The sequence below is a fragment of the Miscanthus floridulus genome, chromosome 6 (assembly GCF_019320115.1).
Source record: "Miscanthus floridulus cultivar M001 chromosome 6, ASM1932011v1, whole genome shotgun sequence".
In the NCBI taxonomy this organism is placed as follows: Eukaryota; Viridiplantae; Streptophyta; class Magnoliopsida; order Poales; family Poaceae; genus Miscanthus; species Miscanthus floridulus.
The window spans coordinates 60042626-60114714 of record NC_089585.1 but is presented as its reverse complement, the minus strand read 5'-3'; the positions used below and the strand labels follow the sequence as shown (position 1 = coordinate 60114714).

Below are 72089 nucleotides of genomic sequence, written 5' to 3'. Positions count from 1 at the left end.
TATAATCTTTATACTAATACGCTATGTATTTAAGCATTGTCTTTTGATATTACCCTTATTTGTAGCTATATGAGATATTTGACTTCCTGGGCTCACATATGGTGTGTATCTGGTTTTATTCTTAAAACCGGATTGCGACAAAGTGGTATCAGAGCAATGTTGACTATAGGACGCAAGCCTAATAGAAACTAGTCGTCTTAAGGTTTTGAAATTGCTATAAAAACCCTTGCTCTATGAACCTTGATATTTTCTTCTCTACTATATCTCTATCCTTGCTATTCATCTCTACCTTGGTGCTTATTTTAAAGTCTTTGTTCTCATCTTCACTCCTTGATTTGATATGCTTTTAGAACTATTCCTCATCACCTTCTTGCAAAATTTGAGGATGAGTCTTAGGATTGTTATCCCTAGTATAATGAGAACGATAGTATCGCAAGTTGAGTCAATGATTGAGTGTGCACCCTTATTGCTTTATTAAACTGTCATTATGCTTATGCTTGTTTTGGATTTTTGTAATGATGGCAATGATCTTGTTGGGTGTTTCCCATAGTTTTATGTAGCTTATAGGCCTAAGGTATAATGATTAGTGAAATAAATAGTTGGGTTATGGTTTTCCTCTGTTCTCTCTATACTATCTTTTCGGAGCAGCCTGCACTCTTTGTCTCATATCTCTGATTTTGGATGATAAAAAATGATGGAAAAATTCTGGACAACAGTAGACTTCAATGTCTTTCTCTGAGAAAAGAATCACCATGATAGCTATTTTAATTATGGAGATACGAAAATCACAAGCCGATGCATCTGTGCAGTTTGGAACCTAGAGCAGTTTCTGTTGTGTACCATTTCCGACCAAGAAAACTGAGGAATTTGGAAAAGTGTTCTATAAGTAAGTTGTGGATAATTTTATAAACTTTCCAACGGTATAAGCTATAGCTTCATTGGATTAACAGAATGAGAGTTACAGCTGTTTTACTGTGCTGCTATTTTTTATATCTTAAGGAATTTCAGATTTCTTGTTCTTGCCCATACACAAGAGTATCGTTGGGATGTCAGGACATCGTGATACTAGTTAGATCATCAGGGAAGAATATGCAAGCTATACTTTGGTGTTCCCTAGTTTATATTTTCTTAAGGGGGTAGCCAAGTTGAAAAATATGCAAGATATAGTGTCCTATGTTCTAGTTTGCGCAGCGGAAGCGTGGTGGTACCCAAAGATGTGAAAGAAGTTCAGAGTCTCAATGAGGTTTGATTAAAGGTTCAAGGGAGGTTTAGCCAAGATCATCAAGATATTGATAATGCTATTGGAGAAGTTTTCAAGTTAGATCAGATCAAGAGACCTCAGCTAAGTGTTGAAGGAGTCCAAGAAAAGGTTGAAGTAAAACCTATGTATTAGCTTTGCCAGATCCAAACGAGAGCTTCATATCTACAATGATGCACCTTGTCAAGGTGTGGAATGTGTCCTTATACAAGAAGAAAAGAAGTGGCTGGTTCATTAAGTCGACTCAGGAACCGTGAGTTAAACTACCCAACATGCATCTGGAGTTATCCACTATGGAGCATGGAAGTACTGTCTTTTTAGAAGTAAAAGTGATAATCTTGTTGGAATGAAATTGCTTATGACTTGGAAAAGTGCTATCACCTAGAGAAGCAAAAGTCGTGACCGTTGCCCTTAACAATAGAGAATTGTGCTAAGACGGTTTGGGTGACACCAAGGGCTAAGAATTGAATTCCAAGTTTGAGCAACTTGACCGGAATCATTAATGTTTTGAAGGTTGGTAGTAGAAATTTCTTTTGACCAAGAGGTTCGTTAGGATTAATCAGAAAGTGGGTATTCTAAGAAAGAGAGTTAGTATTATAGGAAGCTGGCCTAGTGATTGGAATTACTGGAGCATTGTTTGGAGTATCTATCAGAATCTTAGAATCAGTTTGGTAGGTTAATTGGAGTAAGATTAACAGGTATGCAAAGTAAAGAAGAATCCAAAGATGAAGTATCCCTATCTCTCAGTCGATGCCTTCCGAATCTCGGGGATGAGAATCATCTTAAGGGGGGTAGAATTGTAACACCCCAAAATTTGCCACTTTTGAAAATAGAGTGGCAATGAGTTATTTATGAATTTTTGTGCACATGAAAACATAGGAAAATAAAAATTTTCATTAATTTAAAATTTATCATAAGGTAGAAACATGTTTGTTGCATTCATACCGGTCGCACCTCATGTTTCTATGTGCAAAATGTGTGTTTTTTATACATTTAGTAGACAAATATCTATCTCTAGGAATTTTCTACCTTCTTTCTGGAATTTAATTCCTACCTCCTTCACCTTAATCTTTATGTTCCAAGTTCCCAACAATATTTTTATGAGCTCCAAATACTTTATTTGGGTTCATCATGTTCTAAAGTGTCTCTGAGAATGTTCTCCAAATTTTTGGAGGTCCTGGAGTATTTTTCTTGGCTTAAATATCAATTTTGGATTTTTCTAGAATTATTTTGTCCATGAAATTAATCAATTCCAAAAATAATAAAATGTCATGTTTTCCCACCAATGCTCAAAGCCCATGTGCAATAATCCTAATAAATCATAAAGGCCCATGCATTTATTTACTAATGGGCTTTAATGATTATTTAGGCCCATTAGTAAATGTGGAGGGTGCAACATCAAATAGTACCATATCGCTAGTTGACGTGGATGTGGGGAGTTTTTCTTCCTATATATATCAACCAACCCCTTGGGCAAAGCACACCAAAACTACTGTAAGGGGAGCCCCAAGTTTGGAAAATCCCTCGTGTAGTAAATTATATTTTTCTCCTCTTTCTCTCGTCGTTGCCGTCATCGTCGTCGTCGCCGCCGCGCTATCCATGCCGCCGCCGAGCCGTCCACTGTGCCAAGCTCTGCGCCGCCGCAATCCTTTGCAGTAAGTTCGCCATCTCCTCCTCTATCCTCCCATGTCTTCTCCATCGAAAACCATGCACCATAGGGTCATTTTTTAGTTTTGCCGCCGAGCTTCGTCGCCAGCCATGGTGCGCCACCGTGATTTTTCCTGTTTTGGCCGGCCACTGTCGCCTCTTCCACCGTTGATCCAATCTCAGCCACCCGCGTCTGATCCGACGGCCGATATTCATCCATACCCCTTCGTCTGGGAATTTTACAAAAGAGCCCCGATGTTTTCTAAAATCAACCCGCAGACCATAGCGCAATCACAGATTACGTTTTCTTCTTTGAAAAGCGTAGTTTCTTTGATTTAGATCCAAAATACGCATTCACTTATTTACATATTTGCCACTGATTTTGTTTTAGCCATAACTTCTCCGTTTTAACTCCGATTTGATCCGTTCAACTTACGTTAGGTTCGTAATTTCATAATCTGCATGTTAATACTTCTGTTAACTAGGTTTTCAACTTTTAAAATTTGTGGCTAGATTTAATCTATTATTTTATTAAAGGAAATCTTTTTTATTTCATATCTTCTGCGTTTTAATTCTGTTTGAGTCCACTCAAATTGCGTTAGATTTAAAGCAATGAGATCTACATGTTAGTAACAATAGTTACCATGCCACTATTTCTAGAATTTCATGGTTTAAACTCTAATTTGAATAATAATTATGCAATTGGGTTTTATAAATAAAATATGGTTTGTTTTACTTTAGTATTACAATTCAAACTTAAATTTGACTTAAATTATATTATCTATAAAATGTCTTATATATGTTTTTATATAATTAAAGAACATGAAGCTAATAGTTTTATGAGTGGATCTTTCGGTAGTTGTATCTTTTCCACCGTAGCTCCGATTAGAGTGCTTTTTCGCGTCTGTGTGTTCGTAGCGAGACGTAGATTCATTTTACAAACTTTTCATCTTGATTTTATGTTTGGTGTACTATTCTAATTTAGATCTATTGTTTGCTTCATGTATGATTGTATGGATGCTTGTGTGGTGCTTTATGATTAAGTCCAAGTCGAAGAGATATACGTGGTGATCAAGAAGAAAAAAAAGAACATTGAAGATTAAAGCTTACCGAAAGATCGATGTTTAAGGCAAGTATAGCATGGGATCTTTCTTGTTGTCCTATACACCATTAATTATTTAATTCATACTACATGTGTCTACCTTGACTGCCACTAAGGATTTCTTAGTACTTTGTTACCCTATACCTTGATACCTTTGGGGTATTGCATTGGGTAGTATGATGCTAGTGCTCAACTAAAGCCATGATCTTGTAACTTGATGAATGGAATATGCAATAAACACTAAAATATGCTTTTTAGCAACATGGAACAAGGGGGCTAGACCATTGGGTTGTTTTTATGGTGCTCTAGATTCCTCTCTGTGAGGACTTATCTATAAGTGATCATCTGAGACTTATAGTATAGCTATGAGGACTACATGGCTCTGGCTTTAGCTCAGTATGAGGACCTTTTCTAGCTTGTTAGAGGTTACCTTTATAGCATAAGAGGGGTGTGTTCTAGGTTGGATATAGTGTGGCCTCTGTCCGTTAGTGTATAGGCTGCGCATCATTGTGCCTGTCAGAAGGGGAGCCCTACATTCATAGGCCACAGAAACCTAGTGGCCCTAACTTGTTAGACAAACCTTTGAAATGCTTCATAGTGAACCTGGCCGACCTTCCTTGGTAGTGGGTCAAGAGGCTGATCACCTTGGGTGAAAGGTTAAATCATGACTCACAGTGAAAGTATACAACCTCTGTATAGTGTAAAACTGGTATATCAGCCATGCTCACGGTCACGAGCGGCCTTGGAACCCTTACGGAATAGATGATGAACACTAAAGGATACTGATGATAAAGATGCTCTCCAATGATTACTGTTTATGCTATTCATTATTCATGTTTACCTTGATCATGTGTTTATGGGCTTGAGATAAACTTGTTGCTACTCCTACACTAAAATCATGACTCATTAAAAGCTAATCGCAGTTAAACCAGTGTCAGCCTTTTGAGCCTCATGAGCCCCATGTTATATTTGTTGAGTACGACATGTACTTACGCTTGCTTTATTTTAAATTATTTGGATAAAAATCCTGGATGGGTACCAGATTGCTAGACTCTGGAGGAATTAGGCTTGTGATCAACTAGTTAGTTGTCCCTATGGAACTAGAGTCTTCGCCTCAAGATCAGAGTTGTCTTTCTGCTGTCTATACTCTGAGGTTATAATCTTTATACTAATACGCTATGTATTTAAGCATTGTCTTTTGATATTACCCTTATTTGTAGCTATATGAGAGATTTGACTTCCTGGGCTCACATATGGTGTGTATCTAGTTTTATTCTTAAATCTAGGTGCGACAAAGTGGTATCAGAGCAATGCTGACTGTAGGATGCAAGCCTAATAGAAACTTATCATCTTAAGGTTTTGAAATTGCTATAAAAAAACCCCATGCTCTATGAACCTTGATATTTTTTTCTCTACTATATCTCTATCCTTGCTATTCATCTCTACCTTGGTGCTTATTTTAAAGTCTTTGTTCTTATCTTCACTCCTTGATTTGATATGCTTTTAGAACTGTTCCTCATCACCTTCTTGCGAAATCTGAGGATGAGTCTTAGGATTGTTATCCCTAGTATAATGAGGACGATAGTATCGCAAGTTGAGTCAATGATTGAGTGTGCACCCTTATTGCTTTGTTGAACTGTCATTATGCTTATGCTTGTTTTGGATTTTTGTAATGATTGCAATGATCTTGTTGGGTGTCCCCACTGTTTTATTTAGCTTATAGGCCTAAGGTATAATGATTAGTGAAATAAATAGTTGGGTTATGGTTTTCCTCTGTTCTCTCTATACTATCTTTTCGGAGCAGCCTACACTCTTTGTCTTATATCTCTGATTTTGGATGATAAAAAAATCATGGAAAAATTCTAGACAATAGTAGACTTCAATATCTTTCTCTGAGAGAAAGAATCACCCTAATAGCTATTTTAATTCTAGAGATACGAAAATCACAAGCCGATGCATCTGTGCAGTTTGGAACCCAGAGCAGTTTCTGTTGTGTACCATTTCCGACCAAGAAAACTGAGGAATTTGGAAAAGTGTCCTATAAGTAAGTTGTGGATAATTTTATAAGCTTTCCAACGGTATAAGCTATATCTTCATTGGATTAATAGAATGAGAGTAACAGCTGTTTTACTGTGCTGCTATTTTTTTATCTCTTAAGGAATTTCATATTTCTTGTTCTTGCCCATACACAAGAGTATCGTTGGGATGTTAGGACATCGAGATACTAGTTAGATCATCGGGAAGAATATGCAAGCTATACTTTGGTGTCTCCTAGTTTATATTTTCTTAAGGGGGGTAGCCAAGTTGAAAAATATGCAAGATATAGTGTCCTACGTTCTAGTTTGCTCAGCGGAAGCGTGGTGGTACCCAAAGATGTGAAAGAAGTTCAAAGTCTCAATGAGGTTTGATTAAAGGTTCAAGGGAGGTTTAGCCAAGATCATCAAGATATTGATAATGCTATTGGAGAAGTTTTCAAGTTAGATCGGATCAAGAGACCTTAGCTAAGTGTTGAAGGAGTCCAAGAAAAGGTTGAAGTAAAACCTATGTATTAGCTTTGCCAGATCCGAACGAGAGCTTCATATCTATAATGATGCACCTTGTCAGGGTGTGGAATGTGTCCTTATACAAGAATAAAAGAAGTGGCTAGTTGATTAAGTCAACTAAGGAAGCATGAGTTAAACTACCTGACATGCATCCGGAGTTATCCACTATGGAGCGTGGAAGTACTGTCTTTTTAGAAGTAAAAGTGATAATCACGTTGGAATGAAATTGCTTATGACTTGGAAAATTGCTATCACCTGGAGAAGCAAAAGTAACGACCGATGCCCTTAGCAATGGAGAATTGTGCTAAGACAATTCGGGTGACACCAAGGGCTAAGAATTGAATTCCAAGTTTGAGCAACTTGACCGGAATCATTAATGTTTTGAAGGTTGGTAGTAGAAATTCCTTTTGACCAAGAGGTTTGTCAGGATTCATCAGAAGGTGGTCATTCTAAGAAAAAGAGTTAGTATTATAGGAAGGTGGCCTAGTGATTGGAATTACCTGAGCATTGTTTGGAGTATCTGTTAGAATCTTGGAATCAGTTTGGTAGGTTAATTAGAGTAAGATTAACAGGTATGCAAAGTAAAAAAGAATCCAAAGACAAAGTATCCCTATCTCTCAGTCGACGTCTTTTGACTCTCGGGGACGAGATTCATCTTAAGGGGGGTAGAATTGTAACACCCCAAAATTTGCCACTTTTGAAAATAGAGTTGCAATGACTTATTTATGAATTTTTGTGCATATGAAAACATAGGAAAATAAAAATTTTCATTAATTTAAAATTTATCATAAGGTAGAAACATGTTTGTTGCATTCATACCGGTCGCACCTCGTGTTTCTATGTGCAAAATGTGTGTGTTTTATACATTTAGTAGACGAATATCTATCTCTAGGATTTTCTAGCTTCTTTCTGGAATTTAATTCCTACCTCCTTCACCTTAATCTTTATGTTCCAAGTTTGCAACAATATTTTTATGAGCTCCAAATACTTTATTTAGGTCCATCATGTTCTAAAGTGTCTTTGAGAATTTTCTCCAAATTTTTGGAGGTCTCAGAGTATTTTTCGTGGCTTAAATATCAATTTTGGATTTTTGTAGAATTATTTTGTCCATGAAATTAATGAATTCCGAAAATAATAAAATGTCATGTTTTCCCACCAATGCTCAAAGCCCATGTGAAATAATCCTAATAAATCATAAAGGCACATGCATTTATTTACTAATGGGCTTTAATGATTATTTAGGCCCATTAGTAAATGTGGAGGGTGCAACATCAATTAGTACCATACCGCTAGTTGACGTGGATATGGGGAGTTTTTCTTCCTATATATATCAACCAACCCCTTGGGCAAAGCACACCAAAACTATCATAAGGGAAGCCCCTAGTTTGGGAAATCTCTCGTGTAGTAAATTATATTTTTCTTGTCTTTCTCTCACCGTTGTCGTCGCTGTCGTCGTCGCCACCACGCTGTCCATGCTGTCCACTATGCCAAGTTCCACACCGCCTTCGCTTGCTCTGCACCGCTGCAATCCTTCACAGTAAGTTCGCCATCTCCTCCTCTATCCTCCTGTGTCTTCTCCATCGAAAATCATGCACCGTAGGGTCATTTTTGAGTTTTGCCACCGAGCTCCATCGCCGCCCATGGCGCGTCGTCGTGATTTTCCCTGTTTCGGTCGGCCACTGTTGCCTCTTCCACTGCTGATCCAATCTCAGCCACCCGCGTCTGATCCGACGGCCGATATTCATCCATACCCCTTCGTCTGGGAATTTTGCAAAAGTGCCCTAATGTTTTCTGAAATCAACCCACAGACCACAGCGCAATCACAGATTACGTTTTCTTCTTTGAAAAGCATAGTTTCTTCGATTTAGATCCAAAATACGCTTTCACTTATTTACAGATTTGCCACTGATTTTGTTTTAGCCATAACTTCTCCGTTTTAACTCCGATTTGATTCGTTCAACTTGCGTTAGGTTTGTAATTTCATAATCTACATGTTAATACTACTATTAAGTAGCTTTTCAACTTTTAAAATTTGTAGCTAGATTTAATCTATTATTTTATTAAAGGAAATCTTGTTTATTTCATATCTTCTGTGTTTTAATTCTGTTTTAGTCCGTTCAAGTTATGTTAGATTCAAAGCGATGAGATCTACGCGTTAGTAACAGTAGTTACCATGCCACTATTTCTAAAATTTAATGGTTTAAACTCTAATTTGAATAATAATTATGCAATTGGGTTTTATAAATAAAATATGATTTGTTTTACTTTAGTATTACAATTCAAACTTAAATTTGACTTAAATTATATTATCTATAAAATATCTTATATATGTTTTTATATAATTAAAGCACATGAAGCTAATAGTTTTATGAGTGGATCTTTCGGTAGTTGTATCTTTTCCACCATAGCTTTGATTAGAGTGCTTTTTTGCGTCTGTGTATTCATAGCGAGATATAGATTCGTTTTACAAACTTTTCATCTTGATTTTATGTTTGGTATACTGTTCTAATTTAGATCTATTGTTTGCTTCATGTATGATTGTATGGATGCTTGTGTGGTGCTTTATGATTAAGTCTTGTCGGTGAGATATACATGGTGATCAAGAAGAAAAAGAAGAAGAACATTGAAGATTAAAGCTTACTAAAAGATTGGTGTTTAAGGCAAGTATAGCATGGGATCTTTCTTGTTGTCATATACACCATTAATCATTTAATTTATACTGCATGTGTCTACCTTGACTGCCACTAAGGATTTCTTAGTACTTTGTTAACCTGTACCTTGATACCTTTGGGGTATTGCATTGGGTAGTATGATGCTAGTGCTCAACTAAGGCCAACATCTTGTAACTTGACTAATGGAATATGCAATAAACACTAAAATATGCTTTTTAGCAACATGGAACAAGGGGGCTAGAGCATTGGGCTATTTTTATGATGCTCTAGATTCTTCTCTCTAAGGACTTATCTATAAGTGATCATCCGAGACTTACAGTACAGCTGTGAGAGCTACATGGCTCTAGCTTTAGCTTAGTATGAGGACCTTTTCTAGCTTATTAGAGGTTTCCTTTATGGCACAAGAGGGGTGTGTTTCGGGTTGGATATAGTGCAGCCTCTGTCCATTAGTGTATAGGCTACGCATCATTGTGCCTATCCGAAGGGGAACCCTACATTCGTAGGCCACAGAAACCTAGCGGTCCTAACTTGTTAGACAAACCTTTGAAAAGCTTCATAGTGAACCCTGCCAACCTTCCTTGGTAGTGGGTCAAGAGGCTGATCACATCAGGCGAAAGGGTAAATCATGACTCATAGTGAAATTGTACAACCTCTGTAGAGTGTAAAACTGGTATATCAGTCGTGCTCACGGTCACATGCGGCCTTGGAACCCTTACAGAATAGATGATGAACAGAAAAGGATACTAATGATAAAGATGCTCACTAATGATTACTATTTATGCTATTCATTATTCATGTTTACCTGATCATGTGTTTATGGGCTTGAGATAAACTTGTTGCTACTCCTATGCTAAAATCATGACTCATTAAGAGCTAATCGCAGTTAAACCAGTGTCAGCCTTTTGAGTCTCATGAACCCCATGTTATATTTGTTGAGTATGATATGTACTTATGCTTGCTTTATTTTAAATTATTTGGATAAAAATCTCGGATGGGTACCAGATTGCTAGAGTATGGAGGAATTAGGCTTGTGATCAACCAGTTAGTTGCCCCTATGGAACTGGAGTCTTTGCCTGAAGATCAGAGTTGTCTTTCCACTGTCTATACTGTGAGGTTATAATCTTTATACTAATACACTATGTATTTAAGCATTGTCTTTTGATATTACCCTTATTTGTAGCTATATGTGAGATTTGACTTCCTAGGCTCACATATGGTGTGTATCTGGTTTTATTCTTAAAACCGGGTGCGACAACTAGCCTATGCTTATATCCACAACATCAAGCTCTATCAAATGGATATCAAGAGTGTGTTTCTCAATGGCTATATCGATGACAAAGTATATGTTGATCAACCTCCTAGTTTTGAAGATGACAAGAAGCCTGGCCATGTATACAACTTGAAAAAGGCATTGTATGGCTTGAAGCAAGCACCTAGAGCATGGTATGATAGGTTGAGGGATTTTGTACTCTCTAAAGGGTTCATGATGGGCAAGGTTGACACCACTCTTTTCACCAAGAAGATTGGAAAGGACTTGTTTATGTTGTAAATCTATGTTAATGACATCATATTTGGATCAACCAATCAAGACTTTTGTGAAGAGTTTGGAAAGATGATGGCTAATGAGTTTGAGATGTCCATGATTAGAGAGTTGAGTTACTTCCTTGGCCTTCAAATCAAGCAATTGAAGAATGGTACATTTGTGAGTCAAGGCAAGTACATCAAAGACATGCTCAAGAAGTTTGGCATGAATGAAGCAAAGCCAATTAGTACACGCATGGGAAAAATGGAAATTTGGATAGTGATGCAAGTGGCAACATGGTGGATCAAAAGTTGTATCGGTCTATGATTGGAATCCTACTCTATGTGACTGCGTCAAGGCTAGATGTCATGTTTAGTGTGTGCATGTGTGCAAGATTTCAAGCATCACCAAGAGAAAGTCATTTGAATGTAACAAAGAGAATATTGAGGTATGTGAAGCATACACAAAATGTTGGTTTGTGGTATCTCAAAGGAACAAAGTTTGAGCTTGTTGAATATTCAAACTCCAACTATGCAGGATGCAAGGTTGAAAGGAAGAGCACTTCGGACACTTATCAATTGTTGGAAAGATCACTTGTTTTATGATCATCAAAGAAGCAAAATAGTGTTGCATTATCAACCGTCGAAGCTAAATACATATCCATTAGTAGTTGTTGTGCACAAATTCTTTGGATGAAGGCCACCTTGAATGACTTTGGAATCAAGTTCAAGAAAGTGCCATTGCTATGTGACAGTGAGAGTGCAATCAAGTTGACAAACAATCTGGTTCAACAAGCAAGAACAAAGCACATTGATGTCTACCACCATTTCATAAGAGATCATCAACAAAAAGGGGACATTTGCATTGAGAGTGTGGGCACCGAAGATCAACTTGCTGATATATTCACCAAGCCACTTGATGAGAAGAGGTTTTGCAAGCTAAGGAATGAGTTGAACATATTGGATTTCGCAAATATGTGTTGATGTAGCCCCCACTTATATGACATGCCTCTCCTTCAAGCATCCAAGATAAAAGTTGATTGGCATGGCATACATCCTTTGCTAAGGACATGTTTAGTGCATCTAGTCATTCCTCACATTTAATAGGCTCATTCATGAAAAACAAATAAATTTGATGCTTGTATGGTACCACTATTGCTTCTATGCTTGACTTGATCTAGTGGTAGCATATGACATGTTTGTGGGCTTGTGAACCTAGTGTTTGATCTACAAAATGAACTATATGTGTTTAACTCAACATGGTACAAGATAACCCTTGAAATGAGGTGTGAAGAAGCTTGTCCTTGGATCAAACTGAGTTAAATATATTTAGCAAGTGTTCTAGATTAGACCAAATTTTGGAAAATGATCCTCACCCCATTGATTGACATTGATAATCTTAACCTATCTAAAATTAAACCTTTGTGGTCATTGATGACAAAGGGGAAGAAGTAATGCACAAAGATAGTGTAAATATGACATAGGGGGGAAATATGAAAGTAAGGGGATCAATTAAAATTAGAGCATACAAGTAGGGGGAGCAAGCTCATAAACTTGATTGATGCATTTGAATGTGCATTCACATATGCTTGCTTGCATTGAAAAGTTTAAATTCAATATATGTGCTTGTGTGGTGTATGCTAGTTGTAGGGTTGATTGATGAAATAAAAAACTAACATGCATAGGTGGTAGTTTTCACAAGTGGTACTAGAACCTTGCATATAATGTTGATCACATGAGGCATCTAGTTCTTGTCTTTGCTAGTGGTATCTAACTAACAATGATGCTAAGGATGGTATATTTGGTGCACTCTGATTGGTATCATGCTTCAAAGGTCCATCTCTTGTACCTTAGAATCATTTGGTAGACATTACTCTCCCACAACTCAAATCTATACATATGTGCAAGCTTTCAATCCAAACTCTTAGCACATATGTACGGGGAGGAAATGCTACCAATGGGGGTTCATGAAACTTGTCCAAATCCTTTACACAAGGTAAAAATGCTTGGGCAAGCAACATGATTTCAAATTTGAATTTATTTCATATCTTTGTAGAGGTTGTCATTAATTTCCAAAAAGGGGGAGATTGAAAGCCCTAGTTTGGTTTTGGTGAGTTGATGAAACTAATTTGCACTAACCCTATGCTCTAAGTGTGGATTTGAGATAGGTTAGTCCAACCCAAGTGAAAGAGCTTGGTGGCACTCATGAATGGAGATGGCCACATGAAATGAAGTCCATGGTGTTGGAAAACATGCATATGCATTTTAGGCCTAGTGCACAATCAGTGAGAAAGTGATTAACCATTGAAAAATGATTGTGAAAATGCTAACACACTTGCACGTGATGGTGAAACACTTGTGGTGTTAGCACATTTGCAAAGGAATCAAAGGAGGCGAAAAAGGGGATGAGGTGCTGCCTCTGGTGGCACCGCCACCACCTGTCCGGTGCACCACCACCCCTATGGTGGTGACCACTTTGCCATGGCCGAGCAGCCAATGTTGGTGCTGGCACCGCCATGTGCATGACAGTGCACCGCCTGGGTGTGTCCAGTGCCACCATCACATTTAACCCAAGGCCGGTGAAGTTGGAATTAGAGGGGAAGGGGCACCGCCCTGGCCACCATCACCCCTATGATGGTTCACTACCCTTTTCCTCTAGAGGCTAGGGGAACCAATAGTGGGCACCACCATAGGCACCACCACTGCTGGGACGGTGCACCACCCCATTTTTCTAGAGGATATGGAAAATGGGAGGTTGGCCTAGAATGGCACTATCGTGCCATGTCCTATGCCACCGCTGTGTGTTTGGTGCCCCAATGGCTAGTGAAACTAGTCATTGGATGACCATTGGAGAGGCACCGCTACCCCATGTTCGGTGACCACACCGCCATGTCTAGTGCCCCCACAGAAGCTGACTCAAAGGGGTAATGACTCTATTTGTTTGTGGGCTTATAAATAGAGGTGGTGGCTGGCCTTGGACACTCTCTTGGCACTTCTAATAGCTACATACACCCTTTGAGAGCTGAGCACACCACTCCACTCACTTGCATGCTTGATTTCATCATCTTGTGTGAGATTGGAGAGCCTCTAGTGCATTGCTTAGTGTTCTAGCATCTTGTGGCACTAGTTGGGCAATTTGGGCTGGTGGAGATCTTGTTACTCTTGGTGTTTGCTGACACCTAGATGGCCTGATTATTGGTGGATCATCGAGTGGAGGAAGGTGATTATCTCTAGCTCAGATCATTGTGATTATGAGGGGTTCTTGTGCCTTCCCTTGCGGAGTGCTAAAGGCAACACTAGTGGATTATGTGTGGCTTGTGGATCTTCATCTTGTGTTGGTTGTGCAGCACCCGGTTATGGGTTAGGCGTGTGATACCTATTAGTATGTCCAAGTGAGTGAATCACCACAACGGGGACTAGCTTGCCGGCAAGCAAGTGAACCTCAGAGAAAAAATTGATTGTGTCATCATTGTCTCCTTCATATTCTTGGTATTCATTGTGATTGATCACTTGCCATGGCGGTATATCACCTCTACCACTCTCTCGCTTTACTTTGTGTATTTACTTGTGTAGAGCTTGTGGTAGTTGTAGCTAGTAGTGTAGCTAGTGTAGCTCTTTAGTTGTAGTTCTCTTGCTATCTTGTTCACCTAGGTGTAAATTAGTGACCTAGCCCTTATGTGATATACTAGAGATCATAGAGATTAGAATTGGTTAGGTGGCTTGCAACACAAGTGTAGTGCTAGCGCAAAATTCACTTCACCATCTTATTTACTAATCACTTGTCTTAGTGTTGTTGTAGAAATTTTTAATAGGCTATTCACCCCCCTCTAGCCATTAGGACCCTTCACAAGGCCATGCCCGAAGCGTGGCATCTGGGAGCCCCCGAGCCCTAATGGCTTAGGGCTTGTCTTCTAGTGTCTGGGCCTTGGCTAACATCGCAAGCCAGGCAGGAGCCAAGGCCCAAGCTTGAGCATGTCGTCAATTTGGAGCCTGAGGCTTGGGCAAGCCCCCGAGCCCTGAGCGGGTGATATGCCATGCCCAAGCGTTAGGTTTCTTCATCGAAGGGTGTGTGTGAGCATACTCAATGGAAGAATGGTACATTTGTAAGTCAAGGCAAGTACATCAAGGACATGATCAAGAAGTTTGGCATGGATGATAGCAAAGCCATTAATACACCAATGGGAACCAATGGCAACTTGGATAGTGATGCAAGTGGAAATATGGTGGATCAAAAATTGTATCGGTCTATGATTGGAAGCCTACTCTATGTGACCGCATTAAGGCCAGATGTCATGTTTAGTGTATGCATGTGTGCAAGATTTCAAGCCTCACTAAGAGAAATTCATTTGAAGGCTACAAAGAGAATATTGAGGTACTTGAAGCATACACTAAATGATGGTTTGTGGTATCCCAAAGGAGCAAAGTTTGAGCTAGTTGGTTACTCCGACTCAGATTATGCGGGATGCAAGGTTGAAAGGAAGAGCACCTCGGGCACATGTCAATTGTTAGTGAAAGCATCTAGGCCCCTAGTTGGGTTTCGGTGATTAATGACAATACGTGATTACTATGACTAACGTGTGTTTTGCATAAACAATTGAGTTAGGTCACGGTAATGGAGATCGATTGGGCAATCATGGTTGTCATGCCCCTACGATGGAAATCATTTCAGGTTTTCAAAGGATGGACGAAAAGGTTAAGGATGGACTATTTCTAAGTGTCAATTGGAGTTGGAGAGACACTTAGAGTAGTTTAGGACTTTGTTTTTCCTTTGGTCATACTATTAAGGGGGTATGAACAGGTAGCTTGACCTAGGTGAGTCTAGTGAGTTAGGTGTGGTGCACACTTGTTAAAACTAGCACTAGGTAGCTCCACAACAGCCCTTTGATCCAATGGAGCAAACTTCATTCACATATGATTGAGAGTTGGAAGTGAATGGAGGGTCAAATACTGACCGAACGCTGGCTCCGATGTGACCGAATGCTGGCTCTAGGTCTGGTCAGTTCATTTGACCAAGCTAATTGCATCTGGTTTGACTGGACGCTGTGAGGTCATGGTACCAGACGCTGAGGGCCAGCGTCCGGTCAACTCTAGTAAGGTTCCAGAGAGGGAAAATCATGACTGGATACGTCCGGTCAGTGCTGACCGGATGCTGGCCAGCGTTTGGTCACACTATTAACACTGGAGATCAGGGTATACTGACTGGAGCGTCCGGTCAACATGACCAGAGCGTCCAGTCACCCCATAGAGGCACATAATGGTTCGTTTTTTAGCCAGTGTTATAAATATAACCTCTGCTCATGTGTGGGCATACTTTTTGCTCATTCCAATAGCTGAGAAACACCTTAGAGAGTGCTAAGAAGAGCAAGGTCCTAGTGAGGTGATTGGGATTTGAGAATCCCAAAGAAAGCCCTCATTAGTGAAGATCAAGAGTAGCAAAGTGTGCATCCACCTTCTCATTAGGCTTGTCATGGTCAAGTGAGAGTTCATGCTTGTTACTCTTGGTGATTGCCATCACCTAGATGGCTTGGTGGTGATTGGGAGCTTGGTGATCATCCGAAGAGCTTGTGGATGACCCAAGCCAAGTTGTGAGCGGTTGTGGGTGATTCACCATGACAGGAGTGTCGAAGAATCAACCCATAGAGAGCACTTGATCCTTGCGTGGATCAAGGGGGAGCTACACCCTTACATGAGTGCTCCAACAAGGACTAGTGGGGAGTGGTGACTCTCCGATACCTCGGCAAAACATCGTCGTGTTCCTCCCTCTCTATTTACTTTGAGCATTTACTTTGTGCAATTCAATTCTTGTCTTTACATTCATAGAATTGCCATGCTAGAGTAGGATTGGAACTTAGGTTGCAAGTCTTTTGTGCGGTAGAACAATTAGAAACACTATCTAGGCATAAGGGGTTAATTGGGCTAACCATAGGATTTAATTATTGCAAAGAAATTTAGAATTAGCCCAATTCACCCCCCCCCTTGGGCATCTTGATCCTTTCAATTGGTATTAGAGCCTCGTGCTCACGTATTTAAGCTTAACCACCTAGAGCAAGATGTCTCACAGGGATGGACCTCCTCCTATCTTGAGGGAGACGACTTTCCTTATTGGAAAATTCGCATGGAGGCGTATCTAGAGGCTCTAGATGTTGGTATACTTAGATCCACCTCACAAGGCTTCCCAAAACCTCAGGATGCTACTAACCTACAAGGCGAATGAGGTAAATTACGAGAAGTGGAATGCAAAGGCTCGAAACACCATCTTTAGAGGCCTTTGCAAAGATGTGTTCAATCGGGTGAGGAACCACAAAGACGCCCATGCACTATGGTCAGGATGTTTGTGCGCTCCATGAGGGAACCAAGAGTGAGAATGAGGAACGCTATCATCTTGTCATGAAAAAGCTCAACTCTTTTGAAATGCTTCCTAAAGAATGTGCTAATGAAATATATTCACGTTTGAATGTTCTTATAGAGGAAGTCAATGGGCTAGGACTCACTCAAATACAACCATCCGATGTTGTAAGAAAGATCTTGAGTGTCCTCCCTATTGACAAATATGGGCATATTATGACCGTGCTACATCAAGGTGATCTTTCCACCGCTACACTGACACAAATCTTAGGGAAGATCAATGCTCATGAGATATACATGCACATCACTCCATAAGATAGGCTCATCCTCTACCAAGAAGAAAGATAAGGACTTAGCATTCAAAGCTAGCCAAGAGAAGGGCAAGGAAAGACTTGAGTATGAGAGCTCAAGTGATGATGAAGTTGATGATGAAAGTCTTGCTCTCATGGTGAAGAAGACCTGCCAAGATGCTAAAGAAGCTCAACAAGAGTGGCATCAAGTTTGATGGCAAGAAGAAGAAGTTCTTCACAAGCTCTAGAAGGAAGCCAATCTCTGAGATGGATTGCTACAATTGTGGAGAACTTGGTCATCTAGCTCACCAATGCACAAAGCCCAAGAAAGACAAGTTCAAGAATAAGAACAAGGGCAAGAAAGATGACTCAAGCAATGAAGATGAAGATGAGAAGAAAAAGAACAAGCCATACAAGAAGAGAGATGGCAAGAAGAAGGACTTCCACAAGAAGAAGAAGAGTGGAAAGGCTTACATCGTCGGTGATTGGCTCACGGACATTGATTCATCTAGTGGATCGTCCAATGATGATAGTGACAACGAGAAGGTGGCCACCATTGCTATTGACTCATCATCTTCACCGCCACCACCGCAATCATCCTCTACACACCTATGTCTTATGGCCAAAGGTGAACAAAAGGTATCACATGATGATGATAGTAGTGGTGATGATCATGCTCATAATGATGATAGTGATAGTGATAGCGATGATGATGAATATGAGTCACCTACTTATGATGATCTTGCTAAATTGCTAAAGAAATACACTAAGATCATTATAAAGACTAGAGCTAAAAATGAAAAGCTTGAGATTAAGAATGATTCTCTTTTAGCTAAATGTGAGATAGCTAAAAAGGCTAGTGTTGATCTTAGAGAAGCAAATGATGCTATGTCATCCAAACTCAAGGAGCTCAAATCTTCTAAGAAAGAGCTTAAAGATAAACATGATAAACTTGAGTGGGTGCACAAAGATCTTATCACTTGCCATAACAAGCTAAAAGATGAATATACTACTCTCAAGATTAATCATGACAACCTTGTTATTGCTCAAGAATTTTTACCCAATGAGCCACATGATGCTACTAACGATGTTGTTAAGATTGATATAGCTACATCATGTGATGATTTAATTGATGAGAGCATTGAGCAAGGATCTAGTGGCAAAGGCAAGCAAGTGGTTGAGTGCAATGACTATGATGAGTATGTCAAGCTCAAGTATGACAATGAAAAGCTAAAGAAAGAGTTTGAAGAGTTCAAAATCCGCAACACCATTGTGCTAGAAAATCTTGATCATGATGGTGACTTGATTCTTGAGAATGAGAAGCTAAAAGAAGAAAACAAGAAACTCAAGGAAGAAAGAAACAAGGTTGCACTCAAGGAAGATAAAAGTAGTGATGCACTCAAGGAAGAGAACAAGAAGCTCAAGTTGGAAAAAGAGCATCTCAAGATTGGATTGAGCAAGTTCACTAGAGGCAAATATCTTCAAAGTGAGCTTCTAATGAACACCATCATGAAGATGAATAGAAGTGGCATTGGCTACATGGCAAACAAAGAGAAGAAGGCTCAAGCTCAACAACAATAATCAAAGCCAAAGCCAAAGCCAAAGAGATGCTTTGAGTGTGGACAAGAAGGCCACTTTCCTCATGAGTGCCAAACTCCACCACCACAACCCTTGCCCAAGCATACTAGACCCTTTGCCTTCAATGCTCACTACATGCTTAGAAAGGATTCTAGTGGAAAGATGAAAGTGATGTTCTTAGGTCCTCCCAACAAGAATAGGCCTAAGAAAATTTGGGTTACAAAGTCACTTGTTGAGAAGGTGAAGGGCCCTCAACAAGTTTGGGTTCCTAAAGCTTGATCTCTTGTGTGTAGGTGAACTACAAGACCGGTGGAAATCATTGGGTTATTGATAGTGGTTGCACACAACATATGACCGATGATCCTCGTATGTTCACCTCACTAGATGAAGAAATAGATGGGCAAGAAAGAATCACATTTGGAGATAACTCAAAGGGCAAGGTCAAAGGATTGGGCAAAGTGGCAATATCAAATGATCATTCCATCTCCAATGTGCTATATGTTGCATCTTTGAGCTTCAACTTGCTATCCATTAGACAATTGTGTGATCTTGGCTTCCAATGCTTGTTTACCGAGAAGGAGGTTGTTGTATCCAAGAAGGATGATGATCATGTGATATTCAAAGGATTTAGATACAACAACCTATATCTAGTGGACTTCACCTCCGAAGATGCAAACTTGAAGACATGCCTATTCACCAAAACAACACTTGGGTGGCAATGGCATAGAAGACTTGCTCATGTTGGGATGAGCTCACTCAAGAAGCTTATGAAGAATGATTTGGTGAGAGGGTTGAAGGATGTGAAGTTTGAGAAGGACAAGCTTTGTAGTGCATGTCAAGCAGGCAAGCAAGTTGCAAATACCCATCCAACAAAAGCTTTCATGTCAACCGCAAGAGTGCTAGAACTCCTTCACATGGATTTATTTGGACCAACAACATACAAGAGTTTGGGAGGAAATCTTTATTGTCTTGTGATTGTTAATGATTATTCAAGGTATACATGGGTATTCTTCCTTCATGACAAATCCAAAGTTGCATATTGCTTCAAGAAGTTTGCCAAGAGAGCACAAAATGAATTTGAAGTGAAGCTCAAGAAGATAAGAAGTGACAATGGGAAAGAATTTGACAACACAAACATAGAAGCTTATTGTGATGAAGTTGGAATCAAACATGAAGTCTCCGCAACATATACTCCACAACAAAATGGTGTAGTTGAGAGGAAGAACCAAACATTGATCACTCTTGCAAGAACAATGCTTGATGAGTACAACACCCCAAAGCTCTATGGGCGGAAGCAATCAACACCGCATGCTATGCATCCAACTGCCTATTCCTTCAAAAGTTCCTTGGCAAGACACCTTATGAGTTGCTCAATGGGAAGAAGCCGGACGTCTCCCTTCTTTAGGGTGTTTGGTTGCAAATGCTATATCTACAAGAAGCGGCAACACCTAGGGAAGTTTCAAAGACATTGTGATATTGGTTTTCTTGTTGGTTACTCATCAAAGTCCAAAGCATATAGAGTATTTAATCATGCCACTGGTTTGGTTGAAGAAACATATGATGTGGAATTTGATGAATCTAATAGCTCCCAAGGAGCACATGAGAATCTTGATGATGTAGGTGATGAACCATTGAGGGAGGCTATGAAGAACATTCCGGTTGGAGACATCAAGCCTAAAGATGATGAAGATGATGTACAAGTGATTGATCCACCCTCTTCATCAAGTGTACCACAAGATGGTGAAAAAGGTGGGAGAGTAGAAAATGAAGACACTCATGTCTCCCATGAGCAAATGGTTGTACAAGCACAAGGTGTTGATGCTCCACAACCTCCTCCTCAAGTGGTCAATAGAAGAAATACACCTCTACTACAAGATCATCCATAAGATCTCATCATAGGGAGTCCATCAAAGGGTGTAATGACTCGTTCACAAAACTTGCTTCATTTATTGCTCATCACTCTTTTGTCTCTTGCTTTGAGCCTACTAAGGTTGAAGAAGCTCTTCAAGATTCGGATTGGATAAATGCCATGCATGAAGAGTTGAACAACTTCACTCGCAATGAAGTGTGGACTCTTGAAGAGTGGCCAAAAGGTGCAAGAGTCATTAGAACAAAGTGGGTGTTCCGAAACAAGCAAGATGATCAAGGTGTTGTTGCGAGGAACAAGGCAAGACTAGTTGCAAAGAGGTTCTCTCAAGTTGAAGGTTTGGATTTTGGAGAGACCTTTGTACCGGTTGCAAGATTAGAAGCCATCCGTATCCTCCTTGTATATGCATCACGTCATGAAATAAAACTTTATCAAATGGATGTGAAAAGTGCATTTTTAAATGGCTTTATTAATGAACTAGTCTATGTTGATCAACCTCCCAGGTTTGAAGACCCTAGATATCCAAATCATGTTTATAGGTTGTCTAAGGCACTATATGGACTTAAGCAAGCCCCAAGAGCTTGGTATGAGCGCCTTCAGGGACTTTCTTATTGAGAAGGACTTCACCATTGGGAAGGTCGACACCACACTATTCACCAAGAAGCTTGATGGGCATATCTTCATTTGTCAAGTGTATGTTGATGATATCATCTTTGGATCATCAAATGAAGATTCATGCAAAGAATTTGGTGAATTGATATCGAAGGAGTTTGAGATGTCAATGATTAGAGAGCTTACATTCTTTCTTGGTTTTCAAGTCAAGCAAATGAGAGAAGGGATTTTCATCTCTCAAGAGAAATATACTAATGATCTTCTCAAGAGATTCAAGATGGATGAATGTAAGCCAATCAAGACTCCAATGCCAACCAATGGACATCTCAACCTAGATGAGGGAGGTAACCCGGTTGATCAAACTCTCTACCGCTCTATGATTGGTAGCTTGTTGTATTTGACCGCATCTAGGCCCGACATCATGTTTAGTGTGTGTATGTGTGCTAGGTTTCAAGCTAATCCTAAGGAAACTCATTTAATTGTCGTAAAAAGAATCCTTAGGTATCTTAAGCACACACCAAGCATTGGCCTTTGGTATCCCAAAGGAGCTATATTTGAATTAGTTGGCTATTCCTGATTCGGATTATGCCGGTTGCAAAGTTGATAGAAAGAGCACATCCGAAGGGTGCCATTTGCTTGGTAGATCACTTGTGTCTTGGTCCTCCAAGAAACAAAATAGTGTGGCTTTGTCCACCGCCGAAGCAGGAATACATTACCGTGGGTGCTTGTTGTGCACAAATACTTTACATGAAACAAACTTTGCTAGACTATGGTGTAGTTCTAGATAAAGTATCTCTTTTGTGCGACAATGAAAGTGCGGTAAAACTTGCAAATAATCCGGTTCAACACTCTCGCACCAAGCACATAGATATCCGCCATCACTTTCTTAGAGATCATGTTGCCAAAAATGATATATCACTAGAAGGTGTAAGAACCGAGGATCAATTGGCGGATATCTTCACTAAACCGCTAGATGAGGCAACATTTTGTAGATTGCGGAATGAGCTCAATGTGCTTGATTTTAGTAACTTCACTAAAAATTGAGCTTGTGTTGTCCCTTGCATTGCATTGTAATATACAACATGTTTAATGCTTTATATTGCATATAGGACTTGTCTAACATGGTTAAGATAACCGCCGAAAAATGTGTGAAGAAGCTTAACCTTGGATCAAACTTGACAAGCAACTAGATTTACTTACAAGTATTGCATTGCATATGCATGAGTGTTATTTTGTCGTTTGTCTTAAATTGCCCTCTTATTGCCTATTTTCTTAAAAAGAATTATAGCCTAAGGCAAAATATTTTGAAAAACTTGAGGGTTTGAGAGAGGTCACTCACATCAGTCCCAATTGGTGTTTATTTGGAACTTATCCGAGTTGGGACTTGATTGGGAACAGGCAGCGCGAAGGACTTTGAAGATTTGCTGAAGAAGGAGTGATCGGACGCTGCATCGGTCTCTGATATCCAGTGTCCAATTAGTTCATAGGAGGTGAATAGCTGCTGAGCAGGAGTGGCCAGATGCTAAAACAGTGTTTTCCAGTGTCTGGTCAGAAGGAGCTTCAGTGTCCGGTCGATCATGAAGACGTCAAGGCTAGGTGACCGAACTCTGGCTGCATCCGGTCGGTGTCCACCGGACGTGTCCGGTCGCAATTCCAGAGGAATTGGACCTCTCTAGAATCGACCGGACGCTGGGTGGCAGCATTTGGTCACTGCCACTAGAGCATCCGGTCAGTAGATTTCGTGTGGTTTTAGGACTCTTCTGCATTTCCTTTTCTGACTCGGGGGCCACCTTATTTAACTAAGCGCCGGTGGTTTGACCTATTCCAATCTGCCGCCATCACCATTCCAATCGTCGTGCCCTTGCCTCTAGCGCCATTGCATCACCCCACCCAAGCTTCGCGCCGCTGTAGCTCCTCACGCCGCCGCTTGCCTACGCGCCGCCGCCGCCTCCCTATTGCCCGCATGCCATCGCCGCCTCCTTGTTGCCCGTACGCTGCCGCCACCTCCCTATTGCCTGTGCACCGCCGCCGCCTCCTTATTACCCGTGCACCATAGCAGCTCACCCGCACACTGCCTGTCCTACACTGGAGCAGCCCAAGCCACCATAGTGCCGCCGTACCTTGTCTCACCGCTGTGCCTCCACAAACGTGGTGCCGCCCACAACCAGCGCCAATAAACCCTAACTACCCTAGTTTTAGTACAGCGGACCCTCGACTGTCGATTCATTGCATTGCCGATCCTCGCTGACCAGCAACCCTAGCCGATTTGGTGTCCCTCGATCCGTTCCTCCTCTCGCCGTTTTGCTGTTTCAACAGGTAGTAAGCCCCGCGTTTCAATTTCGTATCTAAATTGCTTGCTTCCTAGGGTTTCGCATCTATTAGATACATTGTATTTATTTGTATATCCTATCTATTCCATTGTGCAGCGAGTCAGTTCTGTTGAGGTGTGAGGGGAAGTTGTCAGTCAACTCGAGGCCAAGCTCGCGAGTACGGATCGAGGCCAAGCCTCAAAAGTGTCAGTGGCAGTTGATCTTTGTCAGAAGCAATAGCTTTTGTTAGATGGCTCGTGTGAAGAATGTCGGTGGTGGTCCCAGTGACGAGGATCCAAGGCCCCAGCCTCGCCAGCCTAGAGAACCTAAAGGCAAGGCGACCAAGAAGCTGGCAGTTAGGAAGCGCAAGTATCTAGATGTAGATACAGCGAGAGCCACCATAGTTGTAGAGGCCGCAGAGCGTGCCGAGAGAGGAGGCGCTTGTAGTGGAGTCCGGATTGCTGATCCACTGTCACCAGAGGCGATGGCTACACTTCAGCGTGTTGAGCATCTTCATGGTGGTCTAGCTAGGACCCTCATGATTGGAGGATGGTGTGTTGCCATTGACGAGGTTCAGCCTCAGGGGGAGCCACAGCAGTAGCCTCAGCCTACATAGTAGACCTAGGAGCCTCAGCCAGCTCAGCAGACACAGGAGGCACAACCGTCATAGCAGTCTTAGAAGGGTGAGTAGGTTCAGTAGGCCAAGGAGACAGAGGCGGCACCACAGCCACAGTTACACCACTCTGGTCATACTCGTGTCCTAGTTTCACCGAGGCCAGTCACTCAGCGAAGGGGTTCTCGTTCACCGCCTCGACCATAGGGTCTGCCTCTAGTGACCCATCTTGACCTAAGGACCGCCATGGCCAAGCAGGTGCAGCAACTAAGGTTCGTTGACTTTGATGTATGGTTTCCACCTAGGAGGGATGAGAGAGCATCAGAGGGATTCTATGCACCCCTGTAGGAGGACTTTTACAATGCCTATTTGAACAGTGGAGCAGTCTTTAGACCATAGAGAGTGTGCAACATCGAGTCTATTATTGCAGCAGCTGGAGAGCACATTCGCCCCTACCTTGCATATCTACCGGGGCTGATAGATCTGATTGGACAAACCGAATTATATGTTCCATCTTGGGTTCATTAGTTCTATGCATATCTCTGGATTGACCCCCACCACAGGTTTATTCACTTTGCATTTGGCAGCAGAGACTATCGGTTGATGAGCACCAGGGTCAGGGAGATTCTTAGGCTTCAGGAGTAGCTAGTCAGGCTCCATGAGGTGTGCTATGGATAGACTACACCCCCAGACATCCTCATGGTGGCATGGTACCCCCTACAGACTTGGTGTGTCACTGCTTCACTGAGCCTTTTGGTGAGGGTTCAAGGAGGAACCCCAGTGATCTCATGCCCACTGCTCACGTGCTTGAGGCTGTTATGAGGAGGACTTTACTCCCAAGGATGGGATACAGAGAGGGATTGACTTGGATTCAGCTATGGCTTCTCAACTCTCTGATGCAGCAGATAGTCTTCAACATCTAGGATCTCCTTCTATCAAAGATGGAGGACACTATAGCTGAGGGCTTTAGAGGTCACAGGCAGCTACCCTATGCTCACTAGGTCACTTTTCTTATCCACAGAGCTATTTCTGTTAAGTCGCCTGAGATGATTACTGAGTACAGTGGTGCTAGGATAGAGTTCCCTGCTTATAACCTGTCTCAGATGATCCACCATAGTACACCATAGACATCGAGTCAGCCATGCCATCGTCTAGAGGTGCTAGAGACTATAGCCTGGTAGGATGATATTATTAGGGGTATTGTAGCTATAGAGAAGGAGGAGCTTGCACAACAGGAGGGGTTGGTCACTAGCAAGCCCAATGATAGTTCTGATGATGATTACCAGCCCATTCCACAAATGCCTCCACGACAACATGATGCTAAGGCCGATAGCTCCAGTTCAGCGCCACCTGCCTCGTAGACTGACCCTGCTCTTCTAGCTATACTTGAGCGGATGAGGTAGGACCAGGCTAGATAGGCTCAGGAGACAGCTACTACACTTGCTCAGTTCCAGACTTGGCAGGATAAGTCCCAGCGCTAGCAGCTTGTTATTCAGTAGCAGACCCAGGCACTATAGTAGTAGCAGCAGGTTATGCATCAGCAGTAGATACTCATGCAGCAGCAGCTTCTTGGGTTCATGCAGCATGTAGTGACAGCGATTGGGGCCCCACCGTCACAGCCTACGCCCTAGCTTGGTCAACCTGCTACCACTTCGATGACTCCAGCATTACAGCCTAGTGGGCTTTAGAGTCAGGGACAGCCACTAGCACAGTATGCTTCACCGACAGAGTAGGTGTCCTAGTGGTTCTCTTCACTAGTGGTAGCCCCGCAGTTCACACCACTTTAGATGGGCTTCACACTGGCACAGACGTCATTGCTTCTTGAGCTAGACACTTCAGTCTTCAAGAGTCTTGGAGCCTCCTTTAGTGAGTTGATAGGCCAGCCCACTCCTCCATACCTACATGCTCTAGGTCCTTCTACTACTGCGCCTATCATAGTGACGACAGAGATGCTCCCCTCCTCAGTAGCATCATCAGAGCTAGTTGCTTCAGTTATACCAGCTCAGCCTATAGTAGCACCAGTTCCTGATCTGACTTAGATTGCTTCAGCATCACTTCCAGCTTTAGAGGGTCAGACAGCCCAAAGCTTAGGGTCATACGATGATGGCACCTAGTTCCACCTGCTCCTCATACCTTAGCGCCCGGCTCGTCCGCTGTAGCCCCACCGACTGACCCGTAGGTTTTGGTGTTTGACGCTAAAGGGGGAGAGGGTTCGAGTATGTTAGGCTTAGGGGGAGCTACTTATCTAGGGGGAGCTTAGTTATTATATTAGATTATCTATCTATTTACATTTGGAGTTTTTATGTGTGAGATACATTATGCATTCATGTTTACTATATTTATGTGACAGTGATATCTATGTGATCATGATATATGACATGTGTGCTCTTTACTTTGAATTCTTTGTATGTCATATCACTTGTGTTTTGCTCATTTGCCTTTGCTTCCGCGCTTTACTCTGATGCAAATGAGCTTTATTACTTGTACTCATGCTTATTTCATATCTTTTGAGTACATCATGATGGCTTGGGTCATATAAGCTTGTCTAACACTTTTGTTCTTATTGCCTAAAGCTTATATGAACTAAGCATGTTAAAAACCTTATCTCTTTCACATACTCGAGGTAGTATTGTCATCAATCACCAAAAAGGGGGAGATTGAAAGCATCTAGGCCCTTAGTTGGGTTTCAGTGATTAATGACAATACGTGATTACTGTGACTAACGTGTGTTTTACAGAAACAATTGAGTTAGGTCATGGTAATGGAGATCGATTGGGCAATCATGGTTGTCATTCCCCTATGATGGAAATCATTTTGGTTTTCAAAGGATGGACGACAAGGTTAAGAATGGACTGTTTCTAAGTGTCGATTAGAGTTGGAGAGACACTTAGAGTAGTTTAGGACTTTGTTTTTCCTTTGGCCGTACTATTAAGGGGGGTATGAATAGGTAGCTTGACCTAGGTGAGTCTAGTGAGTTAGGTGTGATGCACACTTGTTAAAACTAGCACTAGGTAGCTCCACAACAGCCCTTTGATCTAATGGAGCAAACTTCATTCACATATGATCGAGAGTTGGAAGTGAATGGAGGGTCAAATACTAATCGGACGCTGGCTCTGGTGTGACCGGATGCTAGGCTCATGGGTCGGTCAGTTCATTTGACCAAGGTGATTGCATCTGGTTTGACCGGACGCGGCGAGGTCATGGTACCGGACGCTGAGGGCCTAGCGTCCGGTCGACTCCAGTAAGGTTCTAGAGAGGGAAAATCATGACCGACTGTCCAGTCAGTGCTGCGACGCTGGCCAGCGTCGGTCACACTATAAACACTAGAGATTCGGGGTATACTGACCGGAGCATCCGGTCAACATGACCGAAGCGTCCGGTCACCCCGTAGAGGCACATAACGGTTCGTTTTTTAGCCAGGTGTTATAAATACAACCTCTGCTCATGTGTGGGGGTACTTTTGCTCATTCCAACAGCTAAGAAACACCTTAGAGAGTGCCAAGAAGAGCAAGGTCCTAGTGAGGTGATTGAGATTTGAGAATCCCAAAGAGAGCCCTCATTAGTGAAGATCAAGAGTAGCAAAGTGTGCATCCACCTTCTCATTAGGCTTGTCGTGGTCAAGTGAGAGTTCGTGCTTGTTACTCTTAGGTGATCGCCATCACCTAGATGGCTTGATAGTGATTGAGAGCTTGGTGATCATCCAGAGAGCTTGTGGATGACCCAAGCCAAGTTGTGAGCGGTTGTGGGTGATTCACCACGATGGAGTGTCGAAGAATCAATCCGTAGAGAGCACTTGATCCTTGCGCGGATCAAGGGGGAGCTACACCCTTGCGCGGGTGCTCCAACGAGGACTAGTGGGGAGTGGCGACTCTCCGATACCTCGGCAAAACATCGCCGCATTCCTCCCTCTCTATTTACTTTGAGCATTTACTTTGTGCAAGTCAATTCTTGTCTTTACATTCATAGAATTGCCATGCTAGAGTAGGATTGGAACTTGGGTTGTAAGTCTTTTGTGCGGTAGAACAATTAGAAACACTATCTAGGTACAAGGGGTTAATTGGGCTAACCATAGGATTTAATTATTGAAAAGAAATTTAGAATTAGCCCAATTCACCCCCCCCCCCTCTTGGGCATCTTGATCCTTTTAGTTAGAAAGATCACTTGTTTCATGGTCATCAAAGAAGTAAAATAGTGTTGCATTATCAACCGCTGAAGCCGAATACATATTTGCCGGTAGTTGTTGTGAACAAATACTTTGGATGAAGGCCACTTTGAGTGACTTTGGAATCAAGTTCAAGAGAGTGCCATTGCTATGTGACAATGAGAGTGCAATCAAGTTGACTAACAATCCAGTTCAACATGAAAGAACAAAGCATATAGATGTCCGCCACCATTTCATAAGAGATCACCAACAAAAAGGGGACATTTGCATTGAGAGTGTGGGCACTGAAGATCAACTTGCCGATATATTCACCAAGCCATTGGATGAGAAAAGGTTTTGCAAGCTAAGGAATGAGTTGAACATATTGGATTTCTCAAATATGAGTTGATGCACCCCCCACTTATATGACATGCCTCTCTTTCGAGCTATTCAAGGTAAAAGTTGATTGGCATGACATACATCCTTGCTAAGGACATGTTTAGTGCATCTAGTCATATTTTCAATTTTATTAGGACCTTCCAAGTGGTTCAATTTTATTAGGCTCATTCATGAAAATCAAATGAATTTGATGATTGTGTGGTACCACTATTGCTTCTATGCTTGACTTGATCTAGTGGTAGCATATGACATGTTTGTGGGCTTGTAAACCTAGTGTTTAATCTAGAAAATGAACTCTAAGTGTTTAACTCAACATGGTACAAGATAACCCTTATTTGGAGGTGTGAAGAAGCTTGTCCTTGGATCAAATCGAGTTAAATATCTTTGATAAATGATCTAGATTGGACCAAATTTGGGAAAATGATCCTCACCCCATTATTTGACATTGGTAATCTTAACCTATCTACTTTTTGAACCTTTGTGGTCATTGATGACAAAGGGGGAGAGAAATAAAGATATAAGTGATAGGGGGAGAAATAACAAAGATATTAGTACATGGGGAGAAAAGACAAAAGATATATTAGTGTACTAAGATGGTGAAAAGACAACAAAGAGGGAGAATTTGATATGAGGGGAGAGATATGACAAAGGAAAGGAATCAATTAAAATTTTGAGCACACAAATAGGGGGAGCAAGCTCATGAACTTGTATGATGCATTTGAATGTGCATTTCATATGTTTGCTTGCATGGCATAAGTTTTAAATTTCAATATCCATGCTTGTATGGTGTATGCTAGTTGTAGGTTTGAATAATGAAATGAAAAACTAGCATGCATAGGATATCTAATGATTTCATTTCCAAGTGTTTCCAAGTGGTATAGAGCTAACCATGGTGCTAAGGATGGTATAATGGTGCACTCCGATTGGTATCATGCTTCAAAGGTCCATCTTTTATACCTTAGCATCATTTGGTAGACATTGTCTCCTATATTTCCTATCTAAGCATATGTGCAAGCTACAATCCAAACTCTTAGCACATATATAGGGGGAGCAATTGCTACCATATGGAGTTCATGAAACTTGTCCATATCCTTTTACACATGGTAAATATGCTTGGGCAAGCAACATGGATTCAATTGAATTTTAATTCATATCTTTGTATAAGGGTTGTCATCAATTACCAAAAAGGGAGAGATTGAAAGCTCTAGTTTGGTTTTGGTGAATTAATGAAACCCTAAGTGCTAACCTAGTATATCAAGTGATCATGAGATAGGTAGCACATTCCAAGTGGTGAAGCAAATGAAGATCATGACATGATAATGGTGATGCCATGATGATGATCAAGTGCTTGGACTTAGAAAGAAGAAAGAGAAAAACAAAAAGCTCAAGGCAAAGATATAAATTGTAGGAGCTATTTTGTTTTGGTGATCAAGACACTTAGAGAGTGTGATCACATGTAGGTTTGATAGCCATACTATTAAGAGGGGTGAAACTCATATCGGAATATGGTTATCAAAGTGTCACTAGATGCTCTAACTCATTGCATATGCATTTAGGATCTAGTAGGAATGCTAACACCCTTGAAAATGTTTGTGAAAATATGCTAACACATGTGCACAAGGTGATACACTTGGTGGTTGACATATTTGAGCAAGGGTGAAGAAGTTAGAGGTGAAAAGGAGTTAGTCTCGCTGGTCACAAGGTGACCGGACGCTAGTCTCTGAGGAACCAGCGCGTCCAGTCAGTTGTAACAGCGAAGACACTGGCATCGGTCAAACGACCGGACGCTGGGTCTCTCAGCGACCGGACGCTAGCAGGCTGTGTCCGGTCCTGTTGTCGGGCAGCATAGAAGAAAGTCACCGTGTGACCAAACGCTGGCAGGGTCCGGTCAAGCATGACTAGACGCGTCCGATCAAAGAAATCCATTTCTAGAACCTTACTGGAAACGACCGAACGCTGGAGGCTAAGCGTCCGGTCAGTTTCTGCGCTGTGTCTGATCAACAGACGACTGTTGAGATCATGCAAATAGTATTCAAAAGATAGGGGACACGTGGCGTGTATCATGTGACTAGACGTTGAGGGCCAGCGTCCGATCGATTGGACTGGAGCGTTCGGTCACCTCGTGCAGTGCCTAGTGAAGGGGTACAACGGCTCTATTTCGTGGGAGCTTCTATTTAAGCCCCATGGCCGATTGAAGCTCAGATCTTTGCCTATTTGCATTGACATAGCAACCTTGTGAGCTTAGCCAAAGCCCTCCCACTCATCTCCATCATTGATTCATCATCTTTGTGAGATTGGGAGAGAATCCAAGTGCATTGCTTGAGTGATTGCATCTAGAGGCACTTAGTGTTCGTGTTTTGCTGTGGGATTCGCTTGTTACTCTTGGTGGTTGCCGCCACCTAGATGGCTTAGAGCAACGAGGATCGTCAAGCGGAGGGTGGTGTTTGTCTTTGACTCTAATCGTGGTGATTGTGAGGGGTTCTTGACCTTTCCCCGACGGAGAGCCAAAAGGTACTCTAGTGGATTGCTCGTGACTTGTGTGATCCTCATCTTGTGTTGGTTGTGCGGCACCCTATTGAGGGTTGGTATGTGAAGCCAATTAGCACGTGAACCTCCAAGTGAGTGAATCGTCACAACGAGGACTAGCTTGCTGGCAAGCAAGTGAACCTCGGTAAAAAATCATTATGTTCATCATTGATTCCGAGGTGATTGGTCTTTATTGTTATTCATCCTTGTGATTGATTGGTTCCTTCATCTATACGGTGGTATAACTATCTTAATCACTCTCTTTACATTACCGCAAACTAGTTGTCAAGCTCTTTAGTGTAACTAGTTGTGAGAGCTTGCTTGCTTGGTTGGTGTGGCTCTTTAGTTAGCCTTTGAGAGCACACTAACATAAGGTAGTGTCATAGCTATTGTGTGAATAGATACCATCTAAACTAGAATTATGGTAGGTGGCTTGCATTTTGAGTAGGCTAGCGCAACACTTGCTTCGCCTCATAATTGTCTAACCATTTTGTTAAGTGTTGTAGAATTTTTTATTAGGCTATTCACCCCCCTCTAGCCATTAGGACCTTTCACTGTCCCCATCATGGGCTGCCTGCTCCTAGGGTCGGGATCCCGTTGCCCCGACCTCCTGGGGTCGGATCAAGGACATAGGATCTGGTCAGAATGGGAGAGCTAACTCCCCGTCATGGTCCCACGTCGTGGTGGGTGTGATCGTACGCTCGTCCATCAGGCTAAATGGGATTTGGGCGGTGCTGAGCCATGTGGGGTGACGTAGCTATGCCCTAGTGTGGTCTTCTCTGTTAGCGGGGTGCTAACTGAGGCGACACTCTATCCTAGGGCCGGATGGTCAAAGGGGCTACCGTCCTCTTGTACTTGGTGTAGTGTGCGCGTGTGTGTCCTGTCCGGGCAGGCGTACTGCACACGTCTTCCCACCTCTCACCCTTTCCTTACCACTAAGGCTATAGGTCGTTGGGGGCACCATGCGGTGCAAAGGTCGATAGGTGGGAAAGGTCGAGGCGGGCCTCGTATGGTTCGAGGGCAAGAGGTCGAGGTGGCCATGTTTAGCTAGGCTGTGACTAGCTTGGCCATCCTAATTAACTCTTATAGGGCCGAGCTTTTGGGTATCCCATTAACATAACCCTGATATCTCGACTATTAGGCGGCAGGCAAACGAACAGACGCATACATAACCTATCTATCTAGTGAGTCTAGAAGTTGCATATGCTAAAATTAGTATTGGTAGTAGTCTTTGGCCAAAATTACATGGTGGTCCACGGACCACATGGACCCCTATCTAGCTCCGTCATTGGGTCGAGAAGGCGTCGTGTCCAGCAGGTGCTTGGCGCGAAGTAGCGACGTCGTGGAACGTTGTGGAGTGGCGGCGGCGGTGGCGCGAAGCAGCAACAACGTGGAGGCGGCAGCGTAGGTCAGGGTGGCGTCGAGGCGGTAGTGTAGGTCGTGAAGGCGTCGTGGCGTCCGGTGGGCGCTTGGCATGAAGCAGCGACGTCGTATAGGCGATGGCACGTCCGACATCGTCGATGGAGCTAGCCGCGTAGGTTCCAGGCGTTTCTTTTTTTCGGGAGGGGATGCCATGTGCTCGTGTTTTCTTTTTTTCGGGGAGGAATGCCACAGGCTGGAGATTTTCTCTGGTGAGGGATCATCTGCCACCCAGTAAACTTTTTATCGGGGAGGGATGGATCTGCCGGGTGAATGATTGTTTTTACACTTTTTAGTTGTAGATAGAGATAGAGTTCTTTGATTTCCTTTTCGGTTCTATTTATGATAATTTAATTGACTAAACTGATCAGTATTTGAGCATGTCGTGGTGCTGAGATATTGGGACTAATGCCCTTTGGCACTGAATGATTTAGAATAGTTGTACATAATCATCCTCGTCAAATGCAGTATTCTCAATTGGTTTGGCTATTGAGCTTTTATATTTTCTCACAGCTCTATTTTAAATTAAATTGGTAAAATTAAAGGCCCTAAGCTTTATTTTCGCTCTAGGCCACCGAAAGCACAGGACCGGGCCTGACTCGCACGCGTGAGATCTGTGCCTTCCGCCACTCCCACATGCCACACAACGACGCCCGACGAGCTTCACCGCGATCGAGGTAGGTCCGCCCGATACCGAGGAGGATGGCAGCGGTGGGCGGTGGTGCAGCGGACGAGCGGTGGGCTTCGTTGTGCAACTGCGTGGTGAACTTCTTGCTGGAGGAGCGGTATCACCTCACGGCGCTAGAGCTATTGCAGGAGCTCCAGGAGGACGGCCGCTCCGCGCACGCCCTCCGCCTCCGCGCCTTCTTCTCCGACCCAGCGCTTTTCCCGCCCGATCTCGTCGCCCGCGCATCCTCTGCGCCGCCCGGTGCGCTCCATGCCTCCTCCCCCATCCAAACCCGTTTACCCACCTCGCACCGCGCTTGGCCTCACGCTGAGGCGCTGGCGCGTGGGTCCCGCTGCTCTCTGGCTGGATCTCGCGGGGCCGTGCCAACCAGTGCTCTTTATAATAATTTGTACTAATAAATTGCGCCCTTATTCATCTCTTGACAAGCTGGCCCTCCCAGCTTCGCTTCCCGTAATCCGATTTGGAATGAACTCTGTTCTTTTTTCCTTGGGTCTTTAAGTTGGTGTATGTTTTGTGGCACTCAACTGGCATTTTCACGGACATTTGGTTGGAATATGCACGGCTGTTGTCTGTAGTGCTGTACTTGTGCATATTAACTTCTTCCCTCCGTTTTTCAATAATTGACACTAAGACTTGTATAATTAACGAATGGATTGTAATCAGACTGTCTAGTCTCCTTCTTAATACAAAGATGCGCAGTTCTCATGTATTTGAGAAATAAAAAATGCCTTTTCTAATCTTTCAGTAAAGGAACCAGTTGGCTGAGAAATGCTAACTGGGCTCTTAGTGAAACTCAACTATCCTATTTACTTGGCTGAAGTAGTTATGCTTTTTGCACAATGCTGCAATCCAGGCAGCTGAAATGTATTTCAGTTGCAAGGTACCTTCATTATCACTGTGCTGTTAAGATGATTCACTCTATGTTTTTGCTTCTGATAGGTGCTGATCCACAGATTTTGCTAGAAGAGAAAATAGCAGCAGAAGAAAAGTTGGCACTCGTGGAGTATGATCTGCGCCTAGCCAAAGAGGACCTTTCACAGTTGAAGCTTGAGTTACAAAAACAAAAAGAATCATCTCCTGATGATTCAAATGGTTTGTTCTTACTTTGAAATTATGAATAATGTAATACATGAAGTTACAGTATACTGTAACTTTTTATCCTGTGTAGTGCTGAAATGAAAACAACCGGTTTTGGTCTCAGTTTTCTGGATTAAACATTTAAATTTTACCCATTATATTTCTTTTATTGTAATGTGAATTATCTGTTGGCAGTAAAAGTCAAAAGAATATACTTTGCTTGTTGGATGGAAAAGAGGAATTTATAGGGTTCAGGAGAAAAAATACCATGAAAAGAGATTGAAGGCTTGCATGTGGCTTGGGCTTGAGGTGTCTGTTTGAGTGTTGTCAATTGAAAAAAATAAAATAAAAATAAACTGCATAAACAGTATTTAATTTGGCCACTGGTTTGCTTGACATGATTCATACATTCGGTATACAGGGCTCCTTTTGGGTGCTTCTATACGTGAAGGATCTACTAGCCAACAAGACAAATGGGACATGAAAATTTCAGCATTAGGCCCTCTAAAGGATAATGAGCGAAAAGATCTTAACTGTGCTGTAAAAGAATACTTGCTTTTGGCAGGGTATCGACTTGCTGCTATGACATTCATTGAGGAGGTATATAGTACCTTTTCCCTTCCTGTTGCAACTTCCTTCAATGTATTAGCTTGTGATTTTTTTTCTTAAATTTTCATGGACGTTGATATTTCTCACTGTTATACCTGTATCTATCATAGAACAAATCTAGTGAGTAATGACACTATTTTGATATGACTAATCAAAATAGTTCTATGTATATTGGTGGTCAGAACTAATGAAATTTTGATCACTAATTTAAAATCATCAAATAGTTCTGAACAGAGGGGGTATTTCCTTATCCATGACTCATACCCTCAATCATCTTAATTACAGGTTCCTGATCAAGACCTTGATGTTTGGCCAAATAGTTCAGCTGGTGTCCCTGATGCCCTTCGTCGTTATTACTATCAGTACCTTTCATCTACTGCAGAGGCCGCAGAGGTATTATTAACATCAATTAAACTTGTGTTTTCAAACTACAGTTTGATCATCGATGCATTACATTGTGATACACATCCATACAAATATATATAGTTAATGCATTAGAAATCTTTTTCCTATGTCATGAGACCTACTTCTGGTCGTTTCTCAGTTCCTTTTCAGTGTTTTCTGTTGTACTGGTCGTGCCCCTTTAGGGGTCATATGAGTCATCTAGACTTCTTTTCTTCTTAATATAATGATATGCACTCTCTTGCGTGTTGAGAAAAAATGAGACCTGCTATTAATCTTAATCACTGGGAGAGGGGAGCTAGGTTGAAATGAGAATTTATAAAACTATTTACATGAGCTAGCTCAGTTGGTCGAGGCTGTGGATGTGTATACCCAGACCACCCAGGTACAAGTCCTCATTGAGTCAAATTTGGGTGCCTATTTTCTTAATCAAATGCCACCTAGTTCCTCCTAGGTTTTTTTCCACCACAGATGAAAGTTTCTCCTAGGTTGGTCTAGTTTCGTTATTACATGCATTACACGTTCCATTCCTTTGGAAGTAGTCAAGTGGCTTGTTGGTGTTAGTTATGTACTTATGTCCCATTGTTGCAAGATACATTCTATCACATCACATACTTGATGCATTTTGTTAAATGTGTATAGCAGGCATTTCTAACAACAAAATGGAGATGAAAAATTTCTGCATCTACCCTGACCAGTAGGAATCCTTGATGTCTTATTATTGTTATTGAATAGAACAGTTGAGAATCGTTCTGCACTCTGCAGAAAACTTTACCATTCGATTACTTGGGTCAAAACTAGCATAGTTCTGTTCCACCTTTTTCCTTATCCATTCAAAATTTCAAATTTAACTTTATCTTGTGCTTTCACTTGGAAGTCTAGAACTTCTAAACATCCTTTTTTGTAACATAATAACATATTGCAGGAAAAAATATCCATACTTAAGGAAAATGAAACGTTACTTAAGGACAATGAACGACTCAATGCTGAAAATGATTCCTTGATGAAGAGCAGGGAAGGAGCTAATAGTCAGGTTGCCGCTTTAAGAAAGTCTTTGGATGCTGCACACAAAGATATAAAAGACAAGGAACACATGGTAATATTCTCTTAGAAATCATCATCCAGATGATCAATAACTTTTCAGAATCATCCTAACCTTCATTTGTTCAAAGATTCAAGACTTGAGGCAGTCACTGGATGTCCAGAGGAAGGAGCTGAATGACTGCAGAGCTGAAATTACAGCCCTGAAGATGTACATTGAAGGGACTCAATCAAGCAAGCAATTGTTTGTTGGAACTAGTGATGGTGTGAAGTCGCATTCCATTGCTAATTCTGTTGGCGCATCATCATTGAATAATGAAGATGAGGACTCAAAAGGATCTGAAGCCGTAACAAATAAGCTAGCATCGGCAGTAAATATTACTGATGACACACAGAAAGATCGCCAAGTTCTAGAAAGTGTTGAAGGTTCCTCAATTTCAGAAACTCCAGTTTCTTTCACAACCGATGAGAATGGCAGCTATGGTACTTCAGAAGAAGATAAATCTGTGTCAAATATCTCATCGAACAATGTATGTTTTGTTAGTCGCTGAATTCTCACTCTTGGTAGTAGGAGAATTCTTACTCTCATCGAGAGAGGATGACACTAGGAGTTGGGGCAATTTTCTTGTCAATTTCTCACACAAACTCTCACAAATGCTATACCAACCTGAGGGGTTGGGGTTACATATTTATAGGCTGCTAGCCAGCCAAGCATATGCCAAGATGCTAGTCTAAGATGCTAATATTCTGTCCTAGCTAAGATGCTGTCCTCTAGTCTAAGATGCTGTCCTCTAAGATGCTGTCCTCTAGTCTAAGATGCTGTCCTAAAAACAGAAAAACAGCCACAAGGACCATGTGAGCAGCACAGCCCCACAAAGACCAACCACACATGAGACTTATCCATCATTCTCCCCCTAAGTCTTGTGCGTCGTCTTGTGGGAGAGTTGAACCATCCCGGTCCTGGAGCAGAGCTCAAGGAACTTGATCCTCCCAAGGGGCTTGGTGAGCAGGTCCGCAAGCTGGTCCTTGGTGTTGATGTAGCTCGCCTTGATGCTCCCTTCCTCCAAACAGCTTCGGATGAAGTGGTACCTCACCCGGATGTGCTTGCTGCGTTCGTGGAACACGGGGTTGTTTGCCAGGGCCAGGGCGGACTTGCTGTCCACCCTGAGCTCCACCGCTCTAGTGTCTCTGCCGAGGAGATCACCAAGCAGTCGAGCGAGCCAGAGCACCTGAGTCGAAGCGGTGGAGGCCGCTATGTACTCGGCCTCGCAGCTGGACAGGGCCACCACCTGCTGCTTGACCGACTGCCAGCTAACGAGGCACTTGCCGAGGAAGAAGAGGATCCCGCTCGTGCTCTTGCTGGTGTCGATGTCGCCGGCGTGGTCGCTGTCAGCTGTACCCGACGAAGTGTGCCGCCCCAGGGCACCTCGGGTAGTAGAGGCCGTGGTCGAGAGTCCCCGCAACGTAGCGGATGATCCTCTTCACAGCCTGCTGGTGCTCCGTCGTCGGTCGCTGCATGAACCGACTAACGTAGCCGACGGAGAATGCCAAGTCCGGCCGTGTGTGGGCGAGGTAGCGAAGGCTCCCCACAAGATGCCGGTACTGCGTAGCGTCCACCTCCTCCGTCGTGCTGTCGCGGCTCAGCTTCAGCCTCTCCTCCATCGGAGTGAGAGCTGGGTTGCAGTCGGTGAGCCCAGCTAGCTCAACGACGCGCTTGGCGTAGGCGGTCTGTCGAAGCGTGATCCCAGAGTCATCCTGGTGCACCTCGATTCCCAGGTAGAAGGAGAGAGGCCCCAGGTCACTCATCTGGAAGGTGGCCTTCATTTCTTCCTTGAATGCCGCCACCTCCGCATCCTTGGTGCCGGTGATCACCAAGTCGTCGACGTAGACACCCACCAGCAGGGCATTACCTCCATTGCCCCGTCGGTAGATGGCCGCCTCGTGCGGGCTTTGCTCGAAGCCCATCCCCTTTAGCGTGGAATCCAACTTGGCATTCCACGCCCTCGGTGCCTGCCGCAAGCCATAGAGGGCCTTGCGCAGGCGGAGTACCTTGCCCTCCTTGCCGGGGATCGCAAATCCCGGCGGCTGGTGCACGTAGACCTCCCTTCAAGTCGCCTGTTAAGGAACGCCGACTTGACGTCCATGTGATGAACACGCCAGCCCTCTTGGGCAGCTAGCGCAAGGAGGAGTCGCACGGACTCCATCCGTGCCACGGGAGCAAAGGCGTCGTCGAAGTCGACCCCCTCCTGCTGCACGAAACCTCGTGCCACCAAGCGAGCCTTGTGCTTGACGATGGCACCGGCTTCATACCTCTTCAGCTTGTACACCCACTTAAGGGTGATCGCGCGATGACCACGAGGAAGGTCAGCAAGCTCCCAGGTGCGGTTCTTCTCAACCGCATCCATCTCCAACTGCATCGCGGCGCGCCATGCCGCGGTCTCTCGGCCTCTGCGAATGACCGAGGCTCGCCGTCGTCACACGCAAGGTGCAACTGCGCCTCCAGGTCGTGAGGCACCGGTCCCGGCACCGGCTGGTCGCCGAGAAGGTTCTCCATCGTACGGTACCTGCAACGGCTCGCCGTCGTGGTACGCGTCGACGCGCTCCTCGTCGTGAGAGAGAGCGGAGTAGCGAGCTCAACCGGGCCGTGCTCGACACGAGCTGGTGGTGGAGTAGACGTGCCCGGAGTGGTGCCTGTCGGTGCTGGAGTGCGTGGCGTTGCCGGCTGTGGTGGAGCCGACGAAGAACTCATCGCAGCCGAGGTCCTTGCTGGAGAGCGTGGTGCTGTCGGAGTAGCAGGCACCGGGGTCGGTGGAGGCTCGGGGACTGGGGTAGATGCGCTCGCCTGAAGAAGAGCCGCCTACTCCCCCAGCTCCCTCGAAGTGGACGTACTCGACAGAGAAGTCGTCGTACGTCGGAGCCGAGCCGTCGTCCACCGCCTTGTCCCACGCCCATCCTCGCCCTTCGTCGAACACAACGTCGCGCGCCGTGCGCACACGCTGTGTCTTCGGGTCGAGGATGCGGTAGGCCTTCGAGCCCTCCGCGTAGCCGATGAACACTCCCGAGTGCTCCTGTCGTCGAGCTTGCTGATGTGGCCAAGCTCCTTGGCGAACGCGAGGCAGCCGAAAGACCCGCAAGTGGGAGACCGCCGGCTTGCGCCCATGCCAAGCCTCGTAGGGCGTCCTGCCGTCGAGCGCCTTGGTAGGCGAGCGGTTGATGATGTAGACAGCCGTCACCACCTGCCTCTCCCCAGAAGACAGTCCGGCATCCCCCTTTGCTTGAGGAGGGCCCAAGCCATCCCCACAACCGTCTGGTTGCGCCGCTCGACGACGTCCGTTCTGCTGCGGGCTGTACGGCGCAGAGTAGTGGCGCTGAATGCCCTCGTCAACGCAGTACGACGCGAATTCAGCCGCCGTGAATTCGCCGCCGTTGTCGGTGCGCAGCATGCGCAGCTTGCGGCCGCACTCCGCCTCCGCAGCAGCCTGCGCGCGCCTGATGGCGTCCGCAGCCTCTCCCTTGCTGCCGAGGACCATCACCCACATGTAGCGGGAGAGGTCGTCGACGAGCAGCAGGAAGTAGCGTCGTCCTCCCGGTGTGGCCGGTGTCACCGGGCCACACAAGTCCCCGTGCACAAGCTCGAGCCTCTCCTTGGCTCGAAAGCTAGCCCGCTGTGGAAAGGGGAGTCGCCTCTGCTTCGTCAACACGCAGACGTCGCAGAGCTGCTCCACATGGTCGAGGCACGGCAGGCCTCGCACCATCTCCGTGGCACTGAGCCGCTTCAGGGCCTCAAAGTGAAGGTGCCCGAAACGCTCGTGCCACTGCCACGCCTCGTCGTCCCGACGAGCAGCGAGACAGAGGGGTTGTGCCACCTGCACGTTAAGGACGTAGAGTCGATTTGCGCTTCTGGATACCTTGGCAAGAAGGCGGACGACGACGATCCCAAATCCTCATGACTCCGTCCTCAACCACCACGCGCGAACCGTTCTCATCCAGCTGTCCCAAGCTGATGATGGAGTTCTTCAACGCGGGGATGTAGTAGACTCCGGTGAGCAGCCTGTGCTCACCAGACACGGTGGTGAAGATGACGGAGCCGACGCCCTTGATCTCTACGCCGGAGGCATCCCCAAACTTGACGGAGCCTCGGACGCTAGGCTCAAGCTCGGTGAAGAACTCCTGTCGACCGGTCATGTGATGGGTGGCGCCGGTGTCGAGGCACCACCCGTCAGTCTTGTCATTGCCGGAGCTGTCGCCGAGGAGGGCATGTGCTTTTGGCTCGTCAAGGTGGAGGAGAGCCGCTGCGGCCGGTGCCGCTGGAGGTAGCTCGATGCTGGCATGTGCCATGAACAGAGCCGGCTCCTCCTCCGCCTGTGCGACGTGGGCCTGGCCGCGTCGTGGCTGTCGACAGTCCTTGGCCCAATGGCCAAGCTGGCCGCAGTTGCGGCAGGTGTCGTCTCGTGCCGGCTTGTGCCTGCCGGCGGCGCCGCCCTGGGCGCCTCCGCGGGCATCACCCTCGGCACGTCCTCGCGCCCCGGCCTGGGCGTCTCTGCGCCTGCGCGGCTTGCCACGCTTGCGGCCGCCTGTCGCGGAAGAAGGCTCCCCCTTCCTCCGATCACCTTGGCTGGCAAGCCACTGCTCCCGAGTGAGAAGGAGCTTCCCGCCAGTGGTGATGGGCCCCGAGAGGGACTGTGGCTCATCGCTGTCGACGACCTTGAGGCGACCTATCGCCTCCTCGATCGACATCGTGGAGAGATCCAGCAGAGACTCGATCGAGCGAGCCATCTGCTTGTACTTCTCGGGGACGCAGCGGAAGAGCTTTTCGACAGCTCTCTCCTCGCCGTAGGTGTCGTCGCCGAACTGCACCATCTTCTGCAACAGAGTGTTGAGACGGAGAGCAAAGTCATCAACGTCCTCACCTGGCTTGAAGGCCAGGTTCTCCCATTCCTTGCGAAGTGCCTGCAGTGTGGACTTGCGGGCGCGGTCGCTTGCCGATGCGTGCCGCAGCGATGGCGTCCCAAGCCTCCTTGGCAGTCCGCTTGCTGGTAAGCGAGAACTGCATCTCGGGCGGGACTGCAGCGATGAGAGCATCCAGCGCCCGTCGATCTAGGTCGTAGTCGACGTCGCCGTACCAGACTGCCTCCCACATGTGCCGCACCTGGAGCTTTACCCTCATCACCGCAGCCCACTCGACGTAGTTGGTCTTGGTGAGGGTAGGCCACCCACCGCCGGGACCGACGTCCCTGACAACAGCCTGGAGCCCGTGGTAACCACGGTATCGATCCGGGGAGAGAGCCACGCTGCCTGTGAAGGTCGCGCTCTCCATCGACTCGTCCGCCACCGTTGCCGTGCGCGCCTCCTCCAGGAGCACCGCCGCCGTGCGCGCCTCCTCCAGGAGCGCCGCCAGCGCGTCCGCGCCTGTCTGGGCTGCCGCCGCGCTCGTGGGCGTGCGCGGCTGCCCCAGGAGCGCCACCGCCGTGTGCGCCTCCTCCAGGAGCGCCGCCAGCACGTCCGCGCCTGTCTGGGCTGCCGCCACGCTCGTGGGCGTGCGCGGCTGCCCACTGCGCCGCTCGCGCTCGTGCTGCCTCCCTCTCTAGCAGCTCGAGATCCGCGTCGGCAGTGTCGTCAGCGGAAATGGAGCTGCCGATGCTGCCGCGCAGAGCCTCGACCTCCGCTGCCGCCGCACGCGCTGCATTCGCCGCCGCTGTTGCTTCTGCCTCCGCTCTGGCTGCTGCCAGCTCCGCCGCTGCTAGCCTCGACGCCCTTGCCGCCGCTGCAGCGGTCTCTGCCGCCGCTCGCTCGCGTTCCTCTGCCGCGGCAAGTTCGGCCTCCTGCCGACGCCGTGTGCTCGAGGCGACCGAGCGCTGAGACTGCCCTGCGGACATGACGCGCTACCGGGGGGCTGCTGCGTGGGGAGAGGGCTGCTTCAGACGAGCTGGGAGAGGAGTGAACAGGAGCGGCCGGAGGAGCTGCTGCTGCCAACAGCTGGGGCTGTTGTGGGGCTGGGAGAGAAGATGAGCAAGAGATGCTCAGGCTACAGGATAATACGGCTCTGATACCAGTTGTTAGTCGCTGAATTCTCACTCTTGGTAGTAGGAGAATTCTTACTCTCATCGAGAGAGGATGACACTAGGAGTTGGGGCAATTTTCTTGTCAATTTCTCACACAAACTCTCACAAATGCCATACCAACCTGAGGGTTGGGGTTACATATTTATAGGCTGCTAGCCAGCCAAGCATATGCCAAGATGCTAGTCTAAGATGCTAATATGCTGTCCTAGCTAAGATGCTGTCCTCTAGTCTAAGATGCTGTCCTCTAGTCTAAGATGCTGTCCTAAAAATAGAAAAACAGCCACAAGGACCATGTGAGCAGCACAGCCCCACAAAGACCAACCACACATGAGACTTATCCATCATGTTTTCAGAGTAATCTGCATGGAGCTTCCATGACTGGTAAAAGCCAGGGGAGTTCAGATGGCATATCCATGTATTTATCTATTGAGAAACTAGAGGGCCCAAGTAAACAAAAATGTTCAGATAAGATGGTCAGTGTCCTAATATATTCTGCTTTGTGTATAAAGCAGGCTCGTTTACTTCTATTGATACTCATTGCTATTCCAATATTCATTCCTGTAGGCTTTGGAGACTATAAAGATAGTTTCGGATGCACTTCCAAAGATTGTTCCTTATGTGCTCATAAACCATCGTGAGGTTTATTTGTAACTTTTGTAGTTTGCATCCATCTTTATTTAAGTATAACTAATAGTAATTCTACATGGTTACAGGAACTTCTTCCATTGATCATATGTGCTATAGAAAAGCATCCAGATAGCGATGTACGAGATTCCTTGACTCATACATTGTTTAACCTGATAAAACGGCCTGATGGAGAACAGAGACGCATCATAATGGATGTATGCTCCTATGAGTGTATACACTTTCTCATCATACTGTTTTTTTTTTTGGTACTTATTCCTGTTTTCCTTGTCATGTGCTTGCAGGCTTGTGTAGAATTAGCAAAGAGCATTGGTGAGATGAGGACAGAGACTGAGCTACTTCCACAATGTTGGGAACAGGTATTTTACATTTTTGGTAGATGTTCTGGCTTTCTTTAGAACATGATCTTCCATTTAATAATCTGTTGGTGTTTAGATAAACCACCAATATGAGGAGCGTAGATTGCTTGTTGCCCAGTCGTGCGGAGAACTTGCCATTTATGTCCGTCCAGAGATACGAGATTCCCTCATTTTATCCATTGTGCAACAACTCGTTGAGGATGCTGCAGTGGTTGTAAGGGAAGCTGCAACACATAACCTGGCATTGCTTCTTCCTATGTTTCCAAACCTGGACAAATATTATAAGGTCAGCCTCACTTATGCTTAGAATCAGTGATTGGTAGAAGATTTCACAGAATTAGCTACTTTTAAGCTGTGGGGTAAGATTGGACATTTTGTTTAGTTTAGAATTGAGAGCTTGCAGATTACCAATAAATGGAGATAATATTGTCATTTATAAGTCCTTTGACTCTTCCTTCTTCGGGGTAGGTTGAGGAGTTAATGTTCCAATTGGTCTGTGACCCCTCTGGGGCAGTTGTGGAAGTTGCACTCAAGGAACTTGTTCCTGCTGTAGTAAAATGGGGAGATAAACTTGATCAGATATCAAGAGTGCTATTGGCTCATATCCTGGCATCTGCTCAGGTAAGCTTGCTCATGAATATTGGGAACTTTCTATTTTCTTATAGCCATGTGTCCTAAACCTGTTATGTTTTCAGCGGTGTCCACCTATTTCTGGTGTTGAAGGTACAATAGACTCTCATCTTCGTGTTTTAGGAGAACAAGAGCGCTGGAATATTGGTGTCCTTCTTCGAATGTTGACTGAGTTGCTACCATTTATTCATCAGAAAGCTATACAGACTTGCCCCTTTGCATCAGTTGATCCAATAAGCTCTACACCAGAAAACTTCTCAGCATCCTGCCTAAAATCATATGCAGCGTAAGTTCTCTGTTTTGATCATACCTTTTAATTAGTCCAAAAAATAATTATTAGATAGGCTGTGAACAATAAAAGGTACCATTCCTTGAGTAATCACATCTTGGGGAACTTGACAGAGGTGACTCAGAGTGGTCAGCATTTGAGTGGATGCACACTGATTGCCTGCCAGATTTGATCAAGCTTGCCTGCTTGTTGCCTGTGAAAGAAGATAACTTAAGAACCATCATCACAAAGGTAAAATCTAGAGACCAAACCTCCCATACACAGCAGACCATCTTCCGGTGTACTTATTATCAATCATTGCTCGATAATTTAGTACCTCTTGGAAGTATCTGGACTCTATGGCAAAGATTATCTGGAGCACATTATGCTACCTGTATTTCTTGTAGCAGCTGGTGATATTGATAGTGGCGATTTTACCTATTTTCCTCTATCAATCCAGCCAAAAGTCCGTGGTAAGAGCACATCTACTTAAAAGGTGAGTCAGTTTACTATAGTTGTGTTTGTGATACCTTAGATTTATTATATTACAGGCTTGCGGCCGAAAACTTCAACTGCTGAAAAACTTGACATCATGTGTGTCTTCCCATTATTGTTATCTGGTATTTTGGGTTCTCCTTCCAATCGTCAACAGTTGGAAGAATATCTGAGAAAAGTACTTATCCAAAACACCAAGGATGGTTCATTTTCTATGCATCATACTACTGAGATCATTAATGCAGTTCGGTTTCTTTGGTGAGTAATCAACTATTTGAAAACATGTTTCTGCACATTCTTTGTTTTCATGGATCTGACTTCTTGTGGTTGAAGCTTATTTGTGGAGCACCATAGTGTCATCTTTAACATTTTGTGGGAGATGGTTGTGAGCTCCGATACCTGCCTGAAAATAAATGCTGCGGCTCTACTGAGAGCACTTGTATGTGTACTGTACATGAATGATTCAGTGATCTTCTATGCTTTTTATGATATTTGTATTTGCTTTAACATACAGGTACCCTACACTGATGTGAAAGTAGCATCAACTCATATTTTGCCACCACTTGTTACTCTTGGCTCTGATCAAAACTTGAAAGTAAAATATGCCAGTATAGATGCATTTGGAGCTGTTGCTCAGCATTTCAAAAATGACATGGTAAAGAACTATTCTTATTTTCTTTCTTTGAAATTTTACATACTTTGTGTATCGCCTTTAATCCTTAACTATGCTTTGTTAGGTTGTTGACAAAATACGCATTCAAATGGATGCTTTTCTTGAGGATGGATCACATGAAGCTTCTATTTCTGTTATTCGTGCACTTGCAGTAGCTGTGCCTCATTCAACAGATAGGCTACGTGAATATATCCTGCTCATTGAATTCCATGTTTACATCTTGACTCAAGTTTTGCATGATCTTTAGCTTGCCTGTGTATTCATATAATTGTTTTATCCATTTCCCTTCTGCTTTCTTTGACATGACATACATCTTTTAACCAAGATATTTAAGATGACAAGCATCACACCTGCCGGCGATGATATTGAACGGCGTTGTGAAAGAGCAAATGTACTCTGTGAAGCGCTCCGGGCTCTGGATGCTACAGGTTGGTCTGCTTGAAATTAATATTCCTTCCCCAGTTCCCCTTAATATATGCCGCAACGGCCTATCAAATCTGCCTGAATCTTTATATTAGCATTGTTTTCCAGGGTTTAGATAATGTTTTGGGGCTACAAACCAAGAGTCCAGAACCTTCTTTGTTCTGGTTTTCATCCCAAATATTACACATAACTCAGAAATAATTACTATGATGGAAGAGTAGGCCGATTTCTCATTTCTGGCACTAAAGTTGTCTCAAATTTCAATAATTAGTTATTTTGCATGTTGGAAGTTTGGAATATAAGCAAAAAGCTTTTCTACTCGAATACTGCTGGAAAACTGGAACCCTGTAGTTTTCCAGCCTCTGGTTAGTACCCTTGGTGTGTACAGTTCAAAAACATCTTGAGCCTATCTACATCACAAACTAAGCAATATTATTAGAAAATGTGGTTGGTTTCATTTGGTTCAATGTCAATAGTTACAAATTAGTAGCATTTTATTGGTAATAGTTTGGATAACAATATTCATTTGCTGACTCAAGTGCACGAGCCGCCATTATACTTGTCTACCCCTTAATCTTTATTGAGACTTTTACCTACGTGCCACAAAAAAAACGAAATTACATATCTGCCACTAAAAAGGTTGTGGTGCCTGGTGGGGTGCATGTTGGGGCAAACTGCAATACCCTGTCACACGTTTCTCACCTGGTCTGACGAAGATGAGCAAGGCCGGCAAAACTTTTCTAACCTTGACTGCTGGTCTGGATTGTAACATTGTTATTCTCCTGTCTGTCTGGGTTTAATGGTAATGCTACTAGTAGCTGTGCTGGGCCTGCCTTTGTTCTATGACAATCTAGTAATGCACGGTCAGATTACACTGACTTGGCCATGACTCGTATTCATTTGGACTCGAAGGAGGAAGATAATACCTAATTTCTACCAGTTTATCTACTCCATTTATGTTTACTTTTATCTTTTCTTTCCTTTTGGCCATTGCAGATCTTCCTGCTATGGGTGTACGTGATCTGCTTCTGCCATCAATACAGAATTTGTTAAAAGATCTGGATGCTCTAGACCCTGTGCACAAGGAGGCTTTAGAAATCATAAGCCGGGAAAGGTCAGGGGGTACGCTGGAAAGCATCAGCAAGGTAATGGGGGCACATCTTGGGATTGCATCATCTGTCAGCAGTTTCTTTGGTGAGAGCAGTCTCCTCACAAAGAAAGAAGGTGGCGAGGAACATGACCCTGCTGGCCCCACCACTCCTGAGCCAAACCTGCAGGCTCAGCCAGAGAGCACGAGGTTTGGTCGCATAATGAGGAGCGGCTTTGGAGACATATTGCGAGGTCAAAGCAAAGGATAGTGATGCACTTGGTTTGAAACGGTCAATTACATACATAGCTGTCAGTACCACATTCTTTTGTTAATTGTTGTTCTTGTAAGTTCACAGAATATACCTCAAGGATTGTATTTTCCTTGCCGAGAGGTAAAAAAAAAAGCGATGTGACGTTAGCTGCTCATTTATAAGACACTAACAGTTGTGTACTTTATTTTATTTGTTCATATCAATAAAAGATAGAACTACATGATATGCACTTCGTCCATCTTTCCTAAAATTTGGATGTCATAGTTGGCAGACATACTAATTAATCTGCATTGGTTGAAGGAACGGTGGTTCTGAGCTTATGCATAGTTTGTCGTAGTGAGAAGTGATGATCGCTTGCGGCGTCGGTTTCAGATGCGTTGGCCTATTATACTTAGAAGCAAAGTTCGGCTAGGCGGCGACTACGTACACCTAGTCGTTGGGCGAAGCCCGTCGCCGCGACCAGGGGCATAGTCGCGCATCGCAGCGCGGAGGGCGGCCAAAGGGGCCTGGAGCTGGACTGTTGGAGGGCAGGGGCCGCCGGCGCCGGGCTCGAGCCAGCTGGAGCTGGAGCCTGGAGGGCAGGGATGGCCGGCGCGGCGCTCTGCGGTGGTGTGGCCCGCACCCTGTGCCTGCGGGATGCCGGGCCAGGATGGGATGGGCGCTTGGGCAGCGGCGCGGCGGGAGGGCTTGGTGCGCCGCGGAATGGCGTGCGGCGCAGCGCTGTCCGGCTAGGTGGCGCCGACAGGCGGCTGGCAGGCTCCTCGCCTCCTTCCGTGCGGCGGCGCGGGTGCGGCTGCGGGCGCGCGCTCGTGCGAGGGACGGAGGGAGGCGGATAGGAGCATAGGCAGAGGGTTAGGTTTGTTGTTGCCTGGGCCTTTATTATTGGGCTGAAATTATATGGGGTATGTGGTGTTGATGGCCCAACGACTAGGGCCTGGGCCCTAGAGGCCTGGGCTGCAGATCCGCCTCTGTGCACTTGTATTACTGTCATATCCATTTGTATTGTAATTACCAGCTGCTGATATGGTGTGCTCATGGATGAGAGGCTGCTAAAATCATCCAGATAAGTCACAACTTAGTGTTTTCTATTTTTTTTAACAGCTAGCTGTCTATTGACTAATTTACTAACTACTAGTTATATACATAATATATGTATATAATTTATGGCTATATTGCCAAAACGTCTAAGAAAACGCCTAGAAGCGCCTAGGACCAAGTACTCCCGACTAGGCGCTAGGCAATGGGTTAGCGCCTAGATTCCGCCTAGCTGAACTTTGCTTAGAAGGGCGTGATGTATGTTCTAGTTGGCCTATTATACTTAGAAGGGCGTGATGTATGTTCTAGGAACTGTTATTAGGGCAGTTGGAAGAGAGCGGATTCTCGAGGAATTTTTAGGATTAGCATACTTGTTCAAAATTCTAAGAATAGTTTGCAGCCATCAGGTTTATGCAAATAGAAACAAATATCATCGCTGTCCGAGTTTCTTGTTGCCTATAGTTAAACTGACTTAATGGTCTGGTCAGGGATGGCGAAGACTTGCAGCCTCTAGATCAGCTGTGGCTGCACACAGACTACAATTTTCAAAAAAAAGAAAAAAACACGGCCAGACTGCAAATTCGGGAAATAAAGGCGTTAGATCTTTGATTTAGACAAAGAAATGAAAATACCATTTAACCAAAGAGCTAAGATTAGACAGAAATGCATATACTGTTACAACACAGCCCCAATTCGCAGGGGTCGTTGCTTGTTGGGGGAGTTCAAACATTTCAATTGGTGATCGTTTCTATACGCAACATGTGATCAACTGCAAAAAGCGGTCCTTCCATTCATTTCAAGGTGGGAATGTTTGGTCATAGCCAAATATTGCCACGCCTAAACTCAGTCGGATCGGGCTGAAGTTTTGTTGAAGCCTCAGTTGTCACAACATTCCTTTCCTCCCAGTTTGGTTCCATGTGCTAATGATTAAAGTATGGCAAGATCCCCTTAGTCGAACCAAGTGACAAGTGTGGCAAAGAATTTCATGCGAATGCGACAAGTCACAGCGCGGAAGAAACCCTCGACCTTATACTAAGGGGTACTCGGCGCCTTGGGCGACTTGAGTTTAGGGTTTCAGTGGCGTGTCTAGTGTTTCTCCTCTCCCTCGTGCTAGTTCAGATCTTCCACGTTGGGATCTGAATTAGAGTCCACGACCTACTCCACAATTGTGTCCACGTAAAATCTCTCCTGTTGGAGCCATAAACCTTATCTGTTAACCGCTTAGTTGCGTCACTGTTATCCGTCTAGGGTTGCGGCGATTCGGGCCGTGATCTTTCTGTTTGCGACTTTGCAAGAAGTGGGGAGGTTTTTTGATCGGGGGGATGGAGGCAGTGGAAGGTATGTTGGGGAAGATGAAACTCATGGAGGAGGAGAGGAAGGAGGTTCGGGTGAAGGTGGTGACTGGGGGAAGAGCGACACCGGCGGATCCACAGGCCATTGGCAAAGTCCTATCGGACAAGTCAGTGAATGCGGAAGGGCTGGCACAGGCGTTGGGGAGGATCTGGTGCCCAATGAGGGGCATCATCATGAATAAGGATCTAGGGAACAATCATTTCTTGTTCACCTTCCATCTACCACCGGGGAAGAGACGAGTGCTGGAAGATGGCCCGTGGGTTTTTGGCAAGGATCTGATCATTGTAGTGGAGTTTGATGGTATGAAGCGGCGGGAGGATGGGAAGTTCGAGACAATCCCGATCTAGATCAGGGCTACTGGGATCCCTCTCAACATGATGAACAAGGAGACGGGGATGGCGATCGGGAATGAAGTTGGAAAATTCATGGACATGGATCTAGAGGAGGATGGTACTACGATCGGGAGTTTCCTACGGATCAAAACATTGTTAGATGTCAACAAACCTCTGAGAAGAGGTGTGATGTTGATGATGGAGGAGGATAAACCCCAGTGGTGCCCACTGACGTACGAATTCCTCCCAGAGTTATGCTATACGTGTGGCATCATAGGGCATGCAGACAAGGTTTTTGACATCAAGCTGCCAGTGGGGGAGGAGCAACCTTTTAGCAAGAAACTATGTTTCCTCCCAGAGATGAAAAGGTGGGGTGAAGGACGTTCGACTTCTTTTGGCAGTGGCAGGAGCGGGGGATCGTGGAGTCGGGGTTCAGGTGGGAATGATGGGAAGTTTTTGGGAGGTAGGGCTGGGAGGAGTGATGGAGGATCCTAGAGGAAGGATGGCAGCAAATCATTGAGTCATAGGGATGGCGAGGATGGTGAGGCAGAAGTGAACAGCCCTCCAAAGAAGTTTGTGCCACCACAGTGAAGGAACAACTCGAAGAAGTCGTTGTCGGCTGTCCTGGATTCTCTAGCCAATGATAGTCATGACCGGAGGAAGGAGGGTGCGAAGAACTCGGATGGATCAGAAATAAACCTAGCTGTTGGGCTCGCGCGAAGATGGATTGCCATTGACACTGGCTGAAGAAGGAGGTGGCGATGGCAAGGGAGCTCATGAAGTGATGTAGGTGGATGAAATGCATGATCAGGAAAATAAGAGAAGGGGAACCTTTAAACGCTTCACTAGAGGTCCTAGCCATAAGGGAGATGGGAATGATCTACACCAGGTGAGGCGTAAGAGGAGTAGGGATGAGGTGATGGAGGATGAGTTGGGGACAAAGAAGAGAAGGAGGGCAGCGGGTGAATCCAGTGACGTTGATACCACTGAAATTGATGTAGGGCTGGCGGACTAGCTCTGCAAGGACCAATGAAGCTCGTGGCTTGGAATTGCCGGGGTCTGGGCAACCACCTGGCAGTTCGGGGGCTTCTGGATCTCCAGAAGTCTGAGGGGGTGGACAACCTCTTTCTATCAGAGACAAAGTTGAAAGAGAGCAGGATGCAAACGTTTCCGGTGGATGTTGGGTCTGGCGAACATGGTGGTGAAGGAGGGGGAAGGTAGGGGGGAATTGTTGTCTTATGGCGCAGGGGGATCGATGTGACATTATGAAATGTCTTGAAATATCACATTGATGTAGATGTTAAGGAGTAGATTAGGGATGAGTGGAGATTCACGGGTGTCTATGGGGAGTCCCACACAAAACATAAGGATAGGACGTGGGAGACACTGAGGTCGTTGATTTCGACTCCTATAAAGCCATCACTGATGGCAGGCGATTTCAATGAGATTTTGTTTTCTCATGAGAAGCAAGGGGGAGGTAGCGAAGTCAGCAGTGTATGGAGAAATTCAAAGAGACACTGGAGGCTTTGTGGTATGGCGAAATAATAATTAAACTGAAGATGGATTTATATGGGAGAGGCTAGACAGAGCGGTGGTAAATGAGGAGTGGAGAGAGTTGTGCCCGGTAGCGAGGGTGATCAATGGTGACCAACATCACTCTGATCATAGGCCTATTATTATAGATACCTATGGGCAACGGCAAAATGGCCAATGTGGGAGGCAGCATGGCTTCAGGTTTGAGGCCGCATGGCTAGAAGAGGGCTGTAAGAAGGTTGTTGAGGATGTATGGGGGGAGGCAATGAACACTACTATAGAAAGTCTGTTCACCACTGGGACCTTCACCAGCGGTTTTGAGATAACCAGCGGTGATACGTATCACCGCCGGCCCATACCTACGGGACCCCCTCCTGGCCGAATAACCAGTGGTGATCATTGGTTTCACCGTCGGCCCGATGTATGGTTCGGCGGTGAACAGAATCTTGACCTTCACCGCCGTATCATCTGCCGAACCAGCGGTAGAAGAGTTTTCACCGCTAGCTGCTCGTCCTATGTCTAATGCTCGGAGAAACCAGCAGAAATAATAGTTTTTTATCGCCAGTGCCAAGATGGACGTGTGTGCTACAATAAGATCCGGCGGTGATCAAGTTATCACCGTCGGATTACAGTATGAATCGGCGGTGAAGCAACCATTGTTTGAATGGATGCGTTGGGTACGCTTCCAGGTGAGGCAAGAATTGATGTCTAATTCCAGATTCATCGCATAATAGAGTTCATCCGATCAAGTCTCGTGTTACATTTTTTGTGAGGAATTAAATTAAAAGCCAAGCAGAAGACAATACACGTGACCACGTCCCTCTATTAAAAGTCAAGCAGAGGAGCCATTGGTGTTGAAATGTTATTGTAACACCACTGTAATGCATGTGTGCACCAAATAAATAATTCAACTTGCAAACAAAACAAAGATGGCACACTAGTTTAGATGAAATAATGACAACATCCATCATTGAGGAAATTAACATGTCCATAGACAAGCAAACAACATTGGTCCATTTTAAATGCATGATAGAGAGATACATCAAATGCAGCTATATGTACTGCTCTGCTAATGAATCCAAGAACAAGGGAACATAACAAATATAGTATGGTCTGTAGATAAACTTTTTTTAACGCTATGTCTACCATACCAAAAGACACGGGCAGGGATGACATAAACACTTATGCGGCCCATGTCATATGTGATGATTGTTCCATCCTCCCCAGCAAAGAAAATCAAATTCTATTCTAGGTGAACTATAATCACTATGTCCTCGTCAACAAAATCTAGGAAACTAAATCTAATATTAATCCTTCCAAACAGGATTCGCGTGCTGACCATATGTTTCAATGTCCAATTATTAGTACCATAGTCTTCAAGGATCTAGATTGAAAGCTTGTAATCATTGGGACCATCAACAGTACATACACACAAGTGACCCTGAGCTTGATGCATGCAGTGTTGAAGACCACTAGGCCTATCAATTTTCCTCCATGTGTTTCCCTCCATATCCATAGCAAGTATCATAGAGTACCCCTAGAGTGCCCCATAATGTGCAAACAACCGTTAAGAAACACACTTGGTGATCTGTGAAATATCATATCAGTATCCTTGCCCCATTCAGATTCCTTATAGATCCATGCTGCAGTTCAGATGAGTAGATCGCCACACCTATGCACATACCATCGACATCTACATATTCAATCACATGGAAGTGTGAGGAGGCTATCAGATCAAACCCCAAGCGAGCCTCACCAACAGAATGGCCAACATCATGGGTGCTAGGTAGCAGTATATTAAACTTCTAGGTCATTGGATTGCAGATGACATAGCGGTATCCATCAGTCCCAAGGCACCAGCATAGGATGAGGCCATTGCAGCAATCTGAGATAGCTACATTGTCAATGTTGAAGGGCAAGAATTCTAAGGAGACGGGCGTACACCAAGGACGCTGGTGAAGTGTCGATTGCTGTTCTCACTATCATAGAAGAAGAAGGCCACAGTCTGGGGTAGATTCTTATGGTTGTTGGAGTATGAGATGAGGCATTTTTAGGAGCGACAAACACATTTGTAGCAGAACAAGGAGCGGGCGGGGAGGCGGTGAAGGATTTCAAAAACAACATCCTCTGTGAGGCTGGCCAATGTGTTCATCTTGTTGTGGACCTCTTCCATTTCAAAGAGCCTACGATCGTCAGTGTGTAGTAGGATTAGAGCTTCCTTAGTAATGAGATCACTAAAGTGGAAAATAATCCAACAAAGATCCATCAATGAAGTCCACAACTCATACAAAAGTGCAATTTTAACAACCATTAACAATTTTAATGGTACAACCTCATCTAAATTTAGAGTAGTACCACATAGATATATATAACTCAAACTAGAGTAGCAGTTTATTAGAGCTGTAACCATTATCATTTTAGCTAAATCAAGTCTAACCATTTACACGAGCTCAGAGCTTCTTCCATAGGAGGTAGACAAATATTAAGAGGAGTACAATTACAATAGTTTTGAAGGAGAAAGAGGGTGGAGCAGCTATTGGGTTTTGAAGACAGAAGGGTGGATTTGAGTTGGTTCTTGACTTGAAGGCAACAATTCCATCTTCATAGGAGTTGTACTTTTTATAACAAGCACCACGAAACCTATGAACGTGTTCCTAGCAATCAGGCCAATTGTAGTAAACTCCTGGCTGACGGCCATTGAAAACAACATAGCAGGGACTCATCTCAAATTTGCACAACCCAAATAGGCTGCCTCAGTTTTCACAAGTAGAATGTCAGTGAACAAGTGGTAGTCATCATCATTGGCATCAGTAGCAACATGTGCAGCTTAAACATTAGTGGCCTCAGTCATGAGAATGATGGACACAAAGCATTATTTGCTTTTGTTGCCTTCCTCATCTTTGAAACCAAATGGATAACTATAACTTGGTTGTCAACAAGGAGAAGACACATAAAGCAAACATATGAGCTGCATCCTAATACATCCAACAACCATGTAGACATCATTGGCACAGAAATGTGGCCTCAGATATGTTACAAGTTCAAAATAGGTATAATCAAGCAAGCACTTGACAATTAACAGGCCTAGTTGCACACCGCCATTTACAGTAAGAACACTGAACATATGCAGTAAACGAACTAGTGCCACCTCCTAGTTCTTTTCATCATCATTTGCCTAACTAGATCTCCAACGCTAGAATGTTTGTTGTATACCTCATGTTCAAGCAAGGACCAAAACAGTGAACTGAATAGGAAAAGGTGAGAAAGGTGACCTGTGGATCGGATCTGTCGCCTCTACTGCGGCACACAATAGACATGGACGCCAATGCCACCATGCTCCACTGGGAAGCCTCACCGCCTAGCCTCCAAAAGGATGCTTGAGCCACCATAGTACACCGGGGATCCACCGCTACCTTCAATCGCTGCCTTCACCGAGCTAGGGTTCGTCGAAGAGAAGGGGAATGGAAACACAGAAGGGAAATGGGGAATGGGCGATGGTGGCCTGGTTTTAACGATTAGGTGCTAATAGTGGGCCACTAGGGGCTCACAAGGGGCAAACAAATTATACAAAATGGCAGAGCTAACATTCCCTCTTATTCCATAAGAGGAAGCATGCAGGAGTTCTGTTTCTGATAGGTCGACATAGAGCAGGACTAGGAACGAAGCAGGAAGCTCTCAACAGCCACAGCTGATGCCTTCACCAGCTGTACCATAGGCATTCCATGCAGAGTGGTTCCCGACTAGGAAAGTACTAGGGTTCACACCCACATACCACCCTGGTTGGGATCATACTCCGCAGCCACACGAAGCTGGAGGATTGGGATGGCAAGAGGCTGACAACGTGGCATGGAAGAGGGACTTATCCGACTCGAGGGACTACAACCACCTGTCCACCCATGACAGTCTGTTTCAGACTATCAAGGGTTGGATAGCATCAACACCCAACTCGAAGGATTGAAAATCCACACAGGTGAAATCCAAAATACACTTAACACTCATGTGCAGGATACGGCCCAATGGCAGCTTCAGTAGTAGCAACAGATGGCGCAAGTGAACGCGCTGCTGAAGCAACAGCACGACTAGCAGGTGACCTAGTGGCAGTCCATGTGATACAATCCTGGACCATAGGCCATGAGCTAGCTTGGGGGAGGACCCCCACAAAGGTACCTTGTATCTTTTTATTTTTCACATTTTTATTTTTTGCATTTATTTAATTATTAGCATTTAAAAGATTTAAAAATTAAAAATACCAAAAAAATGATAAAAACAAAGAATATGAACTCCACTCCTCATATGTGTTTTAAGAATGTTGAGTTTCTCCTAAGTTGAAATGATGAATAGTTGTTGTGTCTATAATTCATAAGTGTCTAGGCTGTAATCTAGTATTCTGCAAGATTTAAGTTTGTTGGCTAAAAATGTCTCATCCTAAAACTTGAAAACTTATTGGTTGCAAAAACATGATCCTTTTCTAAGTTGTTGCGAGTTATAATATAGTAAAAATAGAATTTGCTATTATTTTATTCTAAGAGAAACTTGACATCCGGAGTTTTTAATTCCAAAAAGTGATAAAATTCAAAGTTCCTCAATGATTGTAAATTCCTACCAAGGCCATATGACATGATACACATACAAAACCTTAGTCATATGCTATTGGTTATTGCATTGAGCTTTCTCAAATTATTTGTGAGCCTTATTGAGATTCTTGTCCTGCTCGAATTAGATTAAGGTCAAGTTATCGGCTCTACCCAAGGGTGGCATCCTTTTGGTAGATTCATTAAGTTACCAATCTTGCTGATGTTCTTATTGTCATTAGTTTTCAGCAATATCAACCTACCCGATCGAGATTGATCTAGATCGGCCTCACATCGGTTATCTTTAAGCTGGTGATTAGTGGCTCAAACATGGTTGAATTCACACCAAACTTGGTGAGCTCATTCATTGCTTAGGATACTTCGATGTCTTAAGTTGGTTTGATGATTGGTTGAGTAAAGCATTGGAATTGAGAGATGTTTTGTCAGTCCAGGTTACTGCAATTTCAGAACAGAGCAGTTTTTGTAGATGATTTTTATGGGTAGTCAAACAGTGTCCATTTGAGCTGAATTTTGGTCAGTTGTTAGAGGACTCATGGGTATACATGCATACCAAAATTCATGTAGAATGGACTAGTAGTTTGTGAGAAATGAACTGAAAACCAAAGGGGACAGAATCTGTGGTTTCTCTATTGACTACTGTCATCCCTCATATTGAAGGTTGTGTTGGAAATTGATGCCAAGATTAGTAACATGGGCAATGTTTTACCATCAGTATAATCCTCAGATGCCCTAGAGAAGACTCCTTGCACCCGTTGTGCAATGCCTTGCCTTCTTATCTCCACAATTTTGTGAGCAGTCTGAGAGTTCTAAACAGTCAACTTATAGTGGTATGAGTTGAAGATAAAGTGGAAAGGTGTCAAATAATGGATTTTGGATTATGTTCTTGAGTTGTTGATTAATCCTAAAAAGAAAGCCTCAATGTCAAAAGTAGTTCAACAAGTAAGCTTTGTTGGATTATAATTGTACCACAAAGGAAAGTTGTACTCAAGCTACTTTGGTAGAGGACTACTTTTTTGAATTTTGTGAATAAATCTTCGACCACTGCTGTCCCCCGAGCATTGCTATTCTCCTTTTCAGTAGCAACATCGGCATTCGGTCAAAAAAATCTTTAACATCGACTCGTCCTTGGTACTTTCTATGTGTTTTTACCCAAAAGGTTGCTTCTACAACCACCCAAATAACAGTTGTCGCTTGAAGACAGGGATCATCTTCAGTTTATGTAAAGGGGCATTGAGCAGACCAGGTCAGCTATCACATTCACTGTTCTCTCAACAGACTCAGATAATATAGTGTTGTCATTAGAGAGAGAACTGCACACATGGAACTTTATGTAGCATTTCATCAGTTGGTATCTGAGTGATTTGACAGTCACCAGCGGCACAAACACCTTTCGTTGGTAGGCCAGTTTCTCGACAAGAAGGGTTTTGTGGAACATGATTGTTCATATACATGCTATATCCACTAGAGAAACATATATTTATGGGTAGTTAGTTTATTCTCCATAGCACTCTCTGTATACCGAGAACAAAGTACTGTGCTATCTTGGATTCCTCCCAAAGTAACAATACTTTATGGAACTCGGTGAAGGAATTCTTCAAACAAAATTTACTACGAAGAGCAAGTATCAGAAAGTGGTCTTGACCAAATTAGCCTCTCTGATGCCGCGAAGTTAAGTAGCCTAATGCTATCGCTGATGTTGGAAAATGAACGATATGCTTCTCTTCCCTTAAAAGTCTTTCGCTCTGAATCTCTGGACAAGATTCTCATAAGGGGGGAGGGCTGTAACACCCCATGTGTTAGTCACTGGCTGGACAATGGGGTTGAACTCAATTAAGTGATGTCAAGTGATGATTATGGTGGTCTTGGGTTCACAATATTGGAATGATGACAAATGTGTTGAAAGCTGCTCCTAGAGATAATCCCCAACTTAAGCTTTAGAAGGAAAGGACAAAACAATGTTGCTTACATGTTAACCCTTTTCATACATATGCATGAGCAATGTTAGACATGCTACTTCCATATGCCTCAACTCAACACCATCTATATTGATCATTGGAAAAGTTTCATAAAGTTTGGAATCAAAAAGTCACATGAAATGATAAGTTATATCCTTGCCTGAATTGTTTTATTAAGTGAATGGAAAATTGTAATGTCGACAAAGCCTTGCAACCTTGATCAAACAACTCTAATTAATCTTTACAACAAAAGTCATGATGGGTTCGTGTTGAGCAAATGTCAAGAAAATGCCTCAATTGGTCGAAAACCCTAATTCCAGGGTTTATCATGATACCGCATTGACCAAGGTTAAATAATAGTTTTGCAACAAGATATGAAGTTCGACCTTTAAGGAAAGTTGAATTCTAAGTTGAGTGCTACAAACTTTGTTCTTGGACCAAGAGCTAGATTAGCTTGGAAATAAGACAAATAGAGGCTCAAAGATTGACTCGGCTACTGTTTTTAGCCCTCAAAAATATTCTAAGTCTGGGAATTTCAGTAGCAATGACGGTTGATGTCTCTGTTCTCGTGTTTTTGTTAAGCAACTTGAGTTGACCCAAAAATAAAAGTTGGAGTTAGTTCCATGGAGGAGGTCTAGAAAAAAGTTGGCTTGAGTTTGACATCGTTTTAACCATCAAGCTTGAGTTTCCTTAATTGTTGTTAATGCGCTGACATTATCAGTTTAAAGCTTAATTAGTCACTAATGGAGAGCTCTAATGGTTGTGCACCTTTAATAGAAGTTGGAGAGCCACAAGAGCGCAACAACTTTGCTTCAAGGCCCATAGCTGAGTTTAGCCTATAGCTAGCCCAAAAATAGCCTCCAATTTGGCACTTCTGCGCCCGCTAGGTGTTTGATGTTTTGCTGACGTGGCCATCATGCATGGGCTCACACGCCCACCATGGTCGATGTGTGCCCCTATGCTACTCGCTTGTGGGGGTATAACCCTTGATACTAGTAGGGCTATACATGGGCCTAGCTGCTAGGAGAGGCCCAACCCATGAGACTGCGCTTGGGCCATGCCATTGGTGGAGGCCCAACCTATGGGACGACACCATGTGAGGCACGACACAGGTTAGTGTGCCTCGCATGATTGTGTGAAGATCTTAGATGATCTAGAAAACCTGCTTGGATATGCCAGATCACGTAATATCTATAGCTTCCTATCTTGTAAAATGGACCAGAATAGAAACAACCGATCTGTAACCCTACCCCAAGCTGTATAAGGCGGGTAGGGACCCCCTTGTTTTCATCTAATCATACGCAATACAATTCACAAAGACATAGGATGTAGGGTATTACGTGAAGCTGATGGCCCGAACCTATCTAATTGTTGTCTCTCGTGTTCTATGTCACCATCCGGCTCCCTCACATGCACCTCCACCGATTCATCTACTACCATGGGCATACCCCTTGGTAGACTGCCAGATGTATTTTGTCGACAGTGGCGCACCAGGTAGGGGGTGTGCATGCTAAATTCATGGCATACCAGATGGTCACTTTCCTGAGCTCCATGGCCTTTCCCAAGCCGGGCCAGATCTTCATGGTCGAATCCATGTCCTAGGTCATTGGCTCCGATGGCAATAGGGAGATCATCGAGATGGTGCAGGATCACCTAGCACCGATCATGCCAACACTTGCAACGACATCCTCGATCTCAGCACCCCGCCACTAGGTTAGGAGATCCATCAGCAATGATGATATGATCAGATCCATCGATCGGGTCATAAACCGCTTAGCAAAATGTTAGCTCCTCTTGGACTCGGTCTCAGATCAATCTAGAGCGAGCGATGAGTTTCCTGTACTCCAAGATCACTGAGCCACTACAATCGAGCGACCTGCTTGGCCACATCATTCAAGGTGGCCAAATTCTGATATGGTGATCACGGCTATACTCCAGAAGTGCGCATGGTGTGACGCCGACAACTTCCTGCTACTGGCCTACATTTGGCAGATTACGGGGCCCCGATGGAGGACCCACCAAAGCCCTATCCCTTTGGGCTAGAGGGTGCAGGATCTACGTACTAGAATGCCATCCACCACCTCTTTGTCGACCACGTCGAGCGCGACCACATCACCGACCTTCACATCATTGACTCGACTGACTCCAGTCAGCCTGCATCCATGGTCAACATGGTGGCTGTTCGCCAGCTTTCGGATGAACCCTCTCTTCTATCCGAATCTCTCCACAACATTCTAAATGAGGGCCTTATTGATTATTCTGAGGGCTCAACCAAGACCGTATCGAGCTACCCTGCTTTCCCTCTAGTGTTCGAGGGCATGATCTTCTATGTCAGCCACGACAGCATCACCAAGGATGGCAAAACCATTGAATAGCATGAAGCTCGTCTAGCGAAGAACGCCGATCGCCAACATCGTTGAGATGTAGAAGTAGCTCAAGTGGCCAACGAAGATGGTCGCGGCCCACCCTACCATCAACATAATCTGGAGGAGGTGTTTGACATGGCGGGTGACTAGCCAGTCTACTAGACTCCAAGAGCTAATCTAGCCATCGCTTTCAACAAGCTTGACAAACTCCCTCACACTCTAGAGATCGAGAAGGTCCGAGCACATATCATAGCAGTGCAAGTCCAAGTCAATGAGTTCTGGAACGATGGCCCATCTGATTCCACTACATTAGCTCATAGCCTTCGCTCCTACCACAATGGAGGAGGCTAGCATCACAGCGCCGAGGGCCCTCGACCACAGGCTAGACGTCCATACCTTTATAGGGGATCTAGAGGCAACTATGAAGCTCATTCATGCCATGATGGCCGCCCACCGCACCCCTAGGGAGGTTGGGGCGGCAATCGCAACCAGGAGGTGAATCAACCCCCTTGTGACCTTTGTGACCACATCAATGCTGGCACAGATGTCCATGGTTGCATCGAAAATAGTAGGCCCTCATGCTATGAAACAGAGATGGAGTATCACCGGCAATTCGACGCCGAACATGAGGGATTTGCTGCCTATCAAGCGCCACTTCCCGCCAGTGCATCAAGACTTCACCTTTTCAAGGAAAGGCTTCGAGCTATCTGGTGGTTTGTGGATTTCAAGGTTCTTGGTGTTAACACCTATGATGGAAAGGCCAACCCCGCTCAGTGTCTAACTCTATACAAGATCGCCGTAAGAGCCGTAAGTGGAGACAAAGACGTCATGGTGAACTATCTACCCATCATGCTTAACCAGTTTGTGAACAACTAGATTGTCAGCCTACAGGAGAATTCCATCTGATCATGGGATGATGTCAAGAAAGTCTTCACCGACAATTACATGGCTACATGCGAGCAGCCCAGCACCAAGTATGACCTAGAGAAGCTTCATCAATCCTCTAGGGAGTCCCTACACAACTTCATCAGGCGCTTCTTGGAGACAAGAAATTCTATTTCCAACATCACTGATGTCGAGGCCATTGCCACTTTCACCAAGGGGCTCTAGCATGAGCAACTCTATGGCAAGCTATACCGCAAGAGGCCCCAACCATCGATGAACTGATACAAACAACAATCGGATATGCCAATGTTGAAGAAGCTGAACGGGCTACCCACTCACCACCTACACCACAACAATGACCGTCATGATGATAGGTGTTACGATGACCACGACCACTGCCATGATGACCAAGACCACCACAACCGCCACCAAGATGACCGTGAGCCCTAGGGTGACGACCGTCCGGATAGCTCAAGAGGTAGACAAGGCCGCCATCGCCAGCCTGATAACTCCATCAACACCATCAATGCTCATGCCAAGCGCACCTACTATGTTGATTTTGGCAAGCTGCTAGACGGCCCATGCCCTATCCATAAGGATGCCAAGCACACCATGCGAGAGTGCAGAGGCCTAAAAAACAGCGCTCGGCGACGAATCATCAAAGAAGCCATGGCGCGATGATGATGAGACCAAGGATGGTTAGGGTAGAGAATGAGGCAAGAACAAGGGCCCAACATACTAGGACCCCACCAAGACCGTCGCCACCATCTTTGGTGGGAGAGGCATCTCTGAAGACAAGCGGGAGCAAAAGTTTGTAGCTTGGCATGTCATGTCAGTCGCTACGTATGATGGCCCCATCGTAGATCCCAAGTACCTCAACTAGTTGGAGCACCTGATTACCTTCTCCAAGGCCGACCAGTGGTCGGATATCCCATACCCAAGGCATTTCCCACTCGTCCTAGATCCCATCATCAATGACGTGCGCTTCTAGAAGGTCCTCATTGATGGAGCGAGTGCCCTCAACATCGTATTCGTTGGGTCCCTAGAGGAGCTAGGGATCAAGAAAGAAGACCTTACCCCCATGGACTCTCCGTTCTAGGGGATCATTCCTAGAAAAACCTCCCTGCCTCTAGGACAGATTACACTACCAGTACAATTTGGCACCGCCAAGCACTTCCACGTTGACTATGTCAACTTCTTGGTTGCTGACTTCAACATGGTGTACAATGCCATCCTTGGCCGACCAGCCCTCACCAAGTTTATGGCCATGCCGCACTACATGTACCAATGGTTACCAACCTCCAATCATTGAGCTCAAGAGGTTCATCACCACACCTCCAATCATGACCGCCCCCAAAAGGATGAAACCCTGCTAATCTACGTCGCAGCGACCAACTAGGTTGTCAGCACCACCATCGTTGTTGAACAAGAAGAGGTCAAACATGCATACAAAGTCCAGCGCCTAGTCTACTTCATTACTGAGGTCCTAAACGAGTCTAAGACTCGCTACCCCTAGGTCTAGAAGCTATTGTATGCCATCCCAATCACATCCTGGAAGCTTCGTCATTACTTCGACGCCTACCACATAGCGGTAGTTACTGAGTACCCACTCGACGACATCCTCTGCAACAAGGAAGCCAGCGACAGCATCATTAAATGGGCGGTCAAGCTCAGCACCTATACCATCGACTTTAGGACTCACCACATGATCAAGTCGTAGGTGCTCGCTGACTTCATCGCCAAGTGGATGGATATGTAGACTCCTGTCCTGGTCGACCACCTCGAGCACTGGACCATGTACTTCAATGGGTCTCTCAACCTCAATGGTGCTAGGGCAGGCATATTTTTCATCTCGCCATTAGGGGATAAGATTCGCTACGTTCTCTGCCTATACTTCCACGCATCCAATAATACCGCTAAATACGAGGCGACACTTCATGGTCTCCATATAGCTATCGAGTTTGGTGTTAAGTGCCTTCAGGTGTACGGCAACTCCACCCTTATTATCAATTAGCTCAACAAGGATTGGAATTGCACCAACGAGAAGATGGACGCTTACTGCACTACGATAAGAAAGTTAGAAGACAAGTTCTACGGTATTGAGTACCACCATGTGGTTCGGGCTCAAAACCAAGCATCCGATGAGCTGTCAAAGTTAGGGTCAACCCGGGCCAAAGTTCCTACCAGAGTGTTCATCTAGGACCTCATGACACCATCCATCAAGCAAGGGCAAGAAGGCATTGAAAAAATCCACCTACCGAGCCGTTAGTCACAGCGGTCCTTGGCCCGAGCAGTGATTGGAGGGAACCTTTCATCAAATACCTCACACTATAGATGTCCTAGCTAATAACACATAGAGAGAATGCCTCACCCACCACAACAAGCATTATGTCATAGTTGAAGGAAAGTTGTATCGCAAGAACGCCAAAGGAGGGCTACTCTAGAAGTGCGTCTCCAAGGAAGAGGATAAGAAGATACTCAAGGAGATCCATGCTGGTGCTTGCGGTAATCACGCAGCCTCTAGAACACTGGTCGGCAAGGCCTTTCAAGCTAGTTTCTATTGGCCTCAGCAGTTGCCAACGCCGAGACATTCGTTCGCCAGTGTGAGAATTGTCAGTTTTTTGCTAAGCAAATCCACGTCCTAGCCTAGGCCATGCTAATGATTCTTGTGTCTTGGCCCTTCGCATGTTGGGGACTAGATATGATCAGGCCCTTCAAACCCACGCTGGTAGGTTTCCGCTAGGTCTACATCTGCATTGACAAATTCTCCAAGTGGATCACATACAAACCCCTGGTCCATGCTATAGCGAAGAAGGCAGCCGAGCTACTCGATGACATCATTCACCAGTTTAGCCTACCAAAGAGCATCATCACTGACTTGGGGTCCTTGTTCAATAGTGCCAATTTCTAGGACTTCTGTAATGAAAAATGCATCTTAGTTAAGTATGTCTCGGTCGTGCACCCTAGGGCTAATGGCCAAGTTGAGCATGCCAACGGCATGATTCTCGACACATTGAAGAAAAGGCACTACAAGAATGAGCAAAAGCACCCTGGCAAGTGACTCAAGGAATTGCCAGCTATGGTCTAGGGACTGAGGACCTAGCCTAGTCGCAACACTGGCATCTCCCCATACTTCATGGTTTTTGGTTCCGAGGCCATTTTACTAGCAAACATCGCTTTCTGAGTACCTAGAGTGGAGAACTACAATGAAGCAAACTCTGACCAAGCCCGGCTCATTGAGTTGGACAGACTAGAGGAGGAGCGCTTAGTTTTGTGTGTTCAAACAGTGAAGTACCTCGACAGCGTGCAAAGATACTACAACCGCAACCTCAATGATCGTTTATTCGTGGTTGGAGACCTAGTGCTCTACAAGAAGCAGAAGACCAACAGGATGCACAAGCTATCTTCACCTTGGGAGGGCCCCTTCATCGTCAAGGCAGTCACCCGACCATGTTCCTATGGGCTATGTGACATGGATGAAAGAGATGTCCCAAATTCTTGGCACATCGATCTTCTTAGGCATTTCTACCCTTGAAGGGTCTCCTTTCAAAGATATGTACCATTCATACTCGAGTATTCAATAAAATTTTTGTTCTAATGTTAATCCATACTATTATCTCCGTGCTCTTTTTTAAGCGATTCTATTCATGCATACAACATCTCAAAGATGACATGCCAGCTATGCCTAAGGCAAATGCCTGAACAGACATGTTGACGCTCAAACGCCTCCAGAGATGACCCTATCTTTGACTTCTCCCTGCAGGTGCATGAGCATCCTCCCTCTGTGTCATGGTTGGTCGGCAGCGGTTCCCTAGCAATGCCCTATTCTTCCCACACGCACTTGGCCCCTGTGCCCTGTGTTATGGTCAACAGGCTAGCTAGGGCTGGGGACTAAACTATACACTTCTGATCGGATGGTTTATATCAAATATAAACACAAATATACCATAACAACAAATGCTTGCCAAAAGATGCTAATCACTTTTGTACAATGATTCAACATGAGTTTTTTCTACTCTACGGAGCACTGCTCCCCACCTTACCGAACAGATTGACATCTTTGGCCAACCTCTTCACCGACTCTTCTGCATCATCTTCTAGCCTGGTGATCTTCTCTACGTCTATGCCATGTGTGTACCCAGTCACCACCATCATAGATCCACTGAAGGGTAGTGTGACCTTAGATATGTGAGTGCATGGACAACGGCTCCATGGGAGACACTGCGTGTGAACTCCTTGAAGTCCACCCACGCTGTTCGACAATGATCCATGACTGACCAATATGACTCATCTCTAGGCAGCCGTGCTCCCTTAGGTTGCTCAAGACTGACGCAGTCTAGCATGGGCTGAATTCCAGTGGTCATCGCCTCCAGCTTTTCATCATGGGCTTTCACTTGTTCCATGAGCACCTGGAACTACAAACAAGACAGTCATATGCTAAGCATGAGCTTAAGGCCGCACAAGTCAAAATAGCATGAAAAACACTCACATCGAAGATCTTCAGTGATTTTCTCGACCATCTCCTCCACTTCCTCCTTTGCTTGTTGAATCTAGCAGAAGGCCTCCTAGGAAAGGCCGAGCTCCATCTCTAGTGCTTTGTATAACAGTCAGACATCTCACAATGCTGAATACCACCAAAGCAAAATTTCAAGACCTACCTTTTCTGCCGATAAGTGCTACGGCTGAGCTGCTCAGCCATCGACTGGCTCTCCACCTCCATTTGCTAGAGCTCCTTCTCCAACGCTAGAACATTCACCTCTAGGTCTTCCCTGCAGTGGCGCTCTTGGAGTAGGCATGCCTAGAGGTCTTTCATCGATGCTTGTAGACTCTTGTTCTCCTCCAGTACCGGAGCCATCTCCTCCAACTACTATCGGTGTTGCTTAGACACCTTCATCACATTCTACAGCGGGCAAACAGATTAACAGACTAGGCTATTTAAAGGACAAAGAAGATCTCTTTAGGCTTACCTCAATATGGCCCATCATCGATTTTAGATCAGCCCTCAGCTTCTTTGTCTCTATGCTCGCCTCCACCTCCTCTAGCATCTCAAACTCTTCGCCGCACTGAATGAATGTGCGAAGGAGTTGGGGCAATGGGGTGGGCTCCTGCATTATCTCTTCGATCTCCATGGTGGCCATCAGCAAAGGTGCCCACTATGGCTACTGCCATGCTCAGACAGAGCGGTCGAGCGCCTCTCTCACTGTTGATGCCACACTGCTCGACGCATCCCCCACAGGCTCCATACCTTTTTTAGCAAGGCCACTCGATGTCGCCATAGCATACCATGCCTCCTTTACACCAGGATCGCCCTCGTCATGCAATCCACCACTAGGTGAAGTCAGTCTAGTTGTTGAGGGCTTCTCCATAGTAGGGGTAGTCGGTTCCGCAACTGTCGGTTGCTCCACGGTGGGGGTGACTAGATCCACCCTAGCCTATGCTTGCTCGGCATGGGGAGCTGCCCACTCCTCTGTGTGCCTTTTGTCATCAGCAGCCGATGGCTTTAGGACCTCCATCGACTCCACACTACAAAAAAAAATTCATCAAGAAGCATACCACCGAGCCAAAGGAATACGACAAAAAAATAAAGCACTTACAACTGGGACTCTCATTGCATAGCTTAGAACCTACGTCCCTGCCTAGAACTAGTCTACCTAGCAGTCAAACTGCTCGCATGGTCTCAAGGACCACCGTTGTCACCTGTGCTGCTACCACTAGAGCCGTCCGCATAGTCTCAGGGACCATGGTAGCCGTCCGATCTGTCTTTGATGCCACCACCTAAGTTGTTGCTGGTGGTGGTGCCACCTACATGCTGTAAGGGTTGTTGCTACAACCCCCCATGTCCACTGCCTCTCTCGCATCTCTGCCCTAGCCGACGCAGATAGTGGGGGTGTCATGGCCCTCGGTGAAGGAGGCACCGCTTAGCCATTGTTGTCCAATGAGCTCGACATCACCACCTACCATCTTTGAGGCTAGGCGAACGCACCAATGGTTACCGACCTCTCTTCATGGTGTGATGATGTAGCTATTTTTCTTCTTTTTGGGGATGGCTCCTTGCTAGCCAGTCACTTCCCTCGAAGCTTGTCGTGGACATATGGTGTCTGCTTGTCTTCATCTTCGCCATCAAGGTCGGTCGAGCTGTCCCCACTAGCCTTTGGGCTAGATCGATGTTGAGGATGGCTCAGTTGGGCATCAACACCCCTCAGCTAGTCAGCTAACGACACCGCCAAGAAGTATACCGATCGATCCTTCCCATGAATCTTTAGGAAAACGAATGAGTATATTGCAATTGCAACAAGATAAGGGATCAACCAAAACTAAAAAGAAGGCTCTTACCCATGGTGGGAGGGTCCCTACACTAAAGGCCCTCTACTGATCATCGATCTTACGATGCCCTATGAGGTTCAACAACAACCCAATTTGCCACATGACTTCGTTCTAGTTAATTGGATTAGGCACCTCATGGGTCCCATCAGTATCTCCCCGGTATTCATATTCGGGATGTGCTCTCTCCTTGCTGTGCTGGCAACACCAAAAAGTGAAGTTTGTCGCCACTAAGACCCCATCCACCCTTCTCTAGTTGATCAGTTCCAACAACTTCATCCTTGCTCCATCCCATTAGAACAAGCTCTCTTTGACCACTTGGTGTTGCTCACGGGAATCTGATCAATGTCGCATGCCACATAGTGTTCCCCCTGTGGTATGTAGAACCATCGCTGCGCCCAATACTTCACATTTGTGTTCAACAGGCTAGTGATGTATTGACCAACCATCCTGTCTCAAAGCTGCAAGTACGTAGTGCCTACAATCCTAGATATAGATCCCCCTGGGCTTTCAAATAGAAGAAGTGGTGGTAGAGATCGTAATGAGGAAGAATGCCAAGATAAGCCTCATAGAAATGGATGAAGATAGAGACATCAAGGATGGAATTTGGGCCCAGATTGCAAAGACAAATCTCATAATAGTCAACCAATCCACGGAGAAACGGATGGATTAGAATGCCAAATCCATGATAGAAATAATCTTCAAAAACTACTAGTTCATCGCCATGAGGAGTTGGAAAGCTGTCACCGCAAGCAGGACGCCATCCCACTGTCACCCTATGGGGCAGCATGCCATCCTCCACAAATCGATTGAGCACCGCCTCATTGCTGATGAACCCCACCCATTCCTCAGCGTGATTTAGCTCGCATGATGCTCTACTCGAACTACCGCGGTTTCTTTTGGGCGCCATCCAACAGATCTGTTGCCTGGAGGAGGCTGTGTGCTTGCAGTTGCTATAATGGCAGGGCAGTTGCCAGGTGAAGCAGTGTGGGCACGAGGATGAAGATGAAGCAGTGGAGAGAAAAGTGTGGAATGTGTGCTAGGGTCACAGTGCTCTTATAATGGTTCAACCCCTAACCCTCTGCCTTCTAGGGTTTTTGGGAAATCATGCCCGCCATGTCGCATTCTCTTCTAACATATCCGCATACCGCTTGGCTATTGAGTGGGCTTAGTAGGCCGCTGTGTCAATCCGTGTCAAACATGGGTTGATACTCAATGCTAAGTGTTGCTACAACACAATATTTTCTTTCTCTGACCCTACTACTAGATTTCTTCATAATCTTCCAGCAGGCTCAGGGACTACATGTGTACACGTCATCTCGTGATGACTGTATTTATTTCTACACTGCTTTCCAGCAACATTGGGGACTAGGCTAGCACCTGAAGACCACTAGTTTGGACCGTAGCAGAACGTGACTACTTCACCTACTGCCAGGCTCAAGGACTAAGTGGGCACACTTCACCTCACGATGAATATGCTTATTTTTTGACAATCTTCTACAAAATGGGTAAGTTCTTCCATGCTAACTATGTCAAGGATGCCATGTGACCAACTTCGATGCCCAGAACCTAAGTGGGCACACTTCACCCAAGGTGGAGACTTTGAAATTTTTTTACTTGAGCTCCCTACATCCTTCTGAAAAACCCTAGCTTTGAGTGTGCTCAGCTCTAGCAACCGGATGAATAGCTCGAATGCATGCTCAGATAGCTCAGGTGCATGCTTAGACAGCTCAGATGCATGCTCAGATAGCTCGAATGCATGCTCAAATAGCTCAGACAGCATGTTCAACAGCTTGGATGCATGCTCAATAGCTCGAACAAGCTCAGGATAGTGTTGCTCAATGGATGCAAGGCACTTGGGGACTAGCTGTGATGGTATAACCCTCGATACTAGCAGAGCTATACATGGGCCAAGCCACTAGGAGAGGCCCAACCCACGAGACTGCGCATGGGCCATGCCACTGGTGGAGGCCTAGCCTATGAGATGACACCATGTGAGGCATGACACAAGTCATCGTGCCTCGCAAGACTGTGTGAAGATCTTCGATGATCTAGGAAACCTGCTTAGATATGCTAGATCCCGTAATATCTATAACTTCCTATCTTGTAAAACCAATCAGGATAGAAACAACTAATCTGTAACCCTACCCCCCAAGCTATATAAGGTGGGTAGGGAACTCTCATTTTCATCTGATTATACACAATACAATTGACAAAGACATAGGACATAGGGTATTATGTCAAGCTAATGGCCCAAACCTGTCTAATCGCTATCTCTCATGTTCTATGTCACCATCTGGCTCCCTCATGTGTACCTCCACCAATTCATCTACTATCGTGGGCATACCCCTCGGTAGACTACTAGATGTATTTCATCAACATCGCCCCCTCTCATGTCGATGCAATGACAGACAGTTCCTCCTCACTCGCGCTCGCTTCCCCTCGCCTTACCCGCTCTCCTAGCGCTTGCCTCACCTCACTGCTATGCTCAACCACGACCACCATGGCCACCATCATGCAGATGCTCCGCTGCTATAGTGCCCTGCCATTCCACCTTCAAGCCAAGCCTAGCTCCATGCCTTGCTCTCCACTCTCTCCTGCTCACACTCATGTTAGCCCTCGTGGTCCCTCTTCCTTGCTCCCCATAGTGAGCACGGACACACCCTTCATGGTCGGTGAGCAAAGTTGCTGCACCACCACTGCTCCCTCTCTTGTGCCTCCTTAGCCCAACCAACAGCTCTGTGGCATCTTCCTCCTCTGCCCTACATGCACGCCAAAACCCTGCTCGCCTCCTCGCCGCAAGAATGCATGGCCAGAAGGTCACGGGCTGCAACTGGCCGAGTCATGGGCTAGGCGGGCCATGGCCCAGCCTCACTGGCCCTTCCTCGCTACCGTCTCTGACCACCGCTGACCAAAATCGACTGCCCGAGCCTGGCCCCGACGACCTCCTCGACTCTGCATCGTGAAGAAGAAGAAGAATGGTTAAAATAGAAATAGAAACTTTTCTTGTTCCAGATGCAAAATGTCTAGAGAGAGTAGTTTACATATGTGGGCTTAGTTGATTTGTGAAATCTCTAGGGTTCCTGATGCAAATGTGTTTTTCTTTTATCTTTTTCTTTTCCGCATATAATCAGCTGAAACTTTGAAAATACATAGTAAATCATAGAAAAATCATAAAATAGCAAATGAGGATGTTTTGGAATCCTTGTGAGTAGATCTATGCAATAGAGTTATAATATTTCATGTTTAAGTAGAATGGTTTTGTTGTAGAATTGCATCTATGTTTTTAGGGTTTTCTAGGAATAAATTCATATCTAAAGTTGTGGTGCTCCAATTGCTGTGAAATTTTTATGGTAGGCTACTGATGTCATGTGTTTGCTGTGGTAAAAATTTCATGTTCATTGGACGCAATAGGACTGAGTTATTGATTTAACTTGCTTAGTGCTTGATAAATGGTTTTAAATGATTTATAATTAAAATAAAGATGCAAAAATGGAAAATGTTGTTCCTTTACCTTGGCATAATGTTGTTATAAATTAAGGAACCTTTATATAGCCATATGTTTATAGAAAATGTTGAGTTTCACTTTTGTCTTACTCTCACATGTTTTCTTGCAATAGCAATTTGTATTTTTTTTGGATAATTGTTTTATAAAACCTGAGCATGTAATCTTTATACAGTAGTCATGTTGTGTTATCATCTTCCATCCATAAAAATCTTAGGTCCAAACTAGGTGTTTGACATATCACTTAAAAATTAATATATAGGTTTATATAATTATAAAGGATAAATGGAAGCTTGCCTGTAAACAAGCATATGTATGTTTATGATGTTGTGATGCTTGTAATGCTTGTTGATTAAGCACAATATTGCTTAGCTAATTTAAGTGTGGTTTGAGCTGTGAACTAGCTTGTGGGTGTGCCCACTTGTTAGCCAAACAAGTGATGGACTCGATTATACATATGTGCTGTTATGGCTGCTAGGACAATTTTGGTTGTGGTGCTCACTTCGTGATGATAATGATCTTTTCTGTGAATGTGGTTAATACAAAAGTGTTATCTAACCTCCTTATCTTCGTGATAGAAGCCAGGTGATTTCCTGTCACCTGCGAGACAGGTAAATACTTGGTCATGGTTGGCTAT

The 72089-nt window shown here is 44.8% G+C and overlaps 1 protein-coding gene across 3 annotated transcripts; it reads left to right on the top strand.

Annotated features, from left to right (window-relative positions):
- The first annotated feature begins 33405 nt into the window (after positions 1-33405).
- On the top strand, positions 33406-47721 carry LOC136456067 (uncharacterized). 3 transcript variants are annotated; one of them, XM_066455825.1, is made up of 20 exons: positions 33407-33770; positions 34470-34622; positions 35029-35207; positions 35502-35609; positions 36544-36714; positions 36791-37189; positions 43286-43360; positions 43435-43563; positions 43651-43725; positions 43802-44011; positions 44194-44346; positions 44421-44641; positions 44758-44875; positions 44958-45096; positions 45175-45376; positions 45452-45557; positions 45633-45773; positions 45856-45981; positions 46105-46219; positions 47211-47721. In XM_066455825.1, the coding sequence occupies exons 1-20, from the start codon at positions 33545-33547 to the stop codon at positions 47570-47572; spliced, it is 3408 nt and encodes a 1135-aa protein (XP_066311922.1). In that variant the 5' UTR covers positions 33407-33544; the 3' UTR covers positions 47573-47721. The 3 variants fall into 3 exon arrangements, with proteins under 3 accessions (XP_066311923.1, XP_066311922.1, XP_066311921.1); XM_066455824.1 differs by having other exon boundaries at positions 45452-45773; XM_066455826.1 differs by lacking the exon at positions 43802-44011 and having other exon boundaries at positions 33406-33770; positions 45452-45773.
- The last annotated feature ends 24368 nt before the right edge of the window (positions 47722-72089 follow it).

Excerpts from the sequence above, each read along its gene's own strand:
- LOC136456067 (XM_066455824.1), top strand. The coding sequence starts at position 33,545 with ATGGCAGCGGTGGGCGGTGGTGCAGCGGACGAGCGGTGGGCTTCGTTG. Across the intron at positions 43,564-43,650 it reads AGAGACGCATCATAATGGAT|GCTTGTGTAGAATTAGCAAA; the intron begins GTATGCTCCTAT and ends ATGTGCTTGCAG. Across the intron at positions 44,876-44,957 it reads TAAGAACCATCATCACAAAG|TACCTCTTGGAAGTATCTGG; the intron begins GTAAAATCTAGA and ends TCGATAATTTAG.